We start from the raw sequence: 59,811 nt of genomic DNA on the forward strand, positions 1-59,811 counted from the left end.
TGGAATACAAGAGAATACCTGCCAGATAAATGAAGGATAGACCGGAGCTTCAAAACTAAAGTTGGCTGGATGTATCTGGAATGTCGTGGTCCTTATTTCTGTCATTCTCACTAACTGGTCATCAAGGGGTTTTTGTTCTAGAATGTGTGGTAGAGATGGAAGAACCAGTCTGCCACTGAGTTATTTGCAGAGCCTAGTCTTTCTGTTCCTGGCTTTTTAACTCACTAAGCTGGTTCCCTGGCCTGTAAAATTAGCATGATAGTATGCTTATTTCATAAAACTTCAAAAATTTTAAAAATAGTTGATGTAATTGATAGAAAATATATCAAATGTATCAAAATACAAAAATATTAAAAATACCAGGGACTTCCCTGATGGTCCAGTGGCTAAGACTGCACTCCCAATGCAAAGGGCCTGGGTTAAATCCCTGGTTGGGGAGCTAGAGCCCACATGCTGCAGTGCTGCAAGTAAGTCCTGGTGCAGGCAAGTAAATATTAAATAGTTGACATTTTTCTATAAAAATAATAGTTGATTACAGGGTCATATAGAAAATTGATAAAATGCAAATAATCAAAATTTTACCTCACTTAACTGGACATCTCACATTCCATGCAGTTCACCCATTGAAAGAATACAAGTTAGTGGTACTTAGCATACTCAGAGTTCTGTAACCATCACTGTGGTTCATTTTAGGACATTTGTATCGCTCCAGAGAGAACTGCACCCCTGAGTAGTCCCCATTCACTGTCCCAGCCCCTGGTAACCACTCGTGTGTTTACTGTTTCTAGGGTTTTAACATATTCTGGACATTTTGTATGAGTGGAATCACAGTATGTGACCTTTTTGTCTCCTAGCTTCTTAGCATAATGTATTTCAGGTTCATCTACATTAGAGCATGTTACAGAATTTCATTCTTTTTTATGGCCACATAATAGTCCATCCTATGTATAGACTGTTTTGTCCATCGGTTTGTAGAAATCTGAATTTTTACTTTTTGTCTATTGTGAATAATGCTACGAACATTCCTTTTCAAGTTTGTGGATTATAGTTTTACTTACATTGCTACTGCTAAGTTGCTTCAGTCGTGTCCAACTCTGTGCGACCCCATAGATGGCAGCCCACCAGGCTCCTCTGTTCATGGGATTCTCTAGGCAAGAACACTGGAGTGGGTTGCCATTTCCTCCTCCAATGCATGAAAGTGAAAAGTGAAAGTGAAGTTGCTCAGTCGTGTCCAACACTTAGCGACCCCATGGACTGCAGCCTACCAGCCTCCTCTGTCCGTGGGATTTTCCAGGCAAGAGTACTGTAGTGGGGTGCCATTGCCTTCTCCATTACTTGGTGTATATTGGGTGTATATATATTGGTGTATTATTGGGTGTATATAAAGCTAGGAGTTGCTGGGTCATGTGATAATTGTTTACTCTTTTGAATGTGTGTGTGTGGGGTTAAAGTAGATTCACCAGGGGTGAATGAAACTGACCATAATGATAACCATGACATCTGTAAAGCACTCTAAGGTAAAGCTGTTATGAACACACAAGCTAGGATGTGTGACCAGGCACTGTGCACCACACCAGCTTGTATTTAGATGTATAATGCCTGATTTGGTGATGTTCACAACAAATACTGTGCAGCAATGCACTGTTGAAGCCTAAATGGAGTTCCAAATACAATCCATGATAAAAACTCCATTCCAAAAGCCTGAGTTCAGGCCCCCACAGGAGTTGGGCAAGAACAGAAGAGCTGACTTTAGGAATAGGGGCTGGGAGGAGAGAGGATCATGTAGGGATGGGAGTGGCCCAGCTATACCTCCAGGGTGCAGAGTAGCTGAGGTGATAAGGGACAGGAATGCTGTCAACTGGTCTAGGTGCTTAAGTGTCTGAATGTCCCTTGATCTAGAGCCACAGACTCGGGTGACCCTGACGCATGATTCTAATCCACAGGTTGCCTACTTGTGTATGTAAAGGTGAACTAAAGTCACCCGTTTTGGCCTCAGTTTCATTTCTCAAAGGGGATGACAGTGCTGAGGGTGGGGACAGCTTCTCCCATAGGGCTGTGGCCAGGATTTTAGAAATGCCATATAAATGTCCCCACTGAAGGCTACCCTAGCTTGTGGCGCGTTCGTACTCCCCAGCAGTGGCCTCCAGTACGCACGCGTGCACGCCCCAGCCACTTTCCAGCCTCTCTAGGATCGCCCAGGGCTCAGCAGAGAATCGGCCCCGCCTTCTCCCTCTCTGGCCAACCCTCTCCTCGGCAGCCTTGGCTGCTCCAACCTCCCCCACCTCCAACCCGCCTGTACCTACCCACCATTTGGCCACTGCCTGGCGAAGGCCTGCACCCCACCCGCCCCGCCGGCTCTCCGCACACCTTGCGCCCGCCTGCCCGGGGCCGACCAATCTGCGCAGCCTGGGCCATGTCATTGGGTTTTGTCCGGTCACTCACTGAGCCTTAGCCAATCAGCATCACAGGCACTGCCCTCGGGGGGTGGGGCCGCCCTGAAAGGGGTAAATATGATGGCGTGAGGCTGCAGCCTCGACCCCCGAAGCAGAGAGAGGCCTGCGGCGGCCTAGGTCCCCAGAAACAAACCGAATGACAGTGCTCCCAACCGAGAGCTGACGGCCCGCAGAGAGCAAGAGGTATGGCCCGAGAGAAGAGGAAGCTGAGGTTGGTTGAGGTAGTGGTGGACGGGCGGGGCCGGGGCATAGTGGCAGATATGCGTGAAGGTGCACAAAAGGCTGGTGGCAAAGGTGTGCAGCACAGCCCTCCTGGACATAAAAGGACAGAGAAAGTGATTCCACGTGGACAGTTGGGGTCTGGGAGCGGAGTCCTCCAGTTGGAGCACGCCCACCTACAGACATGCCTCCCCAAGGACAGCTTTACCAGCCACCAGAGAGAAGACAGGTACATTCTATCTCCCTACTGTGGCACAACACCTTGCTGGGCCATGCACAGGATGAGAAACGGGGTGCCTGACACTCAGTAATCCTGAAATGATCCCTACAGGGTTCCCTGCTTACTGAGAAGAACAGACAGAAAACTTGCAGGCCACTCAAGCAAGAAGGGAAGAGTGTAGTGGAGAGGTGCAGAGATGAAAGATGCCCCCACCCTCACTGTATCCCTGTCCCCTGGATCATGCAGTAATCGGACCCCACTTAGGGGTCTTAAAGGGCTTCCCTTTTGGCTCAGCTGGTAAAGAATACTCCTGCAATGCAGGAGATCTGGGTTTGATCCCTGGGCCAGGAAGATCGCCGGGAGAAGGGAAACGCTACCCACTCCAGTATTCTGGCCTGGATAATTCCATGGACAATATAGTCCATGGGGTCGCAAAGAATTGGACACGACTAAGCGACTTTGACTTCACTCACTTCACTGTGGGTCTCGTGGCAACAGGACATGGTGGCAGAGGGTCTGGAGGACAATTGGTGTCCCCTTGCAAGGCATTGGCACCAGGTGAGGTAATGACACAGTCCGCAAAGGACAGAACACCAGCATCCCAGACACAGCTGGGCAAGCTACTTCCATCAGCAAGGGAGGCTCTGGGGGACGGGGGGCTTGCCGATTGTCAGCTTCCACTGAGGGCAACCAAATATCCCAAGTCTCAGTTTTAAGGCCCCACTCATCCACGCAGTGGAAGGCCACACAGGCGCTGGCCTGAAGCCCGATTCTGTGGGAGGTTGCTGAGGTGACCGCGCCCGGACCGGCCACTCGAGGAGCCCCTCGGATGGCTAGGGAGCCCGCACCCACACTAAGACAATTACCTGTGGTGAGCTGAGTGCCAGGCTGTGACAGTGCAGGAGCGGCTGAGAGGATCTACCCCACGCCCGAGGCCAGGGGCGGTGGCCAGGAGGAGCTACCCCACGTCCAAGGAGCGGTGGCTGTGCAGGCGCAGGAGGGCCTAGAGGAGCTACTTCATGTTCAAGGTCAGGAGGGGCGGTAGTGAGGAGATACCCCTCATCCAAGGTAAGGAGCAGTGGCTGTGCTTTGCTGGAGCAGCTGTGAAGAGATACCCCACGTCCAAGGTAAGAGAAACCCAAGTAAGACAGTAGATGTTGCAAGAGGGCATCAGAGGGCAGACACACTGAAACCATACTCACAGAAAACTAGTCAATCTAATCACATGGACCACAGCCTTGTCTAACTCAATGAAACTAAGCCATGCCCATGGGGCAACCCAAGACGGGTGGGTCATGGTGGAGAGGTCTGACAGAATGTGGTCCACTGGAGAAGGGAATGGCAAACCACTTCAGTATTCTTGCCTTGAGAACCCCATGAACAGTATGAAAAGGCAAAATGATAGGATACTGAAAGAGAAACTCCCCAGGTCAGTAGGTGCCCAATATGCTACTGGAGATCAGTGGAGAAATAACTCCAGAAAGAATGAAGGGATGGAGCCAAAGCAAAAACAATACCAGTTGTGGATGTGACTGGTGATAGAAGCAAGGTCCGATGCTGTAAAGAGCAATATTGCATAGGAACCTGGAATGTTAGGTCCATGAATCAAGGCAAATTGGAAGTGGTCAAACAGATGGCAAGAGTGAATATTGACATTCTAGGAATCAGCGAACTAAAATGTACTGGAATGAGTGAATTTAACTCAGATGACCATTATATCTACTACTGTGGGCAGGAATCCCTTAGAAGAAATGGAGTAGCCATCATGGTCAACAAAAGAGTCCGAAATGCAGTACTTGGATGCAATCTCAAAAACGACGGAATGATCTCTGTTCATTTCCAAGGCAAACCATTCAATGTCACAGTAATCCAAGCCTGTGCCCCAACCAGTAACATTGAAGAAGCTGAAGTTAAATGGCTAATGAAGACCTACAAGACCTTTTAGAACTAATACCCCCAAAAGATGTCCTTTTCATTATAGGGGACTGGAATGCAAAAGTAGTAAGTCAAGAAACACCTGGAGTAACAGGCAAATTTGGCCTTGGAATACGGAATGAAGCAGGGCAAAGGCTAATAGAGTTTTGCCAAGAGAACACACTGGTCATAGCAAACACCCTCTTCCAACAACACAAGAGCAGACTCTACACATGGACGTCACCAGATGGTCAACACCAAAATCAGACTGATTATATTCTTTGCAACCAAAGATGGAGAAGCTCTATACAGTCAGCAAAAACAAGACGGGGAGCTGACTGTGGCTCAGATCATGAACTCCTTATTTCCAAATTCAGACTGAAATTGAAGAAAGTAGGGAAAACCACTAGACCATTCAGGTATGACCTAAATCAAATCCCTTATGATTATACAGTGGAAGTGAGAAATAGATTTAAGGGACTAGATCTGATAGATAGAGTGCCTGATGAACTATGGACGGAGGTTCGTGACATTGTACAGGAGACAGAGATCAAGACCTTCGCCATGGAAAAGAAATGCAAAAAAAGCAAAATGGCTGTCTGGGGAGGCTTTACAAATAGCTGTGAAAAGAAGAGAAGTGAAAAGCAAAGGAGAAAAGGAAAGATATAAGCATCTGAATGCAGAGTTCCAAAGAATAGCAAGAAGTGATAAGAAAGCCTTCTTCAGCGATCAATGAAAAGAAATAGAGGAAAACAACAGAATGGGAAAGACTAGGGATCTCTTCAAGAAAATCAGAGATACCAAAGGAACATTTCATGCAAAGATGGGCTCGATAAAGGACAGAAATGGTATGGACCTAACAGAAGCAGAAGATATTAAGAAGAGATGGCAAGAATACACAGAAGAACTGTACAAAAAAGATCTTCACAACCCAGATAATCACGATGGTGTGATCACTGACCTAGAGCCAGACATCCTGGAATGTGAAGTCCAGTGGGCCTTAGAAAGCATCACTACAAACAAAGCTAGTGGAGGTGATGGAATTCCAGTTGAGCTATTCCAAATCCTGAAAGATGATGCTGTGAAAGTGCTGCACTCAATATGCCAGCAAATTTGGAAAACTCATCAGTGGCCACAGGACTGGAAAAGGTCAGTTTTCATTCCAATCCCAAAGAAAGGCAATGCCAAAGAATGCTCAAACTACCGCACAATTGCACTCATCTCACACGCTAGTAAAGTAATGCTCAAATTCTCCAAGCCAGGCTTCAGCAGTACGTGAATGGTGAACTTCCAGATGTTCAAGCTGGTTTTAGAAAAAGCAGAGGAATTTTTATCTCTGGTTAAGAGATCAAATTGCCAACATCTTCTGGATCATCGAAAAAGCAAGAGAGTTCCAGAAAAACATCTATTTCTGCTTTATTGACTATGCCAAAGCCTTTGACTGTGTGGGTCACAATAAACTATGGAAAATTCTGAAAGAGATGGGAACACTAGACCATCTGACCTGCCTCTTGAGAAACCTATATGCAGGTCAGGAAGCAACAGTTAGAACTGGACATGGAACGACAGACTGGTTCCAAATAGGAAAAGGAGTACGGCAAGGCTGTATATTGTCACCCTGCTCATTTAACTTACATGCAGAGTACATCATGAGAAACGCTGGGCTGGAAGAAGCACAAGCTGGAATCAAGATTTCCAGGAGAAATATCAATAACCTCAGATATGCAGATGACAGCACCCTTATGGCAGAAAATGAAGAGGAACTAAAAAGCCTCTTGATAAAAGTGAAAGAGGAGAGTGAAAAAGTTGGCTTCAAGCTCAACATTCAGAAAACTAAGATCATGGCATCTGGTCCCATCACTTCATGGGAAATAGATGGGGAAACAAGGGAAACAGTGTCAGATTTTATTTTTCTGGGCTCCAAAATCACTGCAGATGGTGACTGCAGCCATGAAATTAAAAGATGCTTACTCCTTGGAAGGAAAGTTATGACCAACCTAGATAGCATATTGAAAAGCAGAGACATTACTTTGCCAACAAAGGTCCGTCTAGTCAAGACTATGCTTTTTCCAGTAGTCATGTATGGATGTGAGAGTTGAACTGTGAAGAAAACTGAGCGCCGAAGAATTGATGCTTTTGAACTGTGGTGTTGGAGAAGACTCTTGAGAGTCCCTTGGGGAGATCAGTCCTGGGTGTTCATTGGAAGGAATGATGCTAAAGCTGAAACTCCAGTACTTTGGCCACCTCATGCGAAGAGTTGACTCATTGGAAAAGACTCTGATGCTGGGAGGGATTGGGGGCAGGAGGAGAAGGGGACGACAGAGGATGAGATGGCTAGATGGCATCACCAACTTGATGGACGTGAGTTTGAGTGCAGGAGTTGGTGATGGACAGGGAGGCCTGGTGTGCTGCAATTCATGGGGTTGCAAAGAGTCAGACAGGACTGAACAACTGAACTGAACTGAACTGACATCCACGCAGTGCCCCTGCCTTTCACCTAGGAAATGCAGAGAGGCTGGAAATTCAAGCAACCTGTGGATTCTGCAACTTACATGGTAGAATGCTGTGTTTGATTTCCAGCCCCGTCAACCCTGCAGGCACAGGGGAATTTGCAGGCTGCCGTGGAAGAGCTGTGGCTGTCATCCTGTGACCTGAGCCGAGAGCTAAGGCAGGTGTCCTTGTCAGTTTCCTCCCAGGGACACTGCAGCCTTGGTTCCTGGCATTCCCTCCATAACAGTTCAGGGTAGCAGCCGCTCTGGCTCCTCAGGCACTTGCTGCCCTTGGCCCTTCACCCCAGTCGAGCACAGGGACAGCATGGTGACTGCTGAGACCCCTGAAGGTCATGAGAGCCTCAAACACAGGTGGTCACTCAGGAGTGGCTCTGAGGGCTGAAGGCATGCAGCGAGTACAGGAAGCAGCTGCCACCCCAGACCCAGGGCAAGAAGGGAAGGGGTTGACGTCATTGGAAGCCCAGAAGCCAGGATGAGGGGCCACGAAGACTGGCCCATCTCTCCTCAGGGTCACTGCCTTGTCATCTTCCGAGTCATCTACCTGTGGTTTGATTCATCAGCTGAGATTTTTATTTCAAAGACTGTGGTTTTGTTTCTAATGTCTAAAGTTCTTTTTTTGTTTTCAAATCCACCTAGACTTATAGAATTCATCTTATCTTTTTGATTCTTTCTTGTGTATCTACTTTTTAAAGTTAATTTTTAATTGGAGGATAATTGCTTTACAATACTGTGTCGTACATCAACATGGATCAGCCATAGGTATACATATGTCCCCCTCCCTCTTGAACCTCCCTCCCACCTCCCACCGTGTGTGTCTCTTTTGGTGTCTTGGAGGCCAGTGAAGATTGGGGGAGTTGCAGTAGCCTTTTATCACAGGAATGCAGATGACTGGTAAGTATCCATGAGAACCGCTCCCTGATCTCATGAGAATTCAAAGGTACTCTCTGTTTCAAAGTCCTCCTGATTAGGCACAAGAGTACAGGTGTTTCTCTTTCTCACCTCCTTCCTTTATGGACTGGTCCAAGGCCCAGGGATAGTCACTGGGACTCACCTCTGATGCCTTCAGGACAAGCTGATGTGTGATATGATGCCCCAGGAACCTCCTTGGGAGCCAGATGGAAAGCGTAGGCTGCGAAAGAGCTTCCCTGAGAGCTCAGTTGGTAAAGAATCCACCTGCAATGCAGGAGACCTCAGTTTGATTCCTGGGTCGGGAAGATCCTCTAGAGAAGGGACAGGCTACCGAATCCAGTATTCTTGGGCTTCCCTAGTGGCTCAGGTGGTAAAGAATCCGCCTGCAATGTGGGAGACCGGGGTTTGATCCCTGGGTTGGGAAGATCCCTCGGAGAAGGGAAGAGCTACCCACTCTAGTATTCTGGCCCAGAGAATTCTGTGGACTGTACAGTCCATGGGGTCGCAAAGAGTCGGACACGACTAAGAGACTTTCACTTCACTTCACATCCTGCAAAAGGAGGTAGACTTAGAGGCCAGTGTCCTTACCCACCCCTCCCTCTGCTAGCTAGAGATTCAGAACAATCTGCTCAAGTCTTCGTGTCCTCATTTGCTCATCTGGAGAAGGGGGTGACATGCTACCAACTTTCTAGGGCCTCCGCGAGGCTGGGATGGGTGAATCCAGGCCCATAGCAGACAGTCCCAGCCCTTACAGAAAATTATATCATCTGGCCTCTGACAGTGACACCCTGGGGATATAACAGGGCCACTCCTCTCTCTGAGGGACCTGCCAGCGTTCCATGAGGATGGGTGGTGTCTTCAACGTGAGATCACAGACCGGTCTTTAGCTGGCCCTCTGGGAGTCCTGAGTGGGAAGCCAGAGGTGAGGCGTCCCTTCTGGGAGCATTCACTCTGCCAGGAGCCCAGCAGTACAACCACAGTGCGGGGGGGTTTGGGGGGAGCCTCCCTCAGCCAGTGGTTTGCTGAAGCCCCACTGTCTGTGGCAGAGGGATGGAAGCCCCTGCTTGCAGATGATGGGGACCGGTCTTCTCACTCAGACGCATGCTGGGATGGACCCAGTTCCTTTTACAGCCTTGTCCCTCCTTCGTACCATGCAGGTGACCTTTCAAGAGCACTGGTTTTAGGTGGATTCTCGGTTCTTATCTGTGCTTTCCCCATGGATCTCGCTTGCTCACCGGTGGGCCACCTATGCATTTAAATATTATAAAACACTCTTCTCTGTACACGTTTCCTTGTCTTTTCCCCAACTGACCTGGCATCCCACGGGGGCAGGGGCTGGGTGTCTGATGGGCACTGGCCCCAGTCCCGGCCTACCTAGCCTGAGATCATAGGACACCCCCCCCCACACACACACACACACAGTAGTGGGGCCAGCAGGACAGCAAGAATCAGCCAGCCTGGGTCCACGAAGCATTGGGTGTGGGAACTCGGAAATTCTGCCCCGAGTCACATGACTCTCCTCACTTGAGGCAGGACAACTTTGTGCCCAAGATACACAACCCAGAAATCATCAATCCAGAGTGTAATAATTTGGTCACATAAAATTGTGTAACTTCTTGACAGCCGAAACCAGCCAGCCTAGTCTTTTGAGACAAGAGACAGGAATCCCACAGCGGTACAGTGGTTAAGACTCCATGCTTCCACTGCAGGGGGCGGGCTCGAGTCAATTCTTGGTCTGGGAACTAAGATCTGGCATGCCATGCTGCGCAGCCAAAAAAGAGAGATCCTTTCTTCTGCGGCCCCTAAGGTGCTCGGTCCTTCTGAAAAGCCAAGGCTGTTTTGGGGTGAGGCCCTCACTTCATCTGGCAACTGGCACCGAGCCAGCAGCCCCACCGAGCACTCACCCGCACTGTGGCCTCTGTCTTGGAACTTCTTTGCACCTACTCGGCCCTCATTCTGCCTAGTGAGGTGATGGTCACAGAGGATAAGATCAGTGCCCTCGTTAAAGCAGCCAGTGTAAATGTTGACTCTTTCTGGCCAGGCTTGTTTGTAAAGGCTTTGGCCAGCGTCAGCATCGGCAGCTTGATCTGCCATGGGGGGGCTGGTGGACCTGTCCCGACAAGTGGTGCTGCGCCACCATAAGGTCCTGCCCCCTCCACCACTGCTGCCCCAGCTGAGAAGAAAGTAGAACAAAGTAAAAAGAATCTGAAGACTCTGATGATGACATGAGCTTTGCTCTTTTTGACTAAACCTCTGTAGTAACTTCCCTGGTGGCTCAGATGGTAAAGTGTCTGCCTACAATATGGGAGACCCGGGTTCGATCCCTGGGTCAGGAAGATCTCCTGGAGAAGGAAATGGCAACCCTCTCCAGTACTCTTGCCTGGAAAATCCCATGGATGGAGGATCCTGGTAGGCTACAGTCCATGGAGTCGCAAAAAATCGGACACAACTGAGCAATTTCACTCACTTTAGTAACACATTCAATAAAAAGCTGAGCTCTTTAGAGAGAGACTGAGAGAAAATCTCTGCAACATATGGAACACAGGGCTAACAGCCCTGCTATATGCCGATCGGGGTCTTTTGGGGAGGCAACTGCTTAGTATCAATAAACATGGTAAATACCCATAGGTTTTGACCTGGCAGTTCCACTTAAAGATAATTATCCTAGCAGGAGATTTACACATCTTCAGAGCTGCTAACAAACAAATAAGAAGAACAATGGAAAAGGTAACACATGAGTTGGGGATTCCTTATGTAAATTATAGCACATGTGCTCCCTCCAGTACCTTGTGGCCAGAGATGACATGAGCTAGACTTTTGTGTACTGAGAAGGAAGACTTTTGCAGATATATTACTGCTAGTTAAAATCACACTGAATATACAGGGTGTGTGTTTTTTTTAACCTGAGTGAGGAACTATGTAGGTGATCCCATAGAAGAATATAGTTAGAGGTGAGAAACAGAATTGTTAACAGTCTTGCCTAAAACAATGTTTTGTAAAAATCTTCAATTATGTGCTTTAAAAATATCCAGGGTGGTAAGGTAAAATGGTCCAGCCACAGTGGAATGCAAATTGGCAGTTTCTTCTAAGGCTAATCGTCCACTTCCTTAGGACACAGCACTTGCACTGCTGGGCATTCATGCCAAAGAAACGGAAAATTCTGACCACAGGAAATCCTGGATACAAATGTTCAAAGCAGATTTTTTCTAGAAACCTAAAAGTGGAAACAGGCAACAGTGGGTGAAGGCTTGAACAACTGTGGCTGACCCACACCAAGGAAGGCGGCTAGCAATACAAACTGACTGCTGAAACCAACTATTGATTGAGATGGATGGATCTCAAGGGCAGTGTGTGATTAAAAAAAGCACACCCCATTATCAAATTGCATGCTTTCATTAATGTACTGACGTGTGTGTGTGTGTGTGTGTGTGTGTGTGTGTGTGTGTGTATGGCGAGGTATCCTGCATCCCAGCTCCCCATCCAGGACTCAAACCCAGGCCACCAGCAGTGGGAGTGTGGTGTCCTAAACACTGGCTCGCGCGCACACACGCACGGAGAACCCTGAGAAGCTTTCTGATGGTACCAATGCCATCTCTTGGTGTGAGGGCCCACTGGCTACGCAACACGCTGATGCTGGGGCAACAACGGGAGGGGCATTTCCCTGTAACTTCCCGTGACCTTAATTCCTTCAGAATACAAGCTCACACCATAGGCACACCGCAGGGCTTGGCGTATACACATCGGATTACTCTGTACGTAATCCGTACGCGGACAGTCTGGATCTCCCCGCGGGAAAGTCCAGGGGCCCACAGCACGCCCGACTACGGACTGAGGAAAAAGAGACCGACCCGACCGCTGGGCGGAAGGCGGAACTCACGCGACCGGCCTGCTCTGATTGGGCCACAGAGCTGCCCGTCAGAAAGAGGGACAGGCTTGCTTGGAGCTGGAGGGCGGGTCTTCTCAGGAGTCGAGTATGGTCATTGGTGAAGCCAGCCGGAAGAGGTGGGCAGGAAGGCGGTACACCACGGCTTCCGGTGGGCGGCCTGAGGAGGGGAGCGAGAGGCGACGGCCGCGGGGACGCTCAGGGCGGGGCTCGAAGCAAGGAAACGGCCCCTCGCTTCGTGTCCCCACCCCCCCCATCTCGGTGCACAGAAGCCTGCCCTCTGGGTCCTGGGCGGGGTCAAAGCCCCGCAGTTAGCTGGGTTGTGCGTCTTTTCCTGGGGAGAGGGCGAAGAGACGCCTCCCCAGAGTCCAGGGCCCTGGAGACCTTGGGGATTCCGTCGGGGCCCCACCCCCCACTCCCGGCTGGACCCCCCCCCCCTGCTGTACTGAGGGCGTCTGGCCCTCGAGATGGCCCAGGACAGTGTATTAGGGGCGCCCAAGGACCGTGTGAGCGGGGAGGGTGGGCGGCAACCCCGCCAATATGCCAAAGGGCAGGGTCAGGGGGTCTCCGCTTGGCCCCGCCCTCCAGTCCTGGCGTCTGAGGGCGGCCTTGCCCCGCGCTCCTGATGCCTTCCACCCTCCCAGGGTCTCGAATCTGGCCGCCTCCAGCCGCCCCCACCCATTGCCAGGCCCACCGTGTTCCACAGCCCGTGAGTGTGACTGGGATGATTCTCTGTGAAGCCCGGATCCTGCCCCCTTCCCTCCGCCCCACACGGAGTAACAAGGGAGAGGTGGGCAGAGCTGAGCCCAGTGCCCAGAAACGTGGAGTTGGCCAGGGGTGCCATGCTTCTGGAGGTGGGGAGGGCCCAAAGTAACAGTCTTCCCCCTGTCACTCGACAGGTGTGGCCCGCTGGGAGGGAATCTTGCCCAGGCACTCCTGTTCTCCAGGGCCGCCTATGGTTGCAGCCCTCAGTGCCTGCTGCCTGCCTTTTCCCTGGAGGTCAAGGTGAGTGAACCCAGCAGGGAGAGAAAGCTCCTGGCTTCACTAGCAGTGGATGTGATCAGAAACCATCCATCGTAAAAAAAAGAAAAGAAAGAAAGAAAGAAACTATCCATCCTGACGCTGGTTCTCACGCTGGAAGGGTCGTGAGAACACCTGGAGGGCTCACTCAAAGCCGGGCCGCAGGGCCCCGCCCTAGAATCTCTGATCTTGCACATCTGGGGTGGGGCTTCAGCATTTGTGACTCCCACAAGCTCCCAGTGCTGCTGCCGCTGCTGGTCCAGAAACCCCACAGCAGTGCGGCTCTAGAGGCCTGAGACTCCTAGGTGTGTGCCCCCTGCCCTTCTCCTGGACTGGTTCTCTGCAGGGTCCCCGCAGGGCGGGGAAAAGCCAGGAGGCTGGTGGCTCTCGCGAGATCTGGGGCTTCCCATTGAGCAGTCGTCACCCTTCCCTGCCTGAAGCCGAAGGAGGGGCTATCCACAGCCCAGGCAGGATCAGGTGTCAGGTTTGTTGAGTTGCTCAACAGCTCCTCACTTGGGCTGATAACATCTGGACACGTAGGAGGGTGGGGCGAGATCAGATCCTGTGCCTGGGTGTGGGGACGAACTATCTGATGAGGCAGAGGAAAAAGGCCTACATGCTGAGGTCAGGGATGGGAAAGGAACATCGGCCCTAGGACCAAGTGTGGGTCTGGGGGAGCATGGAGACCCGAAGAGCTTCCCAGGTGGTGCTAGTGGCAAAGAACCCACCTTCCGATGCAGGAGATGTAAGGAGATGTGGGTTCAATCCTTGAGTTGGGAAGACCCGTGGAGGAGGGCATGGCAACCCACTGCAGGATTCTTGCCTGGAGAATCCCATGGACAGAGGAGCCGGTGGGCTACAGTCCACGGGGTTGTGAAGAGTCGGACACGACTGAAGCGACTTAGCACACACGCGCGGAGAGCAGCAAGGGGGTTGTCTGCCCAGGAACTGCCCTGACAGTTGTCTGGTCTGCAGGTGTGGTCAGCCTTCTCTCGCTGGTGGGAAGCCACTGCCTTTCCTGCCACACGTTCCTCACCAAGAGGATCTCCCAGCTCCTGGGTGATGCTGCCCAGACCTCCTCAACACCCAGCGCCATCACCCACTTCTTTGGCCAGTCGTTGCCGAGGCTTGTCTGTCTTTGGCTCCAGGATGGCCCGCCATCCAGTTGGAGCCACAGATGAAAAGCAATGCCAGTGTCCAGCTGCCCCATGTGCCCAGAACCAGCAGCTCTGGAACCCCAGCCCCCGAGTACATTCTTGCAGTGGGATCATTTCGGGGGAGGGGGGTGGCACTTTGGTTGGCATTTTCCAAGGCCCTCTCCTGCACCCTTTTCCTTTGGGTCACTGGTCTTTTCTTATTGACTGGTTCAACTTCTCTATACATTAATGATATGAGCCCTGAGTCACATCTTGGTACTATTTTTTGGCCCATTTTGTCACTTGTCTCTTGACTTTGTGGTTTGGGGTTTGCGTTTGACTAGGCAGACGATCTTAGAGTTTGTGTCATCAGACTTTCCAGGGTCTTCCTATTGGTTTCTGGGGTTTCTTGTCGGTTTGTTTGCTGTCAATTGACTTACAGTGATCTTCTCTATTTAAAGTCATCGTGTATAAATTACCCATTGCTGAATAACAAGGGTAAAAACCTGCCTGTCAACACAGGAGACAGAAGAGATGTGGGTTGCGAAGATCCCCTGGAGAAGGAAATGGCAACCCACTCTAGTACTCTTGCCTGGAGAATCCCATGGACAGAGGAGCCTGGCAGGCTACAGTCCATGGGGTCGCAAGGAGTCGGACACAACTGAGGTGACTTAGCATGCAACCATGTGTAGCAAATTACCCCAGATGTAGTGTAGTCCCTTAAAACAACCAGCACTGGTAATCTCCCAGGTGTCTGAAGGACAGAATTCTAGAAGGCCTGGCTGGGGCTTCTGGCCTGGGGTCCATCACAGGCTGCAGTCAAGGCTTCTCTGGGGCCACAGCCCTCTGGTCTGCCTGGGGTGTTGGGGTGGGAGATGGGTAGGCTCTGCTTCTGGAGGGTTCACGAGGCTGCGGCAGGGGATGGTCCCTCCCCACCGGGCCTCTCCACCGGGCTGCTCGAGTCAGGCCTTCCCCAGATCCAGTGATTTCAGAGAGACAGAGCAGCCCCGAGATGGAAGCCACAGTGTTTGTCTCATAACTCATCTCGAGGTGACACTCCCTCACCTCTGCTGTGATTTTATGGGTCACACTGGTCACCCTGTGGAGAAGAGAATGGTACCCACGTGGGCCTAGGTTCTTCACATTCGTGCCGCATGAGAAGGCTCCAAGGAGTGTCCCTGCCCCTGAGCCCAGGTGTGGGACTCCCGGGCTGCCCAGGCCCCTCAGGAATGTGTCCTTTGTGGAAGCAGGGGTGGCGGGTTGCAGCCCGGAACCGAGCCAGGCCAGGCGTGTGTTGTATAGGCAGAGAGTGGCTTTTCACCTTGAAATGGTTGCAGACCAAACACACAGAAAGCCAGAGAAACAGAGATCGTGTGATGATCCCAGCATGGCCCACAGAGCCCGCGGCATGTGCCCTCTGCCCCTCCGCCCAGGAGCCTGCAGCCCGAAGGGCCATCCCAGCCAGTGGTGCAGCCCTGAGCACAGGCGCAGAAGCTTTCTCACCCTGGCAGCCTGTGCATGCCACGGCTGTGCAAGTGCACACTCAGGCCTGGGCCCCGTGCTCTCTGACCTCCGAGGTGTCCCCACCCTGTGGTCAGCCCTGCCTGCACCCCCTCCTTCCCAGGGGGCCCCCGTTGAGGGGGTGAAGGCTGATGAGCCCCTTTTCTTCAATGGCTGTGCCTGGTATCCCTGGGCTGGGCTGGTGCCAGCCTGGGGTGGCAGCTGAGTGTCCCTTTGGTCCCAGGAAGATGCTCCCGCTGTGCCCATGGGGGATGTGCCTGCTGCCCCACCTCCTGGCTGGGACTGAGATGGGACTTCCCGGTGACACGCTTGGTGGCTGTGAATGTGTCATGCAGCTTCTGTGGGTGGTGAGGGCTCCTCCTGTTGCCTCTTGCTTCTGGGCAGCGCTGGGGCCCTTGGCGACAGCTCCTGGCCCTGTCCGTGGCCACCACACTCTTCTCGAGCCTGATGACCATGGCCTCAGGAGAGCTGGGCTCTCTGTCTCCGTCCCCGGGCAGGAGCTGAGGCTGAGGCTGAGCTTGCAGGGCTCGTCCTCGGGGATTGTGGCCGTGACTCATGGGGACACCCCTCGGCCAGGATGTGGGGCCGCCGCAGGGTCCTGGGGTCCCCTGGAGAGGCTCAAGCCCCCTGCAGTCCCACACTCTTGGGCCCGCTGACTGTTCCCCTAAGTAGAGCTGCCTTGCAGCCCCTGAGCCCTGGGCACAAGGACCGACAAGGGGCCTCTGCCCTGCCATCTTTGCCCTCAGGGCTGCCTTCCTCAAGCATGCCCTCAGGCCCAGGGCTGCGTGGGCACTGTCCTCCCTCTCCTGCTGCCCAGGCGCTGTGGCTTGTGGAGCTCCTGCAGGTACCCACCTGGTGGACGGGCACAGTCTGGTCAGCGACCCGGCCCTGCCCCCCTGTCCGCCTGCCTCGGGCTTCACCCTTGTCCTCATCCTCCGCCCACTGGGCATGATGGTGCCTGACCTTTGGAGCTCAGGCATCTGGAGCAGCGCATCCTCTGCTGGTGCTGGGTCCAGGAGCAGTCCCCCTCATTCAGCCCCGCTCCCCAGGCTGTGGCCTCCCTGGGCTCATGGGGACCTTGCAGACGTCTGTGGCGAGTGGTGGAGCTGGCTGAGGCCAGCCTGACCTCTGAGCAGCATAGCGTGCCCCTGCCGGGTGCATAAGTCCTCCTGGGGGTGTCCATGGGCTGTGGAGGAGGCTGCTGTACGTGGCGGGCCTTGTCCTCTGGGGACCTGTCCACAGCTGGGACATGGAGCTGGATGATAGACACACACAGCTTGGACATGGAACTGGATGATACACACAGACATGCAGATGCACACACACTCGAGTTCCTAGCGGCCAGTATCCATTACTCATGTTTGCTGACTGTGACTCGTCCACAGCTGGGACCTGGAGCTGGATCACACACACACACACACACACACACACACTCGAGTTCCTGGCGGCCAGCGGCCATCACTCCTCACATTCACTGACCTTGACTTATCGGCTGCTCCCCCTTTGGCTCACTGCCTCCATCAGGGTTCCAGCGGGGTGCCCGTCAGTGCCCTGGCCCTGCGCCCTGGAGTGGGGTGTGGCTGCCCAGACCAGGGGCCGTGCGGGACCTCCAAGGGTCTCTAGAGCTGTCACCGTCATTGAAATGCCGAGGCTCTCTCTCTGTGGGTGGCCGTCCCATCCTGAGGGGCGCTGTGCCCTTCACTTCACCTAGGTCTGGCCCACCCTCCTGGGGGAGCAGGCACCAGGGAGAGTGGGGGGTGGGGGGGGCCGGCTGTGGTGTTGGAGTGGTCAGCTCCCCCGTCCCCCTGACTCAGAGCAGACAGGACCTGTAGGATGTGGGGGCCACTCCCCACAGGGTGACCAGACACCCCCTCCCCAGGCTTAGTAGGGAAGAAGGGCCCCGGCGGGCGTCTGTGGCTGGACCCCTCCTCTGCTCCTGGGGACCAGGTCTCAGGCCGCTTGCCCCCAGCAGATGGGCTCCTGGTGCCATCTGTGTGTCCCCCTCTCCAGAAGCCCTCCAGAGGTGGCACCCTGTCTCACTCCCTCCTAACCCTGCCTGGTCAAGGCTCTAGCCTGGTCTGGGCCGTGGTCTCTCCTTGGGGCTGTCCTCAGGGTTGTTCCCCCTGCAGGTTCCAGCTTCTCCCCTTGCCGCCCTGTAGCCCTCATACCGCCCGGGTGCAATGTGGCATCCAGGGAGGGGATAGGTCTCCTGGATACACTCTCTTCTGGGGCCATTCTCCCTCCAGGGGCCCCCACCAAGCAGGCTTTGGAACACAGGATGGCAGGGAGGACTGTCTGCTCTTGGCAGGCTGGTCCAGGCAGGAGAATCTGGGTGAGTCTGGGTAGGGGAGTGGTGCCTGGTGAGCCGACAGAGGTTAGAAGGGGCTGATTGGGGTGGGTCCCCTTCCCTGCCCCCACCCCAGAGTGGGACTTCTCCAGGCTTGCATCTGCCTCTTTTTGCCACCTTGTCCAGCTGAGCAGCTTCTAGAAGTGTTTCGTGTAGACCAGTGGCTGTACGCACTCTGCCTGCTCCCTCCATGGCAGAAGGGGCTGGGGGCTGGGTGAGCCCTTGATCTGGTCCTGTTCCTCTCCTTTCCTGAGCTCACGCTCATCACTGGGGTGGCTGAGAAGCAACTGTGCCGTGAACCCTGGGCTCATGCTGGCCCAGAAGGTGCTTCCAGAAAGGGGTATGGCTTCCAGGTGCCCCGTTGAGAGAGGAAGCCTGAAAGCTGAAGCCTTGGCTGGCTTTAACAGCCTTCCTGACCTGCAGACCCGGGGCGGGTTGTGTGCAGGTGGGAATTCTGAACAGCGATTCAGAACAGCACGCCAAGGGGCTGAGATTGCCCTACCCTGCCGAGGGCACAGCCCACCCAGGCACACGAGGCCAGACAGGTGCGGGCTTGGAAGGACCTAGTGGATAGGCAGATGGTGGCTATGGGGCAGGGCTTTGAAGGTGTCCACCTGCTGCCACCTGCATGGCTTGGAGACAGCCCCTTACCAGGGGCTGGTGGCACATTTAAGATGCCTGGGTCATGGCCAGGAATCTCCTGGGATTTGGCCTTCTGTTTACCTGGCCCTCCCACCTGGCACGCAACCTCCTGTAGCCTGGCCAAGGCCTGGCCTTCCCCTGGGACAGCATCTGTTCCTGGTATGATCTGGGACAAGGACAACCATGTCAGGCTCGGTTCTCGGGGCACTAGACACCCCCTGGCCTGCATGGATCGGAACCCAGGGAGGCAGAGAGGAGGCGGAGTCCCCAGGTGCCCTCCAGGTGCTCAGGCAGCAGAGGGGGCTGGAGCAGAAGATCCCACAGCCTGTGGTCCGGGCCCGCACCTCCAGCCACCCTGTCAGCCCTCTTTGCCACAAAGCTTGAGTCATGCTCAGGAGAACGGAAGCAGAACTTTTATTCCTCTTGGCTAGGAGAGAGAACTAGCGGGCAGGTGTGCATGGCCCCCCCCTTCACCCCTTCCAGAACCAAAGAAGACAGGCAGGCTGCCTCTGCTCGCCTCTCTCCTTTGCCCACGTGGAGGCAGGTGAGCGCAGCACAGGGCAGGGTCAGGCTGCAGTGATGGGGTGGCCAGGGCTGGCCGGGGCTGGGGCAGGTGCTGCTTGGGTGGCGAGGGGCAGGCGCAGGGGCACTTCTCGTCCTGGGAGCTGGTGACTGGCAGGCGCACAGCACTCAGGGCACCAGGACTCGGTAGGGGCTGCCCGGGATGTGCTCGTCACCCCACTTGACCACCAGCGTGTACTCCCCCTTGTCCTTGAGCAGGTAGGACACACTGTAGAGCCTGCTGCCCACGTGTTTCACCAGGATCTCTTCACAGGGCGTCCGGGGCCCATGCACACCCACCAGCAGCATGTTGTTGCCTGGGAGTGGGGGCCAGGGCTTCACTGCCATGCCCCAAGCCCCGTCCCATCAGTGGTGACTGCAGCGACCCGCTTTGTTCCTGCCCTGGGTCCTCCCCACCTTGCCTGTCTTGGAGTGACAGCCCTTCTTAAAAACAGCCAGCACCCCGTCCACCCAGAACAACCAAAGAACCTGCAGTTTCTCCAGGGCCCTGGAGGGCAGAGGAGCTAGCAGGGGGGCCCAGAAGGCCCCCAAAGAGGCCTTCCCACCCACTCTTTCCCAGGCATGGCCTCTCTGCTTTTCTCTCCAGCCTCCCATTTTTGGAAGGGCTGGGGCCCGCACACCCACCTGCTTTGCTGCAGTCCACCGTGAAGCTGCTCTTCTGGCCCATGTAGGCCTTGCTCAGCCCCACGCCTTTGGCCAGCACCTTGCTGGCATCAGTGGGACCCGGGCCTGGGGCACTGTGCTGGGGGATGGTGGCAGTCTTGGTCAGGGAGTCCACAAACACAGATGATGTCTCATGGAGGCTGTGGTTGCTGACGAGGCGGTGACCTGCAGGGCAGAGCAGTGGACAACCAAGAGGTGGCAGGAGTGCCCGGCAATGGGGTGTGTAGCAGCCATCTGGCACCAGGCTCACCTGTGACTCTGGCCTTGAAGGGGCTGCCCGCAATGTGGTAGGGGCCGCCGTACTTGATGGAGATGAGGTAGCTGCCAGGTGCCATGGGAGTGTAGGTGACGCGGTAGCCCTCGGGGCACTCTTGGCAATCCATCTTCACCTTGGAAGGCCCGTCGATGGTGACTGAGAGGGCACCAGCGCCCGCATTGCTGGTGTTCACGATAAACTCAGCTGGGCTCCCTGAGGGCACGGGAAGGTAGGTACAGCTGGCCTGGCCCGTTGCCCCACCCCCACCCCCCAACAGAGTCTCGTCACCTCCACATGCCACCTGTTGTCACCGAGAGCTTGGAGGAGGGAACCCTAGTCGTTGTGTTCACACACCAGAAGCTGCCCACGCTGACCTACCTGTGATGCCGCCTTCCAAGCCAGCTCCATAAGCAGACACCAGGCCTGGGTCCCCTCCATGCCCAGGCTCCCCAACTCGGATCTTGAAGGGGCTCCCCGGGATGTGGGTGCCGTTGAACTTGACATCAATCAGGTAGATGCCATTCTCCCGTGGGATAAAGCGCACAGCGTACTTATCTGAGGAACAGAGAAGTAGGTGGTGGGCCTGGAGTCCCTCCTCCAAACTGAGCAAGTGGCATGTGCCCACCAGTGTGAGTCCAGCAGGTCTCAGGGCCCAGTTAGCTTCTTCTGGGAACTGTGCTGGGCACCTTAACCCTACTGCACAGAAATCTTGAAGCCCGAGGGACAAAGCTTTAGATGCCCAAGCTACTGATAGATGCCCAAGCTAGCTTTAATTGCTGCAGCATTTGGACTGAAGTCTTTTGTAAGCAAAACACCTGCCTCAATGCCTCCTTAGAAAGGCTACCCTGAATGCCATATCCACCACATGCTAACTGGGGCCCAGAGATAGGCAGGAACTTGCTCGAGGTCACACAGCCAGCAAGCGGCAGGACTCAGCCGTGGACTAGTCAAATTGAGCAGCTCCTCCCACCCCCAAGCCTTTCCGTGAGTTCCAGGCCCTGGCAGGCCCAACTGCTAGACTTGGGGGTCTCTCTTGTAAGAGATGGCAGGATCATGCCTCCAGAAGGCTTTGTCCTTTCTAGCAGCATGGCCACTGAGCCCAGTCCCCAAGGGCTTGGGTCCCAAGTAGGGGGCGGGAGGCCCAGGCCCTCTCTCGGCTGCTTGCAGATTGTGTCTTGCTTTACACTCTCAGCCTGCTTCCAGCCAGCAGGGCTGGCCCGGGGAGGCCCACTGCTCCCAGCAGTGCCCGGGTGGATGGCTGGATGGCCAGGCAGAGCCTCACCTTGGTCGATCTCGGTGACATAGCACTCCTCCAGGGCTCCTGAGGGGCTGTGCACCTTGGCATCGATTGCCCCCTTGGCCCCATTCAGGCTGACTGCAAAAGAGGCTGGCTGGTTGACCTTTAGCCCTGACTCCTGGAAGCACAGCAGATGTGGTTAGGATAGCGGAGGCTGGGGGTGGTGGGCAAGGGGAGGCTGGGCCCAGAAGCAGGAGGCCCAGGGGGAGGCACTTACCCATCTGGCGTCCAAGTGGGTTTAAAGAGGGAGAGCCAGTGCTTCTCGAGGGGCAGCAAGCTCCAGGCACACACCCCAAAACCCTAGCCCCACACGCTCCAGGCACACAGCGGGCAGGCAGGAAGCGGGGCAGCCCCCGGCCTGCAAGCAGCACTCAGCAGCCCTGGCAGGCGGCTGTCCCTCTTTAAACCTCAGCCCTAGTGCTCAAGGGGCACAGGCTTCTGTTCAAAGCCTTTAGACCTGAGACACGAGAAAAACTCCACGCGGCCGTCAGGGGTGCGTCCTGCCGACCCAGGCGTGGGCTGTTCCCGGCCAGAGCAGAAGCAGCCCGGCGCCCTGAGCTGGGCTGGCTGGGTCCCTGGACATAGGGGCTCTGGTCTGGCCGGGTGCAGGAGCCCCAGGCGGGCGGTTTCTCTCAGTGCCTCACCTGAAGACTAGAAACAGTAAGGCGGCGGGCGTCACCAGACGGAGAAGCCACAGGCACCACGAAAGGGCTATCGGGGATGTGCTCCTCGTTGAACTTGACTGACACCTCATAGTCACCTGGATGGGGAGCGAGAACAAGACGGCCATGCATGCCTTCCCCTGACAGCCCAAGAGGCCCTGGGACCTCAGGGTGTTGTGGGGGAGAAGGCAGGGCTGTCTGTGTAGACCCGGACGGGCACCCACCCCAAGGGGAAGCCTGCTGGCCCCAGCCAGACTGTAGTACCTGGCTCCTGGACCACGTAAGCCACGCCACAGGAGCCATCCTTGCGGTCCTCGAAGGAGATCTCGGCCTTGCTGGGGCCCTCGACAGCAATGGCCAGGCCCCCCGCGCCAGCTTCCCGGGTCCAAATGCTGAACTCGGCTGCAGGAAAGCAGAATGTGTCCTCATGAAGGGCTGTGCTCCCCCCAACCAGCAGGGGCTGCTGGAGACTTCCTCCCTCCCACTGCACCCCCAGCCGGGACCAGCCAGAGCCCCAAAGGAAGCAGGCCTACCTGGCACTCCAGCTTCAGCCCTTTCCAGGCCAGGGCCCCCGGCACGGACCTTGTGGGCTCCCCCTTCCCCCAGGGGCCCCACGGTGAACTGGAAAGGGCTCCCGGGCACGTGCTGGCCCTTGTACTTGACGCTGACCGTGTGCATGCCCATCTCAGCTGGCACAAAGCGGATGCAATAGGTATGGTTCTCCCCTTCCACAATCTCGGCCTCGTGGCTCTTGCCTGATGGGCTAGTCACCTGGGCTGTCATGTCCTGGATGCTAATTTCTGCAGGTGGGGGAACAGGCAGGTGAGTGGGAGACCCAGGCCACGCCTCTCTGTCCGGGGGCCCCGCAGGGCTGGTGCTTAGGCCTCCCTGGGACCCGCCCGGGCGGCCACGGCTCCCACCTGGGATCTTGAGGCTGAGGTCACAGTGACTGCCAACATTAGCCACCGATGGGGCCCGTCGCCTGCGCGTGATGCTCTCTTTCACACGCCCCTCGCCTGTCACCTTCACGGAGAAGGGGCTGCCTGCAGGAAGAAGGCACAACCCACACCCCAGACAGGTTACCCTCTGCTCGGGGCCCCCAGGGTGTGGCACGGAGAGTTGCCCAGCAGTGGGGGAGGCACATGGGTGCTGTACCCACCAGGCACGTGCTGGTCAGCAAACTTGATGTTGATGATATAGTTGCCAGGCTCCGTGGGGCAGTAGGTGACCCTGCATGTGCCATCCTCCAGGTCCTCTGTGTTGATGTCTACTTTGCTGGGACCCTCGATGGACAGGCTGAGCCCCCCATAGCCTGTGGGCGAGACAACCCTGAGCCGGGGGGCCAAGTATGATGGTCTGACCCCAGCTCCCAGATCCCTACCACCTACCTGCATCACGTGTATCAATGATAAACTCTGCTGGCTCAAAGGTGTGGCCTTCGTGGAGGCCCTGGCCCGAGACCCGCACACGGCTGGCATCCCCGATCTCCGATTGGCTGATCACCACCGGAATGGGGCTGCTTGCCACATGCTGCCCATTCTTCTTCACGTGCACCAGGTGTTCCCCTGTCTCCTTGGGCACGAATGAGATCCCTGGGCACAGGGCGGGGCTGTCAGCCAGAGAAAGATATACAACCCCCCCCACCTTCCCTCCCTCCCGTAAGGCCCTGCCGCCCAGCCTCTTACCCACGTGGCCGTTGCGCAGCCGCTTCAGCAGACAGGGTTCTTCCCGGCCCGAGGGGGGCACCACTGTGGCGGTCAGCAGGCTGAGGTCCGTCTCCGAGATGTTGATGGGGATGTCGGCGGCAGAGCCCACCTTCAGGTGGGACATGCGCATGGAGTCGTCACCTGGCAGGGGTCAGTCACTGTGTGTCCAGGCACCGGGAGGGAGACTGTCCCCACGCCAGCTGCCTCCTTTGTCACCGCTGCAGGCCGTCCCCTACCTGTGACCCTGGCAGTGAAGGGGCTGCCCGGGATATGCTGTTCGTTGTACTTGACCAGGATGCTGTAGTCACCAGGTAACACGGGCAGGTAGGAGACACTGCACGTCCCATCCTGGTTGTCGGTGCAGCTGATCTCTGCTTTGGAGGGGCCCTCAATGGCCAGGGACAAGCCCCCTGGAGAGAGTTGTGAATGAGGGTACGAACTGTGCCCGGGAACACTGCACCAACCGTGCAAGCGGAGGCCGGGGGTGGGGTGGGGAGCCCAGTTTGGGGAGCATCTCCCGTGTCCAGACCCCCCACCAGATGACGGCATCCCGCCCCAATCAGGCAGGTCAGGATGAGAGCTGCTGCTCACCCTCGCCCGCATCCTTGGTGTTGACGGTGAAGATAGCGGGCTTATTCACCACCCCATGGGTGAGGCCTGGCCCATAGGCTGTGACATGGCCACAGTTGACATAATCCACGTAGAACTGTAGGGGGCTGCCTGCAGCAAGAAGAGGGACCACATGGACCGGGGCCTCCCATCATCCCCCAGTCTGTCCCACAGCCCGCCCCCCTGGGAGGTGGTCCGGCATGCTGAGTGGACGTACCTGGGATGTGCATGTTGTCATAGCGGATATCCATCTCGTGCAGGCCGGCTTCACTGGGGGCGTAGCGCACAGTCACAGTGCCATCCTTGTTGTCGGTGATGGCGGGCTGTGCCACCTTGCCCGAGGGCATCCGCACCTCCCCTGCAGGGCAGGGGGGGCCTGGGTCAGGGCAGTCCATGGGCACCCTCCAGCCTCTGTGGCTCCCTAGCCCCTTCCCAGCTGCACTCACCAGTGACCTCGCCCTTCTTGATGGTGAAGGGGATGACAAGGTCAAAGGGCCTCAGGCTGCTCACATCTAGCCCGTTGACCCCCACCAGGGGCCTTTCTGGGGCCTGCAGGGGGCGGAGACACAGAAGGCCTGAGTGAGGAACTGGAGGGAAAAGGAGTCCCAAGTGGCAGGCTCCAGGGTCCCTCCTCGCAGATAGCGGAACAGGACCTCACGGGACACCCAGCCGGCCCATCCCCAAGTGTCCCCGAGGGCAGGGCAAGCTGGGAGGTGGCAGGGCAAGCCATACCCAGGTCTGCTGGCCCCCCTGGGCGTAGGTATATGGTGGTGCCAGCTGCTGAGGCCGTAATGAGGGCTGTGCCGTGGGCTGGTCTCCAGCCAGAGCCTGCAGAGCAAGGCACAGAGCTTGAGGCTGTCCAAACCCGTGAGCCCCGTGGGGGCGGTGAGCCAGGTCCCTGCCCGGACCCCACCCCAGCCCCGGACCCTCCTGACCGTCACTTGGAAGGGACTGTTGGGCACGTGTTCACCACCGAAGCGCACGCAGATGACGTATTTGCCGGGCTGGGGAGCCGTGTAGAAGATGTCAAAGGTGCCATCCTCATTCTCGACCACGTCCACGTCCACCTCAGAGCCATCGGGGGTGCACACAGTACAGGTGACCTTGCCTTTGCCCGCTGCCTTGGTGTCCACAGTGATCACAGTCTCCTCCCCGATCTGGATGGTAGGGCCGATGCCAGCACCTGGTGGGGCAGGGTGGGTCCCCGAAGCGGGGGCCGGGGCATGAGCTCGGTGCTCAGGCCGCGGCCATCCACGTGTCAGCCGCCCAGGCCTCTTACTGCCAACCACCAAGCACAGCCAGGCCTCCCGCCCCCCAAGCTGGAATGGTGAGTGATTTCTCAGAAGGCAGGAAAGGTTCCCCTGAACCACCTCAAGCCCGGGAGTCCTGTCTCGGGGCGTATCCCCGCCACATGGGAAAAGCCCAATGGGTGGCACCCAGGAGTCTGAGAAGAAGAAGGGCCTGGAAAGCCCCGAAGCCACTGCCGGGGCCTAAGCATTTGCTGCCATCTCCCCTGCCAACTTGGCTTCAGCCAGTGGTGCCCTGGACCATGCTGACTGACAGCTGAGCCCCGGGCTGCCTTCACCCCTGTGGCCATGCCCTGGCCCTCAGTGCTGTGTGCGGACGCGGTGAGGCGGAGTCCTGCTGCAGCGTGGGGCATGTGACACTTGTTCCCCACCCCTGGGGCCTGAAGGTGCAATTGGAGTTTCCTGACAACTGAGAAGGCTCGCTCGACCGGAGGCTTGCAGAGAAGGGGCAGCCGGGCACGGCCTGGTGCAGGCAGGGAGCCGGGAGCAGGGAAGCAGGGAGGCAGGGGGGTTAGCACCCAGGCAGTGCAGCGCAGCAGAGGGGCCAGCACCCAGGGGGCAGGGGGGCAGGGGGCCCAAGCCAGAACCACGGCTGCAAGGCGGTGAGAGCAGAGGGGAGGGACAGTGACGTTATGATCTGGGCTCAGCCATGGAGGCTCGGGGGGCTGGGGACCATGAGGCCTGGCAGCGAGTGCTTTCTGGAGCCTGGCCCCTGCCAGGGAAGCAGCTGGCAACACCGAACCCACCCTGGGGCCAAGTTCAAGGGGGTCCCCAGCCAGCCACTTGGCCGGCCCCTGAGCTGTCCTGTCCGCCAAGGGCGCCCACTTTGTGGGGCTCCAGAACTCTATGCCTGGACCCCCACCACCCACCCCGCCCTGGGAGGCCTCACCTCGCACACAGCCACACCTGCTCTCCCTGGCTTGGAACCTGGACCCACCATCTAGCAAGTGGCCTGGGCCCAAACCTCAGTTGGCCCCAACTACCTGCGCTCCCTGCCCAGCACCCAGCTCTTCAGCAGGTCTGGGCTGCTCCATCCTTGAAGCCCCCCACCCCTGCAATTTGGTTCTCCCCTCAAGCCCCACCCACCCACCAGCAGCCTAGCCCAAGCCAGCCTTGCAACTGATACCGAAGTGACTTCAGTTCCCCAACTGGGCTCTTTGCCTCCGCTGGCACATGGCGGCCAAGGTAAACCAAGACGGCTCTCTCAGCCCCAGTCTTGACCCTGCCCCTGGTCCCCAAGGTCCTACCCCCTGGCCCAGGCACACAGGCCTGTCATCTCAGACCCTGAGGCCCCCTGGACAGAGTCATCGAACCCCTGCCACCCTCTAGCTTTCTCCAGGGCCACCTTGGCCAAGGTCCAGGCCTCCAGCCTCCAGAGGCTCCCATGTGCTTGTGGCCTCTTGCTGGCATCCCTGGCTGGGGTGAGCCTCCCCTCCCAGGTCTGGTTGGGGACCATCTGAATAACGTCACTGCTGGGAGGGGCAGGGAGGGAGGGAGGCGGGAAGAGGGTGGGCCACTGAGTGCACTTTGGCACTCTGAGGCTGGGCCGGGCCCCACCATGCTGGCCGCCCAAGCAGTCAATGCTGGTGCTATGGCACTACCAGCCAGCCCCACCCACTCATGCACTGGCACCTCCCCCGGCCTGGGACGCGGAGGCCCCTGGGAGGTGGGGACAGGGGTCTGTGGATCCGGCTGGGGCTGGGGACTCCCGCTGCTTGGGGGAGACCCTGGACTCAGAAGGAGGAAGTGAAAAGAGACCGGGCCTGCTGCCCGCCCCCGAGACTGCCCCAGGGCGCCAAGATCCCCAGACCCCAGAGCCCCCAGGGGGGTGCCTCTAGGGATGCACCTCGCCCCAAAGCTCACAGCTGCAACCCGACTTCTCAGGTGGAAAAACAGAGGCCCAGAGAGGGGGAGGGCCGGAGCACTCATGCCCAGCTCCAGAGGCCTCCCTGGGCCCTAACCCTCCAGTTCCTCCCCTCTGTCCCTGCCAAGAGCTGCAGCTGGAACTGTCCTGGGAATCAGCCGGAAGAGGAAAGGAAGCTGCCCTCTGGGCAGAAGGGGCATTGGGAGTGGCCCCAGCAAGCAGCTTACCTAGCCCGTGACCTCCGATTGACACTGAGGTGAGAGGGCAGAGAGCAAGGAGAAAGGTCAGGTGAGTCACTCAAGGGGGCGGCCCCCACTCCCACACGCCGCCCCAAGCAGCGAGCCCTTGCACACAGGCACACCCAAGCCCCGTGCTGAGCGCCGTGGCTGCTGGCACACTGGGCTCACCTGTGACGGTGCACTTGCTGGCATCCCCCGTGGGCACGGCGCGGACACGGTATGGGGAGAAGGGGATCTCGTCACCACCATACTTTATGAGGATAGTGTAGCGGCCTGTCACGTCTGGCACGTAGGCCACTGTGTACGTGCCGTCATGGTTGTCTTGGATGTGTGTCTTCTTGGGCTTGCCCTCCGGGTCCTGTGTAGCAGAGCACAGAGAAGAACAGTTGGTCCAAGCTCACCCTGGCCCGGGATTCCCTCAGGCCCTCTCAGAGGACCAAGTGTCAAGCACTGCTGCTGCAGGGTCAGCCACCATGGCCCAAAATGGCTGCCTGCATCCACCACTGTCCTTTACTTACTTCCCCACGGGCAAGGTCCAAAAGGGAAGCCCCCAATGACAGGCACGGCCAGGAAACTTGGCACCTATCCTGCTTTATCCCCACAAACACTTCTCAGCCCCAGCCCTCTACCCCAGGGCCAGCCCCAGCAGTAGGACAAGCTCCTCTGAAAGATCCCAGAGTCCCAGCCTTATACCTGGCCCTGGAGAATGTTACAGGCAAAATAGTTGAGGCACTAAGGGCTTTGGTGACATCAGAAGTGAGCAAGTATGTGTGTGGGGGAAGCCTGGGTCTGTGACCACCATCCTAGAGGCGGGGGCCAGGCTCCCAGGTGAGACCAGAGACCCAGACTGGCTCATCTGCCCCAGGCTGTGGACTTCAGGCCCGGGTCCCTCCCCTCCCCACCTGCCATGGACCCAGAGCTGCAAAACAGCAGGGCCAGGTGGCCCCCACATGGCCCACTCACCGTGATCTGGACAGCCAGCAGGCCCTCCCCAGCGTCCTTGGCATCAATAGTGAACTCCACAGGCAGGCTGGCAGGCACACCCGTGGTGTTGAGCCCTGGGCCACTGGCCTTGACCTTGCTGGCATCATGTGTAGGCAGCACCTTAACCTTGAAGGGGCTGTCGGGCCAGGATGTTGTGGGTGGTTAGGATGGCTCTTGGTGCCCAGGCCAGTGCCCCCTCCCCTAAGACAGAGGGCCCTGCTCCTTACCTGCGGGGTACCTCTTCGTCTCCATACAGCACTGAGATGCTGTAGGGCCCCTCACGGCTGGGCACATAGTTCACAGTCTGGGTGCCATCGGCATTGTCCACCACGTCCACCGGCTCCACCAGGCCTGACCCCAGTCCCAGAGACAGAGTCTCAGCTGGTGCTCTGGGTTCCTAGGCCCACTACACTAAAAAGCCGGATCTGAGCCATGTATACTCAGCCCCCACCCCAGGCCTAGCCCTGCCCATCCCCAGGAACAGCCCTGAGCCTCTGTGACATGACACTAATCTGGGTACCACCTGGGCCCTTGCCCTCTCTCCTTCCCACCTCTGCTCAGTGGTCTATGTCCTTTTGGTCCCCTTCACCAGGTCACTGGCTCTGGTGTCACCTGCGGCTCCTCCGTCAACTGCCTGCCCACCTGCGTCCCACCCCAAGGTGTGCGAGACCCCCTCCCTCAGGGGACCAGGCCCTCCTGACCTGACCCCCACACCCCAGACACACTCACCTTTGGGCCCCTGCACTTTGACCTGCAGTGGGGCCATGCCAGCCTTGCTCGTGTCCACCTGGAAGGACTGAGGTAGGTTGGCACGGACCATGCCCGGGCTCAGGCCAGGCCCAGAGCATTTGACCTTGGACGCGTCTGTCACATCGTGCACAGGGACCTTGAAAGGACTGCCTGTGGGGGCCGAGAGGTGGCATTTCTGAGACAGGCTGGAGGGCAGGCAGGTGGCCCCAGCCAGGCCCCAGCTGACCTGATTCCTCACCTGGCACTTGGTGGCCGCCGTAAGTGACGTTAAGGCTGTAGGTGCCGGCCTCGTAGGGGACATACTCAACCGAGCAGCTGCCATCCTTGTTGTCCATGCAGGACATCTTGGCCTCAGAGGGGCCCTCAACAGCCAAGCCCAGGCCCCCTGTGCCAGCTCCCCTAGTCCAAACAGACAGCTCGTTATCCCGTGACTTCTAACGCCCACCGCGGCCCCTGCTTGTGGGGCTCTTGCCCACCTGGTCTCCACAGTGAACTTGTTGGGCTTGTTGGTGGTGCCGCTTTGGATGCCTGGCCCATGGACACGCACTCGGGAGGGGTCGCAGCCTTCAGTCACTGGCACCTGGAAGGGGCTGCTGGGCACAGGACTGCCGTCGTAGGTCACGTCCACAGAGTGGAGTCCTGCAGGAGGGCGGGCTGACTTAGAAGGGGCCCAGACTGCCCTGCCCCTTCACCCCCCACAGTCCCTCTGGCACCCCGACACGCACCCTCCTCATATGGTGTGTACTCCACTTTGTATGTGCCATCACCACAGTCCTGCACATAGGTCTCAGTCAGGTTGCCCGAGGGGTTGGCCACGCGAGCCTTGACGTGGGGCCCTCCAGTCTGAGTCAGAGCCCGGGCATCCACGCTGAACTCGGTGGTGGCTTCTCGGAAGACACCTGTGGGGGAGGGGATGTGAAGAGGAAGACGGGGGCTCCAGACACCCCAGTTCCCCCACCCCATGTCCCACGGCAGAGCCTCGCACCTTGACCCTCAATCCCGGGCCCATAGCACTGGATGCCCGAGGTATCCACTGCGGGCTCCACCTGCAGCTTGCTTGGGAAGTTGGGCACAGGCTGGCCGCCGTACTTGATGGTGACGGTGTAGGCTCCAGGGCACAGGGGGATGTAGGTGATGGTGTGCGTGCCGTCACCGTGGTCCTGGATGTGCACCTCGGCCGGCAGCCCTGCCTCGGAGCGGATCTCAATGGTCAGCTCCGCACTGCCCGCACTCGAGCAGTCCACATGGAACTGGCCGGCCTCCCCAGCCGTGGCCCGCTCCAGCCCGGGGCCTGAGCACTTGACCTTGGACGGGTCGAAGCAGGGAACCACGTGGGCCTTGAATGGGGAGCCGGGGATGTGGGTGTCAGCGAAGAGGATGTTGATGTTGTAGTCCCCAGGCTCAGTGGGCACATAGGACACAGAGCACGTGCCATCCCCGTTGTCCAGGCATTCGAGCTGAGCTTCACAAGGGCCTTCGACCGTCAGGCCCAGGCCGCCTGTGCCGGCACCCTTTGTGTCGATCGTGAAGCGGGCAGGAGACCCTGCACTGCCCCCCTGCAGCCCTGGCCCGAAGGCTTTCACCTAGGGGAGGAGGGGCAGGTCAGGAGCCCAAGCTGCACCAGCTCTCTGACCCTTGACCCTCAGACCCCAGCCTGACTCCATCTGTCTCTCTTCTTGTTCTGGCTTCCCTCCCCTACCAGGCGGGCACAGGCCCGAGCAGGGCCCTCGCTCAGAAGGACCAAGAGGAGGAGTAAGGTCCAAAGCAGACATGGGCTGTGGCCCCGGCAACCCCCTTACCTTGCTAGGCTTGGTGGGCGGCACGGCTTCCAGGGAAAAGGGGCTGCCAGGCACAGGTACGCCATCATAGGTCACCTCAACCTCATAGGGCCCCTCTTCACGGGGCACAAAGCGCACCACACTGTTGTCAGCCCCGAGGCCTGGCTCCACCTTGCAGGGAACCACTGCCCCTGAAGGGCCCACGATCTTCGACAGCACTTTGCCCTGGCCACCGGCGCCCTTGGACTTGACCGTGAACTCCTGGTCTTTGCCAACATCCACCTCTGTTGAAGCGATGGGGGGAAGACAGGACTGTGAGGCCGCTCAGACAGCCTGGGCATCGCCAGCGGCTGTGCCAGGGCCCCAGCAACTTACTTTCTCCCAGGCCGGACACCTTAATCTTGCTGAGGTCCAGGCTTGGAGACACCCCCACTGAGAAGGGGCTTTTGGGAATAGCATCACCTCCGTAAGTGACATTGATGCCCACTGGGCCCTGGGAGGGGTACAGAAGACAGGGTCAGAGGTCATGGCTGAGCGCCCCTGGCCCGTGCCTTCCCAACTCGGGCATGGGGGTTGGGGACACTGCACCCCCCAACTGCTGTGCCCACTCTGTCCCAGGTGAGAAACCAGAGTGGGCACAAAGTCTCTTGGAGCCAGCCACCCAGCCCACCATGTGAAGGGGCCCACAGGCTCAGCATGTGTACGGACAGGTGTGGCCACAGGGGGTCAAGAGAGCTGGCTACCTGCTGCACAGGCGTGTACTTGACGGTATAGGTGTTGTCATGATGGTCAATGATGTCCACGTCACGCACTGCATCCCCTTTGGCCGGCCCCGAGAACTGGACATCCAGCTTGCCTTTGCCGGCAGCTTTGGTGTTGACCGTGAAGTGGGTGGGTTTGCTAAGCTCGACCCCTGAGGAGACACAGCAACCATCTAGGGGCTCCTGCATGCGCATACACATACCCTGTTCGGGGCCCCGACCTCCCTACGCGGGGGGCCGTCCTCACCGGTGCGACTGAGGCCGGGACCTTCTGCCTTAACCTTGCTGGCATCATGGGAAGGCTCCACTTTGACCCGGATGGGGCTGGTGGGCGTAGCCTGCAAGGGGTGGGAGGAGAAGGGCTGAGAGGCGAGCAGCAACCCAACACTCAGCCATCTTTGGGGGCCAGGAGCAGCACACCCACCTGGTCAGCAAAGAGCACCATGATGGTGTAGCTGCCAGCCCCGCGGGGGGTGTACTTGACTGTGAAGGTGTCGTTGTCGTTGCGGATGATGTCGAAGTCGATGTCGGCCTCGGCAGGGCCCACCACACCCGGGGCACACTTGATGCCGATGCTGACATCACCTGCAATGGAGGAGGGCATGGGGCTGGGGACCTCACAGGGACGCTGCACCCACCGGCCACCCACTCCCAAGGCAGGGCATTACCCTGGCCAGCCTCCGTGCAGTCCACAGTGAAGTAGGTGGGCTCGTGAGCCTTGAGTCCTGTCTTTGCCACTCCTGGGCCGTACACCTTGACCTTGTTCGGGTGGCTGCCGGCACCCACATTCACCTGCAGGGCACAGGGGCAAGTGCAGGGTCACAACCAGCCCAGAGGACAGGCAGAGGCTTTCTGACCCACCGCCGTTGGGCACGTAGAGTGGTGCCACCACTCTTGGAAATCATTTGGTGGCCCCTCAAACACAAGCAGATTTCCCTGGTGGCTCAGACAGTAAAGTGTCTGCCTACAATGCTGGAGACCCGGGATCGATCCCTGGGTCGGGAAGATCTCTGGAGAAGGAAATGGCAACCCACTCCAGTATTATTGCCTGGAAAATCCCATGGACAGAGGAACCTGGTGGGCTACAGTCTGTGGGGTTGCAAAGAGTTGGACATGACTGAGCGACTTTCCTTTCCTTTTCTTTTCCAAACACAAGCAACCATATGATGCTGCAATTCCATTTTTTGGTATCTATCCACCCAGAGACATGAGATCACTCGTCCCCTCTAACACCCATTCTGGACCATTCATAGCACAGCTCCTGCCAACCAAAAGGTGAAAAAACTCCCAAATGTCCATCAACAAATGACTGGAAACAGAAAACGTGGTCTATCCACACAATGGTGTATCATCCAGCCATTGAAAGGCAAGAAGCAATGACTCACGGTATACAGGCCACAGGGGATACGAGTCCATCCCCACCCAGCCAGAAAGCAGAGACAGGAGAGGCTGCTTAGGCCAGGGCAGGGGGCCTTTGGAGGGTTGCCGACTTTCTTTAGGGGGTGGTGAAAACGGCCTCATCTTCCGTCATGGTAATGGCTTCACAACTCAGAACTCACCCAAAACCACCAAGTTGGATACTGGAAAGGGGTTGACTGTATGGCGTGCAAGTTTCATCAAACAGAGCTGTATCAAATGAAGCAGGGGCCCCAGGGAAGTGGGCTAAAGGCTCACCCGGAAGGGGCTGTTGGGGATGCTGACACCTCCCCAGGACACCATGGCCGTGTGCTTCACTGGCTTCCGGGGCACATAGGAGCAGCTGTAAGTGCCATTGCCATTGTCCTTGACCGTTGCCTCCACTGGGCAGCCCTCATTGTCCTGCAAAGTGGGCAGGAGCAAGAGGCCTCCTGGTCACTGCCTGGTCAGTGGGCACCTGCCCAGCCCACTCCTGGCACGGGGGAGCACCTCACCTGGACTTGGACCTTGAGAGGAGCCTTCCCGCCGTGCTTGGCATCCACTGTGAACTCTGCTGACTTGTTCACAGCCACGCCGGTCTTCTCCAATCCAGGCCCACGTGCCTTCACCTGATGGGAGGCCACCCAGTTCTCAGGGCAGAGTGCCGGCCCCCTCAGGCTCCCCCACCCAGTGGCACATGCTCTTTACCCTGTCTGGATGGAAATCCTGGGGCGCGTCGCGGATGTCGGCCATGAAGGGGCTGAGACGGATGTCCTCACTGTTGCACAGCACGTGCACCGCGTACTCACCAGCCTCCTGTGGCCAGTAGCGCACATCGCAGGAGCCATCGCCCTTGTCGTCACACTCGATCTTAGCCTGCGATGGGCCCTCCACCGAGAAGCCTGACAACAGCCGCCAGCTCATGAGGGCCCTGGATCCCCGGGAGGGTGGCCCTTGCTAGCCTCTGCCCCCGGAATACCCCCAATTGTAGCCACCTACTCACCCAGGGTGCCCACGTCGTCGCCAATGGCCTCCACGACAAAGTCTGCAGACTTGCCGACAACACCGCCCTCCAGCCCAGGGCCCCATGCCCGCACCTTCTGATTGCCGCACTCAGTGCCCACTTTCACCTCGAAGGGACTGCAAGGAGAGAGCCACCCAGGGAGTGCTGAAGGGCCCATCCTGGAAGGATGAGCCTAAGCCCTGCAGGGGAGGAGGCGTGCCACCTCTAAAGCGCTCATCCAGGGCCTCACCTGCGCCCAATATTTTGGCCACCCCACGTGATCGTGACAGTGTATGTGCCGGGGATCATGGGGTAATACTCGAAACCATAGACACCATCGCCCAGGTCCTTCTGCTTCACACGCTCTTCACCCTCTGTCAGAGACAAGGGGAAGCCTCAGGCCTGCTGAGCAGTGGCCAGGGGCTGGCATCACCCTACCCCAGCCACAAGCCAACTTACTGGGGCCCTTTACGGTGACCTTCAGCTCTCCGCTGCCCGCCCCCTTTGTGTACACTTTGAAGTCGGCCGTCTCCTTCACTCGCACACCCTTGGGCTGGAGACCCCGGCCGACAGCGCGGCAGGCACCTGGGTTACAAGCTGTGAGCAGAGGACTGGTTGAGCTGCTGGGAGCTAGTGCAGGGCGACCCCCTCCCTTGTCTCCCACCGGACTGGGCCGGTGGGCTGCCCGGGATGGTGAAGGCCATGTAAGAAAGAACCGGAAGAGACCGTGACCCAAGGACCTGGGGCCCAGGCCCAGACATGGTAGGCCTCCTTCCCTGTGCTCCATCCACACCAGCTCCCCCCGCAGACCCCACACCCAGCCCACCCACCCCCAACCCCCTAGGAAGACAGATCCAAGTACCGTTGACCCTGTGGGCAGAGCAGAGAGCAGCAGGTTTCTAGACAGCTGGAGCGAGCTCTTCCGAAGGTGAAAGCGTGGAGAGAGAGAGAGAGGGAGAAGGCGGGAGGAGGAGGAGGAGGCCCCAACAGTGGAAGCACAGATGTCCCGAGAGCCAGGGCAGGGCTGCAGCAGCACTTGCCTGGCTGCCCCCATCCAAGACCGCCCAGCTGGAGCTGTGCCCTGTGGAAGGCAGCTGGGGCTGGCCTACCTTGACCCACAGTGACTGTGTAGGGGCTGCGAGGGATGGGCACCCCGGCGAAAGTGACGTGCACCATGTGGACGCCCTCCACACTGGGCTGGTAGCTGCAGCGATACGTGCTGTCGCCCCGGGCCTCCAGCTGAGGCTCCACGGTACCCTTCTGGCCTGCTGGGTCCTGGATCACCACCTCCACCTCACCCATGCCCGCACCTGCTGGGAAGCAGCGGCTCAGCTTCCAGCCTCTCGTCCTCCCATGAGCCCGCTGGCCTCAGCACCCTCCACTCACCCGCCGTGAAGATCTCAAAGTAGGTGGTCTTGTTGGCAATGTTGCCGCTGGGCTCCAGGCCAGGGCCCTGGGCAGTCACTTTGCTGGCGTCTCCCTGGGACTTGTCCACGTACACCTCGAAGGGGCTCTTGGCAATGTGCTGGCCGGCAAAGAGCACGGTGACCTGTTCCCAGGAGGGGCAGGCCGTGAGGCCAGGGTTGGGGTCCCCCCTAGCCACAGCTTTTGCTCCCAGCCTCCCCTCAGGCTGAGGGCTCACCTTGTGAGTCCCCGTCACCTCGGGGACATACCAGACAGAGAAGGTACGGTTCTTGTCGTTATTGGCGGTCACCTTGGCCTAGGGTGGGAAGGAGCCCGTGAGTCTTCGTTCGGAGCAGCCCCGGGCACACGGAGGCCTGGTAATGCGAGGGCCTACCTGCAGGCTGCCTTACCTCCTCCTGGTGCCCAGCCGGGTCCTCCACGTATACCAGCACCTCTCCCTGCCCGGCGCTTCTGGTCTCCACCGTGAACTCTGCCCTCTTCTTTACCATGTTGCCTGTAGGCTCAATGCCTGCCCGGGAAGTGTGAGGAAGCCACGGGTTGGCCTCAGGGCCACCCCCTCACCTGCACGGGCTCAGCACCCCTCCCTATTCCCTTCTGAACTGGTCTCTTGTGGGACAGGCCTGGGCCTGTTTTCTAGAACGCTCGCTCAAGCGTGCCGGGGCTCAGGCTCCCGTCAGATAACCTGGCTGGGTCTCAAGTTCACTTACAGCAAAGTGGATGGGTCCTTACTCCCTAAACACACTCTGCCTTGGGTGGGTGTGACGTGGGGAACATCCAGCCAGTGGCTGCTTTTGATCAGCCCTGACCCACTCCTGTCTGACTTGCGGAGAGCAGTCAATAACCCTGCGGCCACGTGATGGAAGACTCCCAAGGAGCTGACATTTCCCAGAGGACGCGGCCCCACGGGGAGAAGGTGACCTCGCAGGAGCACTCCTGCCTGGCTCCCTCACCTGGCCCATAGGCTCGGGCTTTCTTCGGGTTGAGTTTGGGCCGCAGGGGAGCCCCTGGTTTCAGCTTGGCCTTGGGGAACTGGGACAGGTAGGTCATGACGGAGTGCTCATCCACGTTGGGGTCCACAATCTCCTCGGGGGTGATCACCTTCACAGACAGAGGGAGGAGCCAGTGGGCCTCCAAGCCTGGGGCTCCTGGGACACTCCACCTCTCCCCATGGGGATCTTGGCCCCCAAGCAGACCCCGCTGGCCAGGGTAGGGGGGCATACCTGAGGGATGCCCAGCCAGTCATCAGCTTGTTGCATGGCTTCCCGTGCATTGTTCACGGGCTTGCTGGCATCCCAGGAATCCCAGTCGGGGCACAGGCCTGCAGATGGAGTTAAGTCGTCTGTCTAGGGACCACGGGACCTCGCCAGAGGCCGTCCCCTTCACCCTCAACACCCGACACCCCTCACCCGGGGCACAGCTGTCGACCAGGGCGCCCAGGGCTCTGCCGCTCTGCCAGTCACGGCTGAAGTTGGTGATGGGCAGCTGTGGCAGCTTGTTCTGGATCCAGCCCAGCAGCCTCTGCTTGGGGGTCTGCTTCTTGGCCTCCTCGTCCTCCTCCTCATCCCACATGGGCATGGAGATGGAGTAGTGCAGGATCAGGGTCCAGATGAGGCCCAGGATCAACTTGAGGTTCCCGTCCACGATGGCCTTACTGTCTGCAAGGGCAACGAGTGGCAGCGCTGGGTGGGCACGGCCAACCCGGTGGGGGGGCCTGGGCACAGGCACAGACACATGCGCACACACGGCTTCGGGGGTGGGGTGTGGAAGCACACACACGGAACAGCAGGCCACTCCCAGGCACTGGCGAGTGTGGGAGACAGCAAGCCCGAGGGAGGAGGAGGCCTCCGTGAGGCAGGGTGGGGTGCGGGTGCCTGTGGGACCATCAAGGAGGTTCAAGGGTAAAACCCTTCCAGACGCGCAGTGCCAATACAGCACAATCAGGGGGGCTGCCAGAAGCCCTGAGGCCATGGGGGCCCAGAGAACAGACAGGCGACAGACCCAGGCTGTCGATCGGGGCCCCATCTGGGGCCCCGATCCCCAAAGATGGTTCCAGAGAGAGAGTGGGTGAGTGCTTTGCAGCCACCCAGGCCCCTCTCCAGAGGTCTCCAAGGAAGGGGCAGGGGAAACAGCTGGACCCTGGGGCCTTGATGCCAGGGCCCCTGGGCGGGCGCTGGGGAAGAGGAAGCCAAGCGGGGGTTGGGTTGGGAAATACAACTGCTGGCCCAGGGTGGGGGCGTGAATGACTGAGGCTGGGGAAGTTGGGCAAGGACCCTTTGGGTGGAGGGTGTGAACCCCTGCCGGCCCTCACTTCCTTTGTACTCACCCCTCCCCCGACAGAGCCAGGCTGGGGGCTGGGCCATTGGCCTGGTGTAGGGGAGGGGCTGAACACTGGCCCCAAGGAACCGGCGGTCTGGCCCTGACTCACTGGGGCCCAGCAGGGATGGCCTGCCAGCCGGGATGTCGAGCAGGACACATTCCAGGGGCCCCCTCACCCAGCCCGGGGGGGTGGGGCTGGGGTGGGGCCCGCCAGCCTGGGTTGGGTGCCCAGGGCCCCTCGCTTGGCGGGGGGTTGTGGGTGGGGTCCCAGAGTCCCGCTGTCTCAGCAATAGGCTCAGCCACTGCCCGCCCTCCTCATCACTTAACAGGCCGCTGGGCTGCAGGCGGGTGGCCACCAAGCTCACCACAGGGGAAGTGGTTAGGGCAGGCACCCTGCACCCCATCACCATGGCAACCCCTCAGGGCCCCACCCAAGGCCCTTCTGGGTGTCAGTCTCAAGCTCTTGGGGACTGGGGCGTAGGGCTGGGCCTAAGAACACAGGAGGGCCGCTTATCTTTGGAATCCCTGCTGATGGGTTCCACTCACCCACTCCCCAATAATCAGGAGAAAATGCTTGTCCAGCAAGTCAACTGGGGGGTGGGGACCAGGCAGCCTCTGAACCCAGCAAGCTGCACCTCGAAGACCAGCTCAACACCACTCAGCAGAGTGGCCTCCCAGTTCTCAATGGGGGGCTCATCCCAGTCCTACACCACTGCCCCGCACTATTGCCAAGCGGCAGGACAGGGGGTCTCAGGCTCGGAGAAGACCAAGTACACGGGAGCACTTGCACTTTCCCACCAGGTTCCCATCCCCAGAACCCTGAGCCTGGAACCAGAGCCTCGGGAGGCCTGAGGTCCACCCAGACCCACGAGGGGACACACAAGGCCAAGCTCACCGGTCCTCCCGGGGCTGGGCCCTCCCCCTGGTCCATAGGAGGCTGGCCCAGGCCGTCCCATCCAACTCACAAAAGAGGGCGGGAAGGACTGGGCTAAGAGTTGAGAGACTGACTGGTTGGATGGCCCCGCCCCATCCCACCCCCTTTCCCCAGCCCCGGGCCAGCCTGCCCCCTCCTTCCCCTAATCACTGCTGCTTTCCAACATTTTTTTGCCTTATATGGCAAAGCTCTGGGAACTAGGCCTGCTCCAGCCAGCTCACAAGAGGAGGAGGAGAAGAAGGGCGGTGGGGGGGGGGGGGAGACCCCCCCCCAGACAACTGGGGTGTGGCTCGCCTCCCCACATCCGGTTGCCCCCCCCCCCAAGGCTCAAAGATGACTCAGCTTGGCTAGACTGAGTATGGGACTGGGGGGTGGGCCTCGGCCTAGACTTGCATTCCAGAAAAAGAGGTGGGGCCCTTGAGACCTGCTCAGAGTGATTGGGGGCACCTGAGTCTTGGTCCCTCACTTTCTCAGGCTCAGCGTGGACCAGGCCAGGGCTGCAGGGGCTGCTGGAAGTTCTCTTTGAATGCTGAAGAAAATAAAGCTGGTGCCCCTTCATTCCGTGTCTCACATTGCCGCCCCGCCCCCCCCCGCTCCAGGGCAAAGTCACCAGTTCTGGTGCCAATCCCTGTGTGGCTCCCATCTCGAGAGGTGCCTGGGAATGATGCGGTAGGCCTGGTCAGTGCCAGCCTCACCAGCCCAGTGACACGGACAGTGGGCTGGCAGTGAGCCCAGCACATGTTGGAGTACCTCCCAGGGAACTCCTGTATTCTAGATGCAGAAAAGCAAGTCCTACATAGAAGCAAGAGTTTGGCCCACAATCAACAGTAACTGGGTGTCTAAGCGACTACAAGCCAGCACCCAAACCTATCTCAGGTGCTGTTTGGCTAGCTATGGTCCTTTCTGGGCCCCGAGTTCCCAAAAGGAGATCTAAACTTGGAGCAATCTTCAGTTGAGGGGTCCTAGACAATGGAACCCACAAGCTCCAAGCCTCTGTTTAGGAACCACAACGGTGTTCGGAGGCCCAAGAGCCGTCTCCCAACTGCTATAGGAGGTGGAGAGTCCTGGCCTCCCCCTCGTTAGAGATGAGGCGCTGGGCGTACGGCCAGAGCTTGGCTAGTGCCCGCCGCACCGCCTTCCCACTCCCCCCCACCCCGTCCCGGCCCTCTCCCACCACGGGCGCAGCGGCAGGGGCGCGGCCTGTGGAGGATGTGAGCTCAGCCTGGGCGTGGGCCAGCCGGGGACCGGCGGGCGGGGGCGCGTAGCGGTCCGCACGCACCGCTGGCTTGCGAGCCTTTGTTCTCGAGGCCCGCAAGCAGCTGGGTGGCCCCCGGGGCAGCGCCGCAGCTTAAGGGGATGTCTGCAAGGGGTCGGCTCAGGGAAGAGGGGAGGACGCGCGGAAACCCCCACCCTCGCCCCGCCAGCGCCACCGGGCGTCCGGCGCCCTCACCGATGGACACGAGCTTGATGCTCTCGCGGTCCAGGAACTCGAGCGCCACCGACACGTTCTCAAGCTGCATCTGGCGGAAGGTGGGCCTCTGGTTGTGCTTGCGGTGCATCTTCTTCTGGCTGAGCACCTCGAGCAGCGCGATAAGCCGCAGCCCGTCGCTCAGGTCCGTCTGCAGGTTGGCGATGCGCTTGCTCACGCACTTGAGGTGCTCGTTGCACCAGCGCGTGAACGTGTTCTGCTGGATCTTCTTCCACGGCGCATCCTCCGCCAGGTCCTTCTCGGTGGCCGGCATCTCGGCGTCTCGTGTGTCGGCACCGATGCCCAGAACCGCGCCCGCAGCGCTCTGGCCCGCCCGAGAGTGGGAGCTACTCATTTTGAGGCGCGAGGAGCCGATGGGCGGTGCTGCAGCCTAGACGAGGGGACGGCCCTTTAATTAAAGTCGCAGGCACCTCAGCGAGCGCAGGGCGAGGCAGACAGCTGAGGTTGCGCTGCGGTGAGAGCGAGCCCTTTAAATGCTGATGGAGGCGGGGCCAGGAGGCGGGGCCGCGGCGGGGTGGAGCTTTGGGGCCCCACCCGCCCCGCCCCTCCCCACCCGTTGGAATGCCCCCCTGAGTACCCCCGCCCCGGCTCTTTGACCCGACCCCCAGGCTCCGGGAAGGGTCGTAGGGCCCCGGAGCAGGCGAGGCTGCGAGGAAATGCTGAGGTCTCCCTCCCGCGCTGTAGGAAACGCTGCAGCGATGAAAGGCTGAGCAACGTCTAGAGCGGGGGACCGCTTGGCCTGCAGCGGGCACACCATACAAGGGACTTTCCTTCCCCAAGGCCCCTGCGGGGGGTGGCTCGCCCTCCGTGAGTCACGTGGACTCCGCTCGGTCCCCGCCGCCCCCTCTCCCCCAACCTCCGACGCTCGGGGGTCCCTGGCCGCGTCCCAGCCGGCCGCCTCGCCGGCAGCCAAGAGAAAGGGCCCGATCCGAAGGGGCGAGCCCTTGGAGAGCGCGGGTCCGGACTAGGCTCTGCTGCCCGCGCCGGGCGCGCGTGCGCCACGCCAGGGAAGCTCGTAGCCGCCCGACCCTAAGCCGCCCCCCAGACCCCCAGACCCCCTGCCCCAGCACGCCTTCCCGCTCTGCAGGATCCTGGCCTGCGCTCGCCGGTTCCCACCGCCTCCCTCCCTCCCCCCTGCACCCCAGAGGAAATGGGGCACTGGGCCAGGAGGCCATCAGAGCTCCAGGAGCCAGCAGCCTTGGAAGGGGCCCGGGCATGCCAATGGGCACTGGCACGGGGCGCCCTGTGATGCGATGCATGCAGAGATGGCGGGTGCCTGCCTCACCCACCGGCAGTCCACCCGAGGCGCGAGGGGCTTCCTCTCCATGGCTGGGATGGCCCCTGAACCCAGCGTGACCCAGAAGGCTGCCAGAGGGAACTACCCCGGGCTTCCGATAATGTGCTCTGAGCACCTGGGTCTCAGTGGGCTTCAGGGTCGTGGGAGTGCAGAGGGAGCCTCCCGGGCAGGGGGGCCAGGGGACTGAGGGGGGCAAACCATGAAAGGCAGCCGGGGCCTGCCATGGAGCCAGGACTGGGCACTGGGGACCTATTCACTCAAAATACATTTTCTTGTAGATAACTGGAGACTATGGGGGGGGGGCGGTCACTGTGGGGATACTAAGACCAGCAAAGGCACAGAGGCAAGAGGCCTGTCGGGGACAGTCACTGCCACCCTCTTCAGTCTGGAGAAGCCAGCCTACCCGTGGCTTCGTCCCCAGAGTGGACTCACTTCCCTCGGTCCTGTGTACTTTCCCTCTGCAGGATGTTCCCTTCTTCACATCTTTTTTTTTTTTTTCCAGAAAAGCATGTCTCTGTCCCTCCTGCTTGGTACTTAGATCGAGCTTCCGACTAGCAGTACCTAAGTTCTCTGCTAAAGACCAGTGGGAAAGGAGCCCCTAGGTCAGCATGCCCAAATAAGGCCGACTCTCACAGCCCTGGGGACTGTGTCACCCACAGTAGGGCTGCAGTCAGCACCTGGCCTCCAGCATGCTCTCTTTGGGGCTGCCTGGCACCCCACACTGGTTTTTGCTCACCAGTGACATTTTTCAGTCTAAAGGCCTGACCACTTTAGACACACCTGTGCAAAACTCCACACCACAGTGTCTGGGGACTGGGATGGAGATGGGAGGGACAGCGGTAGAGGGGGACCCATGCAGACTCCTTCCTAGCAGGCCCCATCCAAGCAGAGATGAGAGCCATCCTTCTGTTCCCCTTGCCCCCCTGAAGAGCCAGTCCCCCAAGGAGAGAATCATACTGAGAATTCATTGTCACTCGACAAGTGCCATCCAGTTGGGTTATCTGTGTTCATTTCTTAATCTGCAGAGAGCAGGGAAACTGAGTCAGCGTCAGTAACTAGCAGCCAACTCCAGCAGAAAGGGGGACAGAAGCCTTGGCTGCCAGCCTTAGGCTTCTTCCCTATTTGGGGGGTGATAAGAGATGGGGCTGTAACGAGTTCTTGTCCCCAGGGGACACAGTATCACCACCAGGTGGCGCCCCATCCCAAAGCCCCCAGATCGGGCAGTCCCTGGAAGCCGAAATACAGCTCTTTCATATTTTCCCTTATTTGGAGTCGATTTCTTGGATGTTGTTAGACACACCCCGCCTCCCACCCCCACTCCTGCCCTCAGACCCCAAGCCAGGCCCTCCCACGGCTGGTGAAAGAGAGGCACAGGGTGGCAGGAGAGGCTGCCCAAGCCCAGGTGTGGCAGGCAGGCTGACAGCGCTCCAGTGCTGAATTCCCGCCTTGACTGCACTGCTAGGAGCCCGTGCAGGTGGGTCTCCCAGAGGCCGTCACCTACTCCTCCTGGCCCAGGAATCGGGGCGGGGGTGGGGGGTGCGCTGGCCTTCACATCCTACCTGGTAGTGAACATCCAGTTCAGAGCCAACCTGGGACAGGGCCCAGCCTCGAATCTAGCCTGGCCAACCCCGTGTGCCCTTGCCCCAGTGGAGCGCAGCGGCCCGGAAGCCAGCCCCGCACCCCTACCCAAAGCAGCCACTGCCCAGAGCACTGATGTCAGGGAGGAACCGATGGTCGACCTCCCTCCTGGGGGCATATTGGCTGCAGTGTCTTTCCAGGTGGCCTCTCGCCCTGACCCCACACAACGTCCTGCTCTCAGAGCCCTGCCTTCCCGGACAGTCATGCAGTGACCTGTCCCCCGGTTCACCCTCCCAGGGCGCCCCCGTGGCTGTTGGGCTCTCACACTGCGGGGCCAGACCCGGATTCCCCAGGAAACCAGGGAAGGCGGCTGCAACACCACACCCCGGCTTGCACCTGGCCCCGGGCACCCCCCCACCAACGCCGTGAGCTGCCCGCCAACCGCTCCGCTGGGTGCCCGCCGCAGACGCCTCACCTGCTCTCCCTGCGGGCGGCCGGCGGCCGCGGGGTGGCGCCTGGCCGGTCTTCGAGCCCGCGCCGGGCGCCTCGGGGCTCTGCTGGCGTCCGCTGCGCGCCGGGCGCCTCCACGCGAATGGGCCGCTGCCGCCCGCCTTCTTGTTGGCCGCACCCCCGCCCCGCACCCGGCCCGACCCGGCCCGGCGAAAAAGCCTTAATTGGTAAAAATCACCCAGGAACGGGGCGGGGGGGCGGGGGGGACCCACGGGGGCGCGCCGTGAGCTCAGGCGCCCGGGCAGCCGGCGACGCCCCCCCCCCACCCCCGTTGAGATGAGCTCACCCTCTGCCGACGGGGAGGGGCGGCCCGGAGGGTCTGCAGAACCCACGTCTCAGCCCAGCAGCAAAGGCCACCTCCTCCAGGGAGCTGCCCAGTCTTGCGCTGCCTCCCCACCTTTACCCCAAGCCTGAGGCTGATCGGGAAAGTTGGAGTCTACCTTGGAGTGGGAAGTGCAACAGGCCCTAGCAGGTATGCACTGAGCGCCTCCCACCTGAAAGTCTGCACGGGGGCAGGGACCTGAGCCCCAAGACAAGCCAACCAATGTCCCGGGCTGGCATGGGTTTGGCCCCTGCCCAGTGCCAGGCCTGGCCTGGAAGCAAGCAACAGAAACGGACTGAATTCTCAGCAGCACGGTTAGCTGCAGTCCTGAGGGCTGGGCATGGACGGTGGGGTGCAGCCGAGGGGCCAAGTTTCCGGGGAACTAGGTGGGCACAGCCACACCCTGGCACTGCCAGGCTCCCTCTTCCTCTTCTGCGTGCCCATTTCCTGGTATTAACAGCTTCGTATTCAGCTCAAATGTCACTTCCTCGGGGAAAGCCACACAAAGCAGTGTCTTCTCACTGTGACCACAACCCTCAAGAAGAACTGCATCTTACATCCTGAGCCAATACTTGCAGGCACACACGCAGATCGACACAAATGGCTGAAATAAACGTTCCACCAAGTGAGACTGTCACTTACCACCTGAAAAGAACTCTGATCTTTCTTCTTTTCTTCTACTTCATTAAAGGAGAAAAAGCAAAGAAGGGAGCTGCTGCTACTGCTAAGTCGCTTCAGTCGTGTCCAACTCTGTGCGACCCATAGACGGCAGCCCACCAGGCTCTGCTGTCCCTGGGATTCTCCAGGCAAGAACACTGGAGTGGGTTGCCATTTCCTTCTCCAAAAAGAAGGGAGGGAGGGAGGCAAAAAGGGAGAAGCAGGAAGGAACAGGGGGGAGGAAGGGAGAAGTGTGCTGTCACCTGCTAACGTGGTTTGATATCTACAGCTGCACACTAACAGGAAGGCACTGATTGCCCTCCAGGCTTCTCCGCAGCCACTGCTGCCCTTGTTGGCAATGACCTCTCCTCCTTGACCCCAGGTGAGATCGCCTAGCAGTGGCCTCGGTCTCTGTTTCTCCCCGCCCCATCTAGTGGGATCCACCCCTCCGCCTCTCACGGCAGTGGGTTATCCTCCCTTGATAGATGAGCAGCCTGAGTTTAGGTCCACAAGGTAGCTCATGGCCAAGGCTATCCTTCAAGGAGGGACACCCACCTGCCAGAGTTATTGCAATGGGAATCAGTGGTGCAATAGCTGGGGTAGCAGACAGGAAGTGATGGCTTCATGGCTGGATCTCAGGACCCCCCCGCCACCTCCGTTTTAATCCTCTCTTTACTCTCTCTCCCTCCACAGCCCTGAGACACATGCAACTCAGAGTCTCTACTTTTCCAGGTCTGGGGGGAATGAAGGTTTATACAGCACCAGCTCTTCCCTGGTGAAAGATTTTAACAAAGGCTTTTGCTCCTTGTGTTGATGGAGAAGGAAATGACAATCCACTCCAGTATTCTTGCCTGGAAAATCCCATGGACGGAGGAGCCTGGCGGGCTACAGTCCATGGGGTCACAAGAGTTGGACACGACTTAGCAACTAAACCACCACCTTGTGTTGAAGATTCCACAAAAGCACTAAAAGCAGCTCCATTCCTGCTACCATGCCGACTGTCCCAAGGCAGACTGATGTGTCCTAGGACTGGAACACAAGGTGTCATCTGAGAGGCTTTTGGTTGGCTAACCAGTCCCTGCTATATATTGATTGTGACAACCTTCCACATGGTCATTTTCACACTAGTCACCATCTTACAACTTTTGTTACCATCTGAGCCATGTTTTAAAGCATTCGACTGCCAGGCAAAACCCAGAGGATCTTTAACATCCTTGAAGGGAAAAAGTAAGCTTTGTATTGTACCAAAGGACTTAGGTTCTGATCTTAAAACATTAATCACTCAGTGAATAATCGTCTCCTTGGACCTGTTGAGAAATGTATTCATGTTGATATTACTTTTCCTTACAATTTTTTGATGTTGCTAGGATCAGAAGTTACATAATCTATTGCTTAGAATCCTAGTCCTTAAAGGAGAAACTGTCTTCTTGTTACTGACTTGGAATCGGTGGCTTCCAAGCCCTTTTTGCCCCAGCTACAGTTGCAGAGAAATGCCTCCTTTTAACTCTGCCCGGGAGAAGGCAATGGCACCCCACTCCAGTACTCTTGCCTGGAAAATCCCATGGACGGAGGAGCCTGATAGGCTGCAGTTCATGGGGTCGCTGAGGGTCTGACACGACTGATGGACTTCACTTTCACTTTTCACTTTCATGCATTGGAGAAGGAAATGGCAACCCACTCCAGTGTTCTTGCCTGGAGAATCCCAGGGACGGGGGAGCCTGGTAGGCTGCAGTTCATGGGGTTGCTGAGGGTCGGACATGACTGATTGACTTCACTTTCACTTTTCACTTTCATGCATTGGAGAAGGAAATGGCAACCCACTCCAGTGTTCTTGCCTGGAGAATCCCAGGGACGGGGGAGCCTGGTGGGCTGCCATCTATGGGATCACACAGAGTTGGACACGACTGAAGTGACTTAGCAGTAGCAGTAGCAGCAACTCTGCCCACTCTTCCCAGGAAGACTCCCCTCAAGGCCCCAGATTTCCACTACCAGCTCCTCTGCTGACTCGGAATCCCCAGTGGGCCACGCTGTCCAGGTTATGACCCCGAGGGCTAGGTACTGGCTAGGGGAACATCCATGAATGAATTGCTGCACTGGGTGCACCTGCATAAGTCCCCTCCTTCTCTGGGCCCCTAATTTCTCCTCAATGTGATGGTGGCGGTGCCAAGGGCCTCTCAGCTCTGATGGTCAAGGGCTTGCCTGGTTTCTGGTGGTTTGATACAGGTCTGCCTGCAGTGGGGCTGGCATGGGGTTCCAGGTGGGCTCGTGTGCAGGAGACTATCACAGGTCAGCCATGTGGTGCCATCTGTGGTGGGACCTCATAGTGGGGCAACTGGGGGAGAGGGAAATAAAAGGCAGAGGGCCAAGGCAGGTGCCGGGGAGGGGGTGCTCCCAGAGGAGAAGGCAAACTTAGAATTCCTTGACCTCATAAGGAAACGGCTTGGGTCTGTATGGGGCGGGGGTTGGCAAGGGGAGGCCGGCCTCCGGGACAGGGGCCAGCACTGCAAAAGAAGGCTTGAAGAGGTGCTGGGGAATCTGATCTGGCCCAAACTCCAAATTCCGTGAAGCTGGCTCTGAGGAGCCCAGAGCCCAAATGCCATCTCCCTCCCTGCTCGGAGATAAGCAGCAAGACCCTTGCCCTGCCTGGGGCATTGCCCCTCATCCGACCATGCATATGTGGGGCCCTCATATTTTGGGAGATGGAGAAAGCCTCATCTCTAAAACCTGGCCAACAGCAACCTTGCGGAGGGGCTTCGTATGTGGTTAAACCAGGACCCCATCTTCTCTCCACCCCATGAACGAACTTTCGCTGAGACCAAGGCTGTGATCCTCACCAACTGGGCAAGTCTACCAGCCTTCATCCCAGTTCCGGGAGAGGCACTTCAGTTTCCCCTCATTCCATTGGCTGGCTTTGTTAGAACGTGACTGTCATCTCCTTCCTAATTTCAGGGTCTTTCCTGACCAAGGCTCTCACCAACTCCCTGTGACAGGCCCCCCGCTGCCTTCCATGGTTTGCCCCCCTCAGTCCCCTGGCCCCCCTGCCCGGGAGGCCCCCTCTGCGCTCCCACGGCCCTGAAGCCCACTGAGACCCAGGTGCTCAGAGCACATTATCGGAAGCCCGGGGCAGTTCCCTCTGGCAGCCTTCTGGGTCACGCTGGGTTCAGGGGCCATCCCAGCCATGGAGGGGAAGCCCCTCGCGCCTCGGGTGGACTGCCGGTGGGTAAAGCAGGCACCCGCCATCTCTGCATGCATCGCATCACAGGGCGCCCCGTGCCAATGCCCATTGACATGCCCGGGCCCCTTCCAAGGCTGCTGGCTCCTGGAGCGCTGATGGCCTCCTGGCCCAGTGCCCCATTTCCTCTGAGGTGCAGGGGGGAGGGAGGGAGGTGGTGGGAACCGGCGGGCGCAGGCCAGGGTCCCGCAGAGTGGGAAGGCGTGCTGGGGCAGGGGGTCTGGGGATCTGGGGGGCGGTTTAGGGTCAGGTGGCTACAAGCTTCCTTGGTGTGGCGCGCGCGCCCCAAGCGCGCAACAGCGCCTAGTCTGGACCCGTGCTCTCCAAGGGCCTGCCCCTTCGGATCGGGCCCCTTCTCGCAGCTGCCGGCGATGCTCCTGGCTGGGGCGCGGCCAGGGACCCCCAAGCGCCGGAGCAGAGGGGCAGTTGGGTCCGAGCGGAGTCCACGTGACTCAGGGAGGGCGAGCCCCGCCCAGCGCGCAGCTCCGCCGGGCTCCCACATCCTGGCCGGTTTCTGCTGGTTGCACGGCCACAGGCCCCGCCCCTCCACCCTTCTGACCCGAATAGCCGAGAGGGTGACGTCGCGGCTCGCGGGCCCCGCCCCGCTCCCAAGCCGGGGCGGGTCTAAGCTAGTTCCCGTCGCGCCCAGGCCCCGCCCCTCACTGGGGTCCAGCCCTAAATGCGCTAGCGTGTGACGTCTCTGGGCTCGCGAGCCCCGCCCCTCCCCGCCCGTTCCCAAGGCTCCACCAATCTGCGCTGGCAGCTCTCTGCGAGGCCCGGCCCCCGCTCCGCGCAGCGCGCGCTGCCCGCTGAGACCGCGACTGTGACGCGGGAGTGACGCGCGCGTAGCCGCTCCCGAGGCACTCCTGTTGCCCCCGCCGCGCTCCGAGGCCGTCGTCTCTCGGCCGGTGTTGCAAGGCCCAGGCCTCCCCCAGGCCTCCGCCGCCCGCTGCCCGCCATGGACGACTACGCAGCCCTGTCGGACTCCGAGCTGGCCGCCGTGCTGCGCCAGTACAACATCCCACACGGGCCCGTCGTCGGTACGCGGTGGACGGAGGGCGGGCCCGCTCCCCGCGCTTAGCCCCGCGGCCCCCTCCCGGCCCGCTCCCTGACCGCCCTGTGCCCCGCGTCTGATCAGGTTCCACTCGCAAGCTCTACGAAAAGAAAATCTTCGAGTATGAGTCCCAGAGGCGGAGGCTCTCGCCCCCGAGCTCGTCCGCATCCTCTTTCTCCTATCGGTTCTCGGGTGAGGCTCCCGTCCCAGGGCCCCGCCTGGCCGCCCTTGGGGACACGGTTTGGGGGACGCTAAGGAAGGGGTCGCGGGGGTGTGGCCAGGGCACTGGCTGGAAGGGGCGCGGGGGAAACGGGAGGGGACCCCTGTGGGCCAATGGTCCTAGCCCCTCCCCCATTCAGACTTAGATTCGGCGTCCGTGGACTCGGATATGTATGATCTGCCCAAGAAAGAGGACGCCTTACTTTACCAGAGCAAGGGTAAGGCAAGGGTGGGGTGGGCAGTCTGACACCTTCCTTCCAGTGTCAGCCAGAACCTGAGACCTCAACCCCAAGCGTCCTGCAGGCCCCCCCTCCCAGTGGGATTCAGATTAGGGCCATCGGGCCAGGTGGGGACACCATTGCCCCTTCTGCTACCGCTGCCCCCCCTTCCCAAGGCTATAATGATGACTACTATGAGGAGAGTTACTTGACCACCAGGACTTACGGGGAACCTGAGTCTATGGGCACATCCAAGGGCTTCCGCCAGCCCTCAGCTTCACTCTCAGATGCTGACCCCTTTCACCGCCAGGTGAGCTGAGTTGTCGGGCACCCTGTACTTGGGTACAACCTGAGGGGGTCCTCATGGGGTTTGGATGAGTCAAGGGGACCACTGGGCGCAAATGGTAGTTCAGAAACCTCTTGGGAGAGGTGGGGCCTGCAGACACCTGCCAGGTCAGGGCCTTTGCGAGGGGGTGGGGGCGGGCTGTCAGAACTGTTTTGACTAATGTGCCCAGGACGTGCCCTAGCTCTGGTCTGGGATCTAGGTTTGAGCTCTTTTTGAGACTACTGGGGTAGAAAGTAGGATTCAGGCAGCTGGAACAAGTGGCACGGCCCTGCAGACATAAGGCTGAGGACCAAGAAGGGGGTCTGGAAGGTGGCAGGGCCCAGGCCTTTAAGCAGTGTTCAGAACAGGCTGGGAAGGGCAGTTTGGACTGAGGGTATGACCTGTCATACCTACATCAACCGTGACAATAGGTATCCTCACTCTGATTCACTTCTGTAGGTCCGTGATGACAATCTTTTCTCTTTGGAAGAGGAAGGCAAGGATCGGTGAGTATTAAGGCGAGCCAGGGGCTGGGGCTGATTCAGGGCTCAGGCTGTCCTGGTCTACCTGCTGCACTCTTTGCCTCAGGGAACGCCTCCTGTATGGCCAGGACAGTGCCTACCAGAACATCGCACACTACCGCCCTATTTCCAACATCTCCAGAAGCTCCCTGGGCCTGTCCTATTATCCCACATCCTCCTCCACCTCGAGTGTGTCCTCATCTTCATCTTCGGCCCCTTCGTGGCTCACCCGCAGAGCCATCCGGCCTGAAAAGCAGGCCCCTGGGGCTGCCGGCCTGGGCCAGGATCGCCAGGTCCCACTCTGGGGCCAGGTGCTGCTGTTCCTGGTCTTTGCTGCCTTCCTGCTCTTTGTTTACTACTTCATGCAGGCCGAGGATGGCAACCCCTTCTGGGCAGAGCCCTAAGGGTCTGACCTCGTACCTTGGAGGCCAGCTCCTCTTGGAAGCCCTGGCTGACTGCCTTATCAGTGTTTGTTGGGGGAGGGGGGTTGGGGCTTTTCTGTGTGTTCTAGCTTGGGGTTACCAGGACAGGGGCAATGTTTGCTGACCCCTGCCCTGTCCTGCCAGGGAGGCAGCAGGCCTGGGCCCTCCGCGGCATGGTGGGCCTGCTTCTGGATCCTCCTGGCCCTGCTTGCCTGTCACCCTTCGGGCCTAGGAGGGCAAGACCCTTCTCCTGGAGAGGAGAACATGGTTTTGGTCATCGCATGCCTCCTATTTGTCGTCACCTCATGGGGGGATTAACCAAAGGCCACCCTGAGTTTGTTTTCGTGGACACAATAAAAGACCATTTATTTTTAATGTGTGGGTTTTTCTCTTTAACATGGGGAGGGGTTGGGCTGCCCCCTGCTAAAGGTTTCCAGGCCTTGGGTCTCCAGAATTGCCATCCAACTTTGTCAGTTCATCCTTTTGTCCTCTGAGCCTGAGATAGGGATCATAGGCTACCCATAGACTCATTTATGTTCTGCTTTTGGTGCATGCTCCCTGACATGTTATCAGAAGCTCTTGTAAGTGCTTATAAAAAATAGTCACACAGAGAGCCCACTGGGAAACGCAGGTGAGGCTGCTTGCACCATGTCAGTTCTGGGTGTTTCAACTGGGACCAGCAGACACCAACCGTGGTGTCCAAGGGCAGAGTGATGGGAAGCAAATGAGGCATCTGCTTGATGGGCTGTTTCTGCTGGAAAGCTGGTTGTCTAATGACAGGGGAAGGCTTTCAGTCCTCTGAATGTTTCATCCCCTTTCAGTAAACCAGTTCCTCACCTGGGTATTACCCACAAGGTTTTCTGCTGTGGGCATTTCACAATTTTCACAGTTTACATGTGATTTTTAACATCTAGTTGGAGAAAGAAATGGTAACCCACTCCAGTATTCTTGCCTGGAGAATCCCATGGACAGAGGAGCCTGGCAGGCTACAGTCCATGGGGTCGCTAAGAGTCTGACACGACTGAGCGACCATCACTCACTTAACATCAAGTGCTAAGGAAACCTGGGGTAGAATGGCACACTGTGCATCTGGGCTCCACACTGCCTGTAGAGGGCAGTAAAGTCTGGAGAAGCAAGCACACAAAAGGGAAGCAGAGGCACCCGCCGGGCCACCATTGGGTGGGACCCTGGCACCTCAGCTCTGATGGGCTCCTTCCTACAGGTGGCAGGACTTGGCAGGGCCTGCCCTCTCACCTGCACATGCACCATGGGCTTCTGGGCCTTTGGGGCTCTCTGCTGTCTACAGCTGCTGGGTAAGCTCTGCTCAGGGCCAGGACTGGAACTTTTCTACCAAAGCTCCCGGACATTTCTTTTTACTGCATCCTAGTCTCTGCACTTTTGTGGGGTGGGGTGGGTGTTTTCTTAAAAGCAACAGGGTTTTTTTGTGCATTTCAAGTACACCAAAAAGAAATGGCTTCTCATATTCTCACCCCTCCCAGAGCCCCAGCCTCCCTCGTTTGCTGCTAGGCACTCCCACCTGACTCCTGTGGCACCCAGTCCACTGTGGCCGGGACACCCCTGGGCCCCCAGCATCTGTCTCATGCCATCCTAGACCAAGAGCTGAGACACGGATGCTCCGTGGTGGGCAGTGGGCATAGGCAGGAGGTGTGGCCTGCTGATCTGTGACCACAGGGGCAGGTGGTCAAATCGGTGAACTGGAGGGGGGTGAACAAGGAGTCCCATCGTCAGGGCATCAGAACTCTGTAGGGGCATGGCGCAACATCTCATTTCAAGTGATCTCAAGTGCTCCTCCTGGGAGTGGCTGTGCAGCAGGAGCCCCACAAGGTCCTGGTGGAGAGGAGGGATTGCAGGGAGGAAGGGGAGAGAGATGGCATGGCCTCTGGACGAAATGGTCCCCTCCGGGCTTCAGACCCTCCATCTGCAGGACCGAGGGGGAGGCTAGATGTGCTTGGCAACCACTGCCATGTCTGAAGGAAGATGGAGTCGCCTCCCAGGTGACATAGTCTCCCCCTTTTATTTCCCATGGGTGACCACATCCATTGATCACCATGCACCAGACGGAGGGTTTCTGAGGGCCTTGCTTCAAAATCACTGCCCCAGGGCTCTGAGATACCTGCCCCCCAGAGAGCTCTCTTGAGGACTCTGGACCTCCCTCCAGACTCCCACCAGGCTTAGCCTTGCTTTCAAGGCCCTGGACCCCCATAAGGGCACCTGAATGCCTTCAAGTGCTCTGGGCACCCCAGCCCAAAGCTTTGGAGGGCTCCGTGAGCCCCCAAGAGACCTCAATCTTCCAAGTCCCCACCTAGGGCTTTCCAGGGCTCTGAGACCAATCTCCAGGCTCTGCCTGGACCATGGGCTGCAGTGGTACTGGGAGCACAGCAGGGGGCAGCAGCTTCCTAGCGTGCAGGGCACCTCCTGCCATCTTAGGTACCACCAGAGTGGAGTCGGGGGATGGTGGTGGTGGTTGGCAGACATGGAGGAGCTCGGGAGGCCCTGAATGAGGCAACTGAGCTGGTAGCTTCAGACCCTGCCAAACAGCCTGAGCAGCATCCCTGGTGGAGCAGAGAGAGAAGTGCCCAGGAGGTATGGCAAGCAGGAGCTCCTGATGCCACCATTGACATCGGCCGCACCCTCCCCCCGCCTCCTGGTCTAGTGGAAGTAGCAGACAGCATTCCACAATCTAGGACCACTCCCACCTTGACCACTCTACTGGGCTAGTCCCAGCACTGAAGAAGCAGCCATCCAAGAGTGGGTACAAGCCCGTGGGTCCACAAGGATGAACCTCCCCAAGGGACTCAAGAAAAGGAGGGTGTCACTGTTACTGCCCCTGGGGCTGGCCTTTGGCCTTAGGCTCAGCATACCCATGCCCTGGAAACTATCCCCAGCCCCTCCCCAGGGCAGGCAGGAAATCAGTGAAACAAATCAAGTCCTACCCAGAGAAGTCCCCTACCACTGGGGAGAGCCAGGTAGAGAGGTCCTCCCAGAAAGCCCCTTCTCACCTCTGCCGGCCCACCAGGCACCACTCCTCTACCCAGACTCACCCAGATTCTCCTGCCTGCTGCCTGGACCAGCCTGCCAAGAGCAGACAGTCCTCCCTGCCATCCCGTGTCCCAAAGCCTGCTTGGTGGGGGACCGGAAGGGAGAATGGCCCCAGAGGAGAGCATAACCAGACCTGTCCCCTCCCTGGATGCCACATCACACCTGGGCGGTCATGACGCCCGCGGGGCGGCAAGGGGAGAAGCTGGAACCTGCAGGGGGAACGACCCTGAGGACAGCCCCAAGGAGATGCCACGGGCCAGACCAGGCCAGAGCCTCGGCCAGGCAGGGGCAGGAGGGAGTGAGACAGGGTGCCACCTCTGGAGGGCTTCTGGAGAGGGAGACATGCAGATGGCACCAGGAGCTCATCTGCTGGGGGCAAGCGGCCTGAGACCTGGTCCCCAGGAGCAGAGGAGGGGTCCAGCCACAGACGCCCGCCGGGGCCCTTCTTCCCTACTAAGACTGGGGAGGGGGTGTCTGGTCACACTGTGGGGAGCGGCCCCCGCATCCTACAGGTCCTGTCTGCTCTGAGTCAGGGGGACGGGAGAGCTGACCACTCCCACAACAGAGCCGCCCCCCCCGCCGCAGGGAACCCCTGCACCCCACTCTCCCTGGTGCCTGCTCCCCCAGGAGGGTGTGCCGGACCTAGATGAAGTGAGGGGCACAGCGCCCCTCAGGATGGGACGGCCACCCACAGAGAGCGAGCTTCGGCATTTCAATGACGGTGACAGAGCTCTAGAGACCCTTGGAGGTCCCGCACGGCCCCTGGTCTGGGCAGCCACACCCCACTCCAGGGCGCAGGGCCAGGGCACTGACGGGCACCCCGCTGGAACCCTGATGGAGGCAGTGAGCCAAAGGGGGAGCAGCCGATAAGTCAAGGTCAGTGAATGTGAGGAGTGATGGACGCTGGCCTCCAGGAACTCGAGAGAGAGAGTGAGTGAGTGAGTGAGTGAGTGTGTGTGTGTGTGTGTGTGATCCAGCTCCAGGTCCCAGCTGTGGACGAGTCACAGTCAGCAAACATGAGTAATGGATACTGGCCGCCAGGAACTCGAGTGTGTGTGCATCTGCATGTCTGTGTGTATCATCCAGCTCCACGTCCCAGCTGTGGACAGGTCCCCAGAGGACAAGGCCCGCCACCTACAGCAGCCTCCTCCACAGCCCATGGGCACCCCCAGGAGGACTTATGCACCCAGAAGGGGCACGCTGTGCTGCTCAGAGGTCAGGCTGGCCTCAGCCAGCTCCACCACTCGCCACAGACGTCTGCAAGGTCCCCATGAGCCCAGGGAGGCCACAGCCTGGGGAGCGGGGCTGAATGAGGGGGACTGCTCCCGGACCCAGCACCGGCGGAGGCTGGACTACTCCAGATGTCTGAGCTCCAAAGGTCAGGCACCATCATGCCCAGTGGGCGGAGGATGAGGACAAGGGTGAAGCCCGAGGCAGGCGGACAGTGGGGTGGGGCCGGGTCGCTGCCCAGTCTGTGCCCATCCACCAGGCAGGTACCTGCAGGAGCTCCGCGAGGCACAGAGGCCGGGCAGCAGGAGAGGGAGGACAGTGCCCACGCAGCCCTGGGCCTGAGGGCATGCTTGAGGAAGGCAGCCCTGAGGGCGAAGACGGCAGGGCAGAGGCCCCTTGTCGGTCCTTGTGCCCGGGGCTCAGGGGCTGCAAGGCGGCTCTACTTAGGGGAACAGTCAGCAGGCCCAAGAGTGTGGGACCGCTGGGGGGCTCAAGCCTCTCCAGGGGACCCCGGGACCCTGCGGCGGCCCCACATCCTGGCCGAGGGGTGTCCCCATGAGTCAGGGCCACGATCCCTGAGGACAGGCCCCGCAAGCTCAGCCTCAGCCTCAGCTTCTGCCCCGGGACGGAGACAGAGAACCCGGCTCTCCTGAGGCCATAGTCATCAGGCTCGAGAAGAGTGTGGTGGCCACGGACAGGGCCAGGAGCTGTCGCCAAGGGCCCCAGCGCTGCCCAGAAGCAAGAGGCAACAGGAGGAGCCCTCACCACCCACAGAAGCTGCATGACACATTCACAGCCACCAAGCGTGTCACCGGGAAGTCCCATCTCAGTCCCAGCCAGGAGGTGGGGCAGCAGGCACATCCCCCATGGGCACAGTGAGAGTGCCTTCCTGGGACCAAAGGGACACTCAGCTGCCACCCCAGGCTGGCACCAGCCCAGCCCAGGGATACCAGGCACAGCCATTGAAGAAAAGGGGCTCATCAGCCTTCACCCCCTCAACGGGGGCCCCCTGGGAAGGAGGGGTGCGGGCAGGGCTGACCACAGGGTGGGGACACCTCGGAGGTCAGAGAGCACGGGGCCCAGGCCTGAGTGTGCACTTGCACAGCCGTAGCATGCACAGGCTGCCAGAGTGAGAAAGCTTCTGCGCCCGTTCCCAGGACTGAAGCACTGGCTGGGACGGCCCTTCGGGCTGCAGACTCCTGGGCGGAGGGCAGAGGGCACACGCCGCGGGCTCTGTGGGCCATGCTGGGATCATCACACGATCTGTTTCTCTGGCTTTCCGTGTGTTTGGTCTGCAACCATTTCAAGGTGAAAAGCCACTCTCTGCCTGTACAACACATGCCTGGCCTGGCTCAGTTCTGGGCTGCAACCCGCCACCCCTGCTTCCACAAAGGACACATTCCTGAGGGGCCTGGGCAGCCCGGGAGTCCCACACCTGGGCTCAGGGGCAGGGACACTCCTTGGAGCCTTCTCATGCGGCACGAACGTGAAGAACCTAGGCCCACGTGGGTACCGTTCTCTTCTCCACGGGGTGACCAGTGTGACCCATAAAATCACAGCAGTGGTGATGGAGTGTCACCTCGAGATGAGTTACGAGACAAACACTGTGGCTTCCATCTCGGGGCTGCTCTGTCTCTCTGAGATCGCTGGATCTGGGGAAGGCCTGACCCGAGCAGCCCAGTGGAGAGGCCCGGTGGAGAGGCCCGGTGGGGAGGGACCGTCCCCTGCCGCAGCCCCATGAACCCTCCAGAAGCAGAGCCTACCCCCCTCCCACCCCAACACCCCAGGCAGACCAGAGGGCTGTGGCCCCAGAGAAGCCTTGACTGCAGCCTGTGATGGACCCCAGGCCAGAAGCCCCAGCCAGGCCTTCTAGAATTCTGTCCTTCAGACACCTGGGAGATTACCAGTGCTGGTTGTTTTAAGGGACTACACTACATCTGGGGTAATTTGCTACACATGGTTGCATGCTAAGTCACCTCAGTTGTGTCCGACTCCTTGCGACCCCATGGACTGTAGCCTGCCAGGCTCCTCTGTCCATGGGATTCTCCAGGCAAGAGTACTAGAGTGGGTTGCCATTTCCTTCTCCAGGGGATCTTCGCAACCCACATCTCTTCTGTCTCCTGTGTTGACAGGCAGGTTTTTACGCTACCTTCACCTGGGTAGCCCCTTGTTATTCAGCAATGGGTAATTTATACACGATGACTTTAAATAGAGAAGATCACTGTAAGTCAATTGGGAGCAAACAAACTGACAAGAAACCCCAGAAACCAATAGGAAGACCCTGGAAAGTCTGGTGACACAAACTCTAAGATCGTCTGCCTAGTCAAACACAAACCCCAAACCACAAAGTCAAGAGACAAGTGACAAAGTGGGCCAAAAAATAGTACCAAGATGTGACTCAGGGCTCATATCATTAATGTATAGAGAACTTGAACCAGTCAATAAGAAAAGACCAGTGACCCAAAGGAAAAGGGTGCAGGAGAGGGCCTTGGAAAATGCCAACCAAAGCGCCACCCCACCGCCCTGAAATGACTCCAAGAATGTACTCGGGGGCTGGGGTTCCAGAGCTGCTGGTTCTGGGCACATGGGGCAGCTGGACACTGGCATTGCTTTTCATCTGTGGCTCCAACTGGATGGCGGGCCATCCTGGAGCCAAAGACAGACAAGCCTCGGCAACGACTGGCCAAAGAAGTGGGTGATGGCGCTGGGTGTTGAGGAGGTCTGGGCAGCATCACCCAGGAGCTGGGAGATCCTCTTGGTGAGGAACGTGTGGCAGGAAAGGCAGTGGCTTCCCACCAGCGAGAGAAGGCTGACCACACCTGCAGACCAGACAACTGTCAGGGCAGTTCCTGGGCAGACAACCCCCTTGCTGCTCTCCGCGCGTGTGTGCTAAGTCACTTCAGTAGTGTCTGACTCTTCACAACCCCGTGGACTGTAGCCCACCGGCTCCTCTGTCCATGGGATTCTCCAGGCAAGAATCCTGCAGTGGGTTGCCATGCCCTCCTCCACGGGTCTTCCCAACTCAAGGATTGAACCCACATCTCCTTACATCTCCTGCATCGGAAGGTGGGTTCTTTGCCACTAGCACCACCTGGGAAGCTCTTCGGGTCTCCATGCTCCCCCAGACCCACACTTGGTCCTAGGGCCGATGTTCCTTCCCCATCCCTGACCTCAGCATGTAGGCCTTTTTCCTCTGCCTCATCAGATAGTTCGTCCCCACACCCAGGCACTGGATCTGATCTCGCCCCACCCTCCTACGTGTCCAGATGTTATCAGCCCAAGTGAGGAGCTGTTGAGCAACTCAACAAACCTGACACCTGATCCTGCCTGGGCTGTGGATAGCCCCTCCTTCGGCTTCAGGCAGGGAAGGGTGACGACTGCTCAATGGGAAGCCCCAGATCTCGCGAGAACCACCAGCCTCGTGGCTTTTCCCAGCCCTGCGGGAGAAGGGCAGGGGGCACACACCTAGGAGTCTCAGGCCTCTAGAGCAGCGCGCTTACTGTGAGGTTTCTAGACCAGCAGCGGCAGCAGCACTGGGAGCTTGTTGGAGTCACAAATGCTCAACCCCCACCTCAGATGTGCAAGATCAGAGATTCTAGGGCGGTGCCCTATGGTCTGGCTTTGAGTGAGCCCTCTAGGTGTTCTCACGACCCTTCCAGCATGAGAACCAGCGTCAGGATGGATGGTTTCTTTTTTTTTTTTTTTAACGATGGATGGTTTCTGATCACATCCACTGCTAGTGAAGCCAGGAGCTTTCTCTCCCTGCTGGGTTCACTCACCTGGACCTCCAGGGAAGAGGCAGGCAGCAGGCACTGAGGGCTGCAACCATAGGCGGTCCTGGAGAACAGGAGTGCCTGGGCAAGATTCCCTCCCAGCGGGCCACACCTGTCGAGTGACAGGGGGAAGACTGTGTTACTTTGGGCCCTCCCTACCTCCAGAAGCATGGCACCCCTGGCCAACTCCACGTTTCTGGGCACTGGGCTCAGCTCTGCCCACCTCTCCCTTGTTACTCCGTGTGGGGCGGAGGGAAGGGGGCAGGATCCGGGCTTCACAGAGAATCATCCCAGTCACACTCACGGGCTGTGGAACACGGTGGGCCGGGCAATGGGTGGGAGCGGCTGGAGGCGGCCAGATTCGAGACCCTGGGAGGGTGGAAGGCATCAAGACCGCAGGTCAAGGCCGCCCTCAGACGCCAGGACTGGAGGGAGGGGCCAAGCGAAGACCCCCTGACCCTGCCCTTTGGCATATTGGCGGGGTTGCCGCCCACCCTCCCCGCTCCCACGGTCCTTGGGCACCCCTAATACACTGTCCTGGGCCATCCGCCCTCAGTACAGCAGGGGGAGTCCTGCCGGGAGTGGGGGGTGGGGCCCCG

General features: G+C 58.9%; 2 protein-coding genes, 1 long non-coding RNA gene and 1 pseudogene across 4 annotated transcripts; 3 read left to right on the forward strand and 1 right to left on the reverse strand.

Annotated features, from left to right (window-relative positions):
- Nucleotides 1–10,073: 10,073 nt before the first annotated feature.
- Nucleotides 10,074–14,555, forward strand: LOC139180890 (large ribosomal subunit protein P1 pseudogene; annotated as a pseudogene).
- Nucleotides 14,556–19,165: 4,610 nt separating this feature from the next.
- On the reverse strand, nucleotides 19,166–44,290 carry FLNA (filamin A). Of its 2 annotated transcripts, XM_070783476.1 has the most exons (48): nucleotides 44,145–44,289; nucleotides 40,756–41,164; nucleotides 37,462–37,710; nucleotides 37,276–37,373; nucleotides 37,006–37,153; nucleotides 36,445–36,563; nucleotides 36,273–36,350; nucleotides 36,017–36,179; nucleotides 35,740–35,940; nucleotides 35,090–35,227; nucleotides 34,881–35,004; nucleotides 34,631–34,767; nucleotides 34,336–34,529; nucleotides 34,143–34,256; nucleotides 33,907–34,050; nucleotides 32,901–33,024; nucleotides 32,657–32,817; nucleotides 32,480–32,570; nucleotides 32,215–32,384; nucleotides 31,847–31,964; nucleotides 31,493–31,755; nucleotides 30,679–31,276; nucleotides 30,419–30,592; nucleotides 30,170–30,332; nucleotides 29,932–30,092; nucleotides 29,673–29,843; nucleotides 29,171–29,294; nucleotides 28,923–29,079; nucleotides 28,128–28,317; nucleotides 27,948–27,971; nucleotides 25,485–25,732; nucleotides 25,282–25,377; nucleotides 24,996–25,098; nucleotides 24,767–24,907; nucleotides 24,532–24,660; nucleotides 24,177–24,350; nucleotides 23,920–24,081; nucleotides 23,623–23,826; nucleotides 23,394–23,546; nucleotides 23,155–23,277; nucleotides 22,768–23,034; nucleotides 22,499–22,636; nucleotides 22,217–22,332; nucleotides 21,558–21,690; nucleotides 20,654–20,830; nucleotides 20,270–20,488; nucleotides 19,981–20,184; nucleotides 19,166–19,652 (listed from the first exon to the last, which is right to left on the reverse strand). In XM_070783476.1, the coding sequence occupies exons 2-48, from the start codon at nucleotides 41,126–41,128 to the stop codon at nucleotides 19,465–19,467; spliced, it is 7,944 nt and encodes a 2,647-aa protein (XP_070639577.1). In that variant the 5' UTR covers nucleotides 41,129–41,164; nucleotides 44,145–44,289; the 3' UTR covers nucleotides 19,166–19,464. The 2 variants fall into 2 exon arrangements, with proteins under 2 accessions (XP_070639577.1, XP_070639576.1); XM_070783475.1 differs by lacking the exon at nucleotides 27,948–27,971 and having other exon boundaries at nucleotides 44,145–44,290.
- A 96-nt stretch (nucleotides 44,291–44,386) lies between these two features.
- LOC139180891 (uncharacterized) lies at nucleotides 44,387–46,495 on the forward strand. The gene is made up of 2 exons (XR_011565094.1): nucleotides 44,387–45,540; nucleotides 45,852–46,495. It is a non-coding gene; the product is annotated as an uncharacterized lncRNA (long non-coding RNA).
- Nucleotides 46,496–49,198: 2,703 nt separating this feature from the next.
- Nucleotides 49,199–51,524, forward strand: EMD (emerin). The gene is made up of 6 exons (XM_070783477.1): nucleotides 49,199–49,430; nucleotides 49,529–49,636; nucleotides 49,804–49,881; nucleotides 50,058–50,191; nucleotides 50,666–50,712; nucleotides 50,795–51,524. Exons 1-6 carry the CDS (start codon nucleotides 49,349–49,351, stop codon nucleotides 51,129–51,131), a joined length of 786 nt encoding a protein of 261 aa, XP_070639578.1. The 5' UTR covers nucleotides 49,199–49,348; the 3' UTR covers nucleotides 51,132–51,524.
- Nucleotides 51,525–59,811: the final 8,287 nt, after the last annotated feature.

The sequence above is a fragment of the Bos indicus genome, chromosome X, assembly GCF_029378745.1.
Source record: "Bos indicus isolate NIAB-ARS_2022 breed Sahiwal x Tharparkar chromosome X, NIAB-ARS_B.indTharparkar_mat_pri_1.0, whole genome shotgun sequence".
NCBI classification, from domain to species: Eukaryota; Metazoa; Chordata; class Mammalia; order Artiodactyla; family Bovidae; genus Bos; species Bos indicus.

Excerpts from the sequence above, each read along its gene's own strand:
- FLNA (XM_070783476.1), bottom strand. The coding sequence starts at position 41,128 with ATGAGTAGCTCCCACTCTCGGGCGGGCCAGAGCGCTGCGGGCGCGGTT. Across the intron at positions 36,564-37,005 it reads AGCCCGAGCCTATGGGCCAG|GCATTGAGCCTACAGGCAAC; the intron begins GTGAGGGAGCCA and ends CTTCCCGGGCAG. Across the intron at positions 36,180-36,272 it reads AGGTGACGGGGACTCACAAG|GTCACCGTGCTCTTTGCCGG; the intron begins GTGAGCCCTCAG and ends TCCTGGGAACAG.
- EMD (XM_070783477.1), top strand. The coding sequence starts at position 49,349 with ATGGACGACTACGCAGCCCTGTCGGACTCCGAGCTGGCCGCCGTGCTG. Across the intron at positions 49,431-49,528 it reads CCCACACGGGCCCGTCGTCG|GTTCCACTCGCAAGCTCTAC; the intron begins GTACGCGGTGGA and ends GCGTCTGATCAG. Across the intron at positions 49,882-50,057 it reads CTTACTTTACCAGAGCAAGG|GCTATAATGATGACTACTAT; the intron begins GTAAGGCAAGGG and ends CCCCTTCCCAAG.